The 72089-nt window shown below is 34.4% G+C and overlaps 1 protein-coding gene across 2 annotated transcripts; it reads right to left on the reverse strand.

Annotated features, from left to right (window-relative positions):
• Positions 1-15262: 15262 nt before the first annotated feature.
• LOC149563283 (pentatricopeptide repeat-containing protein At5g46580, chloroplastic-like) lies at positions 15263-32658 on the reverse strand. Of its 2 annotated transcripts, none has more exons than XM_089826633.1 (2): positions 30229-32658; positions 15263-15863 (listed from the first exon to the last, which is right to left on the reverse strand). In XM_089826633.1, exon 1 carries the CDS (start codon positions 32516-32518, stop codon positions 30347-30349), a length of 2172 nt encoding a protein of 723 aa, XP_089682759.1. In that variant the 5' UTR covers positions 32519-32658; the 3' UTR covers positions 15263-15863; positions 30229-30346. The 2 variants fall into 2 exon arrangements, with proteins under 2 accessions (XP_089682759.1, XP_089682760.1); XM_089826634.1 differs by lacking the exon at positions 15263-15863 and having other exon boundaries at positions 29931-32364; positions 32479-32658.
• Positions 32659-72089: the final 39431 nt, after the last annotated feature.

A 72089-nucleotide genomic window follows, 5' to 3' on the forward strand; every position in this document is an offset into this window, starting at 1 on the left:
TCATTTCTGTAAAAGAAATGCTCTTGTGGACAACAACGTCTTCCAACTTAGCCTTTTTGCTCAAATCTGATTCATTGCACAATCTGTAGTATGGTGAAGCATAGAAAGTTGCTATTCTATTGCACTCTCTGGAGATTATCTTAAGGACACACATAAATCTTTTGAGTATTGGTCAAAATTTTACCATTTCTTGTTAGGAATGTGGAGGATCAATGGAACTCTAGTGCTGCTTCTTATTGGAAAAAATATTATCGCTGTCAGATGTCGGGGATGTTGGGATAATCATTATTTGTGTGAATCTTCACCTTGCTTTGTAAGCCACAACAGTTCTTTTCTGGATGACATATTAGAAGGTTCTCATATTCAGAAGATTGCATCTTTGAAGATTGTTTCTGGTTGACTTTTCAATTACAAGCAAATCCTTCTTTGGTATTTGTTTTCACCACCCAATCAGAATGGGTCTTTCTGTGATATCATTGAACTTGCAGTCACTTCACCCCAACAAGCTAGTCCATTGCCTATTGTGGCAATGTGCTACAACCTGATGAATATAAGATATAATTATTCTAATCTTCCAAGAGTGCCACTCTTAATTGCAATGAACTGATTATGAATTGATGTGCAACACGTGAAATTCTCAGAACACCAGCAAAGAGTTATATACTCTGTTACCATTTTATGGCATGCAGTATGCTCAAACTCTATACACATGACAATAGCCACAAATTATAATCTACCGTTCCACCAATTATTTTAGATACGACCTTCAGGAACAAATATATAATAGCTATTCAAAAGAATAGTATTAGATTTCTCTGGATATCACTCCAGGTCACACCATTTACATGACATGCAAGATCATGTGCAAGGATAAACCACAAGCTGCTTATTACTCTTCCTTAATTATCTTACACAGTCTGAAGAGTTGTATTGGCAGTCAACCGACGTACCCCAATGTTGATTAGTAAAGCATGTTACTATGCTCAATTTCAATTCCTTCTAAAACTATCTGAGGTTGATAATTGTTATTACACGTCCAGTGCTGTTGTCATTGTTATTTGATTTCATCTTATAATTCCTGTTCAATTCTTCCATTGACATGCCTTCTATCTCCATGTAACTCTTGCCACTTTTCTCTGTGTCTAATTGATTGGGAATCTTTGTATAATGATCCACGTCATCTCTGTATTTTGTTTCAATCTGTAATTTTTAAAGGCTTTGTCTTTCCTTATTACCCTGATCTATGTACTGGTCGCTTATTACTTGTCTATGTTCCTTTTCGACTGCAATCACCGTGATTGGCTGACTTGAGGCTTTTAACTCAATCGAAGAGATATTGTAATTTCATGAGCCCATACAGACGAGAACTTGTGTTATTAAAATTATCAATGTATTATTTGAATATCTGTGAATTTGTCTTTACAACCACCAGTTGTATTGGCTTGGAAATTTCTAATGCATTTCCATCAAATCCATTATCAGTGTTTACTGTAACCATTAAAGGCAATGAGACTGCACAGCTATCATCTTTGAGAAGACACTTCTGTCATACAACTTTATCTACAGAGGCAGAAATGTTTGTTGATTAATAACTCGATGAAGCATTTTGATTGTCTCGTTCTATGACAATGTCTCACCAAGATCATTGTAGTGTTGGCACATTTGATGTTCGGATGGGGTATTGTCTGTGTCATCAAGACAATAACTTCTCCCAGATTTTCAATCAGACAACCACCATGTCTTGTATTTTTACTCTACCCATGCTCTTTTCCTTTCAACGATAATCCTTCTATCCTATTTGATGGGTAGATTTTCCAATCTCACAGAGTATATCTTCTTACTTTTATTTTCCTTGTCTGCGATTATATCTGGGTTACACCTCCAATTCACTTTATTCAGATCAGACTTATAATTTATCAGCGTAAGGAGCATAAATGACATGTGCAACATCATCCATACTAGTTTCAATCAGAGGTATTAGAAATATTGTATGAGACAACTTCTCCAAGATTGTAAGTAGACTCTGGTACCATGTTAAAGATGATGCTAAACAAATATTTTAAAATACTGAATTTAAATTCATGAGTCTGAATCTGAACTAGTGGTATTTGATCCACAAAAAACAGAATATTTATCGACTTCAATGTTTTCTTACATGGATCGGATCTGCATTAAGTATTCATGGAAGAGACATATCCCATGAAAAGACGTGTCTCCACAAAGTAGAGACATGTCCGGTCATGACATGTCTCATGAATGTGCCTTTTCATATCAAATTAGACACCCGATCTCTAATCGGGATTTATTACTTAACAAACACATATGTTTATTAAGTTCAATCTGATTTAGTCTTGGACAAATTATTAAATATCCAGTCTGAAAATGATCACCAATAATAATGCTCAATCGGGAACATTTATGAAACATGAAATAGCAATAATCTGCAAGTAATAATCTCTAAATGCAGATTGATAATATACTTGAGACATATGGTGTTTCAATCAGTTATATGAATGATAATTGATTTCAAATATTTATGTTTGTATATATCACTATATACAAAGTATACTGATATATATACACATTAATCCTCTCAAACCAAAATTTCCCCCTTTTTCCACTTTGTGCCAAAATGAATAAGTCTTAGAGGTGAGGGATGTTGAATTAGAATGAAACTGAGTGACAACGATTAAGTTTGAAAGGTTTTAAGACAAAGGAGGGCTACACTATATTGGTGGAAATCATTAATGCTAAGGATTTCCACCAGCCAACTCTTCCTATATAATCACTATAACTGCCTGCCATGAATTATTTTCGCAGCCCAAGGGTGGAGGAAATGAAGCACTAAGTAAAACCAATGGAAATCCTCAAAGTTTAGGATTTTCACCAAGGGAATCCTCCAACATCAAGAATTCCACCACTCCATTTTATAATTCTAAACAAGAGTTGAAGATGAGGGATGCCACTTAGGGAAATATTTAATGATAACAAGAAAAAAAAATTGAAATAATTGTGGAAAAAGTCAAAATCATGTTAGGTGAAAATCCTCTAAGCTAAGGATTTCCATTGGTGGAAATCCTCCAATGGAAATCCTTTGAGCTTAAGATTCCCACCACAATAATCCTCCCGACTTGGAATTTCCCCCTTTCCCTTCAGCCTTATTTTCCTCATGTGAAATGAAAGACAAATCAAATGGGCAGATTGGAGGGTTGTGAGAGAAATAAATTTTAACACTTGGTGAAATAAAATTTGTTTATTATTGATGTGATTTTATATTCAGAATTTTTTTCCACGAACTTAATGCTTTTCTCCTTTGTTTTGCAAGGCAAATTCAAGGAAGGCTGAATTAAAATTCATTCTTGGAACAACTTGGAAAGTCATAGCGTTGTTGGTGCACCTACCCTCTATCGCCATGTCAATAGAAATTGGCACTAGAAGAAGCTAGAGGGCAAGGTGATGATCAAGGCCTCAAAACTTCAGGTGGATACTACAGGAAGATGGCTCAATTTTGAGGATATAAGTGAGAAGAAAAGATTCATGTTCAAGCTATCAACCCACAAATTCAGATTGAAATCAAGAGAGAATTCAGGAAAGCACAACAAATCAAAAAAGATCGAGTTCACGGGTTCACGAAGATGCAAAGTGATTCAAGTCAAGTTCATGAGGAAATTTCAAAGGATGAAGAAAATCTCAAATGTTGAGAGATACTTTTGCAATCTTAACAAACACCTTCTACAAGCCAACACAACAAGCACAGGATAAAGACGATGAGGTGGCAATAGGTTGTCTCCTCCAATGAGAAAAGTTCAAGCACAGTTAATCATAATGTACCAAGTGTCTTATTTGGTTGGAAAAATCGTTGTATTTTTCTTACTGGCCCATGAATTGGTGCCTTAATGTAATTTGGTTGCATATTTATCAGACCTAATTAGTGTTTGTGGGAAGAAATCTCGGCCGTTGATCTTGGATCAATCTTGGCACAATTGTAATGGAACCATTATAAAAGGCCAAGGCCTTCTCATTTGTAATTAATGAGCTTAGGAAATTAGTTTAGGAGGTGAGATTAGAGAGCTAGAGTAGAGTAGGACAAGCTAAGGGAGAGACTTGATCAAATTGTTGCTATGATGCTTTCAAAGTAAAGGATAGTTCATGGTTGGTTCTTCATGTAGAACTACTTCTTATTATTTTGGAGTGTTGCATGGTTTCCTCACTCTTTCACTTGGAGTAAATTTATTTTCATTTTGAATTAGTTTAGTTGAATGGAAGTTGTTGTGGATGAGTTGGTTCCCAAAACCACAGAGTGGAAATCCAAGAGCTTGTCAATTCTCCAATAGAATTCCACAATCAGTTATGGCCAACAAATGAGAATCACCTTGATTCTCCTGCACTTTAGGCACCGCTACACCTAGGCGGGTAGACCTTCACCTCGAACCTGATCACCTTGTTCAAGGATTTCATAGAGCAAATTTAAATTTTACGAGTTCTCAGTTGGCAAGGTCCTCAAACTTGGTCAAAAAATAAAATTGAATGATGGGTGTTTAAAATGGTTGAATGCTTTGTATAATGTTATCAATAATTGATTTGATGTTTGCAAGGAGGATATATATTTTTCGACTTCAAATATAAATCCAATAATACTTGAATGATTAAAAGGACCAATGCTTGTGCTTATTTGGGCAGCAAAGTCAACTATAATGAAGATTATCACGTACAACTTTATAAAGTTCTATGCACTTAAACTATAAACAGTTTAATAATCAAGATGTGACAGATCAAATATATATATACACAATCTTAAACTAGTGCAGATTGCACTTTAACTCCTAAGGTAGGGAGACAAACTGGATATTGACATAGAAATAATTCAATATTTCACTATATCTATAATGATCGAGTATAAAATGCCATAAATGACCCTGTCCACTTATCTGACATTTAACTTGTTTATGGAATTTTTAAAGATGATTATAAAGGACGAAACAACTACAGTTTAAATCTTCATGCCTTTAATAAAAATAAACAAAGGGCCTTTTATTTTATTACTAATATAAAATATTTGAATTCATATTACAAAGTCATCTTTACACCCCTTATTCCTCCTTACAAGTGCATGTAAAATACTTTTTCTTGTCTTGAATGTCGAATGTGTTCTATTATTTTTCTAATGAATCATCCCTTATCTATACCTTAGATATTAGGGGACGTGGCTTTTTAAATAAAAAATTACATCTCTTCAAAAACGGTTCATACTTCTTTTAATAAAAAGATTATTATTTTTTGATATGTTTGAGCAACTTAATCCAACTTCCTCCTTTTAATTAAGTTTTGCTCCAACATAATCATAGCATTTGGTAATAGCTTTATATAATAATTATTATAATAACCATAAACCTTCATTTCCGATTCAGGAAACTAGATGGAGTTCAACATATCTTTGCCTCGAGACTTCACGTCAGATATTCCAAATGATATCTGTTGATGTGCTGGCATTCTCATCTGCCATAAAACTTTAGCTCTTTATTAATGGTAATCCAATTTTGATATTGTTTGATTCTTACAAACTTGCCTCTCTCCCTTTATACTGAAGACGATATATACTCTGTGTATACCATAATTGATGATATTTAAACAATTTCCATCGATAGCATATGCCGGTTCCCACAAACATGTCTCTACTTTGTTTGATTTTAATGTGCCATCTTCAAATTTGACTCAGTCCATTTGGGCTTTATTGGAATTTCTCAGACTCAGCCTATCTTCTTTAACAATATCTTTCATGAAGATTAATCGCAATCTTTGTGATTATATTGGGCCAAATGTAAGTGTGCTTTTGAATTTATTCAAAGGCAATTCCTAACGACACTTTTGACATAACTGGAAACTCACAATGAATATCTAGTTTGTTTATCCAAGTATTTTTATTTGCCTAAGTATTAAGGCACTTGATAATCAGAAGCTCTTAGGCTTGCGTGGATGATGATATGCCGGATTAGATTGTGATGGTGTTGTTTTTCTAGGATCGTTTTTGCAAATGTAGTAACCTTTCTGATGTGATTGATGATTTTCAAATGCAAATTGGATCTCATATATAAGAGAGGAGACACGTCTCTTCAAGAGACATGTCCCTATATTTTAATCATCATTAGTTAATAAATATGTATAACACACATATAAGCATATATATAATATTAATATATTAACCATATATGTAATATATTATTATATTATTATACAATAATATATAATGCATAATATATATAATATATATTATATTGCATATATATATATATATATATATATATATATATATATATATAAGATATTTATCTTAAAGATAATTTACCATCAACGAGATATCTCATGATAAAATCAAATCGGCAAAAGCTATAACAAAGTCATGACCCATAGAGACATGACTCTACTTGGCCAAAGGCCATGTAGGGTCATGTCCCAACTTGATCACTGTCGGTGAATAAGCAAATACAATTAGTTTGCTTCTCAATTGACAATCATGGGGAGGTAAAACAATTACATTTAGGAACTTCATAACATAATAATCTCTTCTAATATATATATATATATTCTTATCAGTAATGTGAGACATAAAACAATGTTCATATAATTCATGAATACAAATATTCAGTGTAATGAGTATATCACTTCGACTAATGCTATACTTCAACATTGCCTCTTAGCAAGGGAGAAGTAACAAAAAAATATTTTATGAAACACTAGTATCAAGGATATCTATACACAACATATTATCTAACTTTAACACTCTGAAATAGTGACTTGAAAAATAACTACAATCACAATGTTATGAACACTATCATAACATATATTATGATCTCTAATCACCTGAAACAATATCTAGAGTAATCATAATGCATTCATTATCAATGATCTCTAATTGTCTGAAACAACATCTAGAATTTCATGATAACAGGCCTATCATTTGCAAGATCGTCATCTTACGAAGATTACCTTTTGTCTGTTTGTTATCATGGTGTCCGGCAAAATCCAGCCCAAAGAACCATGATAACAAGTCTAGCATTTATAAGATCGTCATCTTATAGTGGTTATCTTCTGTTTATATATGTCAATGAAAGATTGTCACCTTTCATTACATATCATATGTGAAATGGTACAAAGGGTTTTCACCTCATATTTCTCTCTCATAGAGAAGAGTGCATTATAAATAATTTCTCTTAGAACTTCTCCTCATAGAGAAGATTTCATCCACAAAAGATTGCATCTCAAAATTTCTTCCTCTAAACATCGATCCTGAAAAGTCAAGTCCTCTAGTTACTTCCTCAGAAACTCTCTTTACCCAAGGATGCTTGTCGAACTATAATCGCTCCCTCGTGATATACGAAGGAGTAGGCTCATCAACATCATGCAGTCACTCACATGTATTTCTAGACTCTCTCTAAGTATCAATCTTCTAAGCTCCTGCATTGTCTTTGAATAAGTGTCATCCTCCCTCTTACTGTAGAAGAATCTCATAATCTCAATTATCAAAGATGAGAGCCTTATTTTATCCATCTTGATCATCAGGGTCTTTGGGACTACTATCATTAGATTGAATCTAAACAATTTTGGTAGAATATGCAAAGTGCCAACCTTCTTTTCCTACAAGAATATCCTTAAACATAAAAGAAAAGATCAAGGCAAATAACCCTTAGAGAATGTATAGAATTACAAATAAGAGAGAGACTACAAATTAGATAAATGCAAAAGATACAAGTACTTATCTACCCATGAGAGGCATGGAATATCTCCTTTTCTAAGGATGGTTCAAGTGAGAATGAAACTATGTACTATTATCCCCCTCACAATGTAAAATTTCCACTTGCTCTTTTCATTTATGTAAGCTCCAAACATTCATTAAGATTAATAGTAGAAGCGAACACAAACTCGTCCACAATACACCAGTATCTTGATTGAGTATGATTGTGCCACTTGAATGACTCTACAACTCATACGTCAAGTATCATTTATCATTTATCGTAAATGGTTCAATTGAAATCACCACTTTCATATGATGTACATAAGGGGTAGGCCCATTAAGATCACATAGTTGCATGAATTATAGTCCTCTTAACTATTACAATTTATTCATCATTAAAGATTCTATCACATGGTTTACTCCCTCTGAATCAATATGATCAAGATCACCGAAGATTGACTGAATCATATCCTCTATTTGCTCCCTCTCTTTCAAGGTTGTCTCTAATGAATTGTCGGGCTCCCTCTAGATCTCAATCTCCCTCTTTCTCCAATAACATTCTCAAAGGAAAAGATCAAGCACATAGCTCTTATAGTTTATACAAAAAAAATAAGAAAACAAATAAGAGAGAGACTTCATCAATTAGTTAGATAAAATACTCGAGGCTAATAAATAATCCTCCATAATATAAGATCATTCCAATGCAAATAGATAGATATCTAGTTCAAAGATACACTTTAATCTATATTCACATCTTGTTGCACATTAACTAATCCTCTTACATTTAATAATGTTAAATTATTAAAGATATTTCTACACACACACACACAAATGACACTTAATCATTTTGTCAAATTGAAATACTTATTAAACATTATTCTTTTGCATTGACAATTATCTCAAAATTATTATCATGTTCTATAATATTTGAATTACATAATCTATGTGTTTAAAAGAATATTATATGAATATAACATCATATATTTACTAACACATTATTTTAAAGACAAGAAAATCTACATATACTAAAATTATATCATAAATCTCTTAACCCAAAAAAATAACTTTATAAAACTAATAAAACATTTTTTTTTTAACCTTACATACCTCACTTTACTTACCCCCATAATTTCAGATTTTATGGCTCCTCCCTCCTTATTTGGTGGACCCGCTCTTGAATATGCATTTCTTTAGTTGGATTCCCCATTGTCACATGAAGACTAGATGTTATAATTCTTCCTTCTAAATCCTTCAAAATAAATTTTTATTCACATGTAGTAAGATGGTTTGAATATAAGTACACTCAGCATTAGGTGAGAAATATGCCACGTGGACTATGAATATATATATTTTTTAATTGCATATACTCCTTCCCGTGATTATTCTTCATTTCTTTGTTTGCTTGGAAAAAAAAACCATATTAATTGGGTCGGGCCAGGCTGTTTGACCTCTTTCTTTGACGATGTGGTATTTGTTTTCATTAATTATTTCAAACTCAGCAAGCATATATGTGCGTGTAGAACATTGCATGTATCGGGTCCTGAGTTGCGGTCTTTATCTCTTCAAATTTTATTGTCAGTGTTTGTTCAATGATATTAGGGCTCATTGATTTTGGTGTCATCCCACATTGATGGATTTCTTGTTCTGATCTTGGGCTCTATTCTTCCCGGCCTTCTTCCACAAGCATAGCTGTGAGTTATAGGACTCCGCAGTCTAGTTTTGAAGATTATATCACTGTAAGATTTCAGTAACAGGTTATTCCCAATGGTATAAACTTCTACCTATGTATTGACTCCAGCAACGTATATGTGCTATGCCAATGGTTTCTTATGATTTTCCTACAACCATTAATGCTCATCGAACTTTCTCCAGTCTGCATATCATTAATTTTTTTTTTTTTTTTTTTTTTTGTTTTATTAAAGCTCTTTTGTTCTATTTTCCAAACACTGACATCTCTGACGTTATGGTCTCCTCCAGGATTAAGTTGCAGCCAAGACTTATTCAATTTTGTTCTTCCCGTTAACCCATGCTATGAGGCTTTCATTTTATGATAAAGTTTGCTGCCCAAAACCTTCTCTTTATCTGTTGTATTTGTAAAGACATGTTGCCGTAAATCTCCTTCGCTGCTACTTATGCATTTGCCGATATATGTAACATGGAAGTCATAACGTTACTCTATTGTGTTGCTGAATATACATGTTGCCTGCAAATAATTTGTTTCTTCTTTACAAATCACATAATATTTAATTTGCAACAACTGCTGTTTCAAATTAGAAGTATCGGTATTCTAAAGATTTTGTAGTTTTCACTTCAGATATTTTATTCTTCATGACTGGTACACATTACCGCCACTTGGTTAGTAAGGTATATAGTCTTCTTCTTGCTCGATGACCATATCCATTATTCGCTCCACGGTGGCACCATTGATTCATTCCATGGTAATAAGAAAAAATGGTGTTGCTTAGTATTCCCTGCTTCTAATTTGATGGTGGATACGTACTTTGACCCTTGACAGATTTTAGACTCTGTTCTTCTTCTCCTTCTAAAACACTTACTCCCTTCGATAACACTCGTTGCTTTGGTAAGTAGTAATAATGGAGTTCGAAGATATTGCTCTATGGTTAATAATCCTTCTTCACTTGATGTTTAGAGAATGTTTCTAGAGTCATTCTCAAGGCCCAAATCTTATTACAGCTGCATGTCCAGCATTGGCATCATAGTAGAATATTATAATCTTTGTCATTTTCTATCTTCAAGCATTTGCAGTTTGGCTCTAATACCATGTTGTTTCTGTAAGATCATTTCTGCAAATGTAGTAACATTTCCAATGTGATTGATGATTTTCAAATGTAGATTGGATCTCATATACAAGAGAGAAGGAGACACATCTCTTCAAGAGACATGTCCCTATATTTTAATCATCATTAGTTAATAAATAACTATATGTATAACACACATTTAAGCATATATATAATATTAATATATAAACCATATATGTAATATATTATTATATTATTATACAATAATATATAATGCATAATATATATAATATATATTATATATATAAGATATTTATCTTAAAGATAATTTACCATCAACAAGATATCTCATGATAAAATCAAACCGACAGAAGCTATAACAAAGTCATGACCCATAGAGACATGACTCTACTTGGCCAAAGGCCACGTAGGGTCATGTCCCAACTTGATCACTATTGGTGAATAAGCAAATACAATTAGTTTTCTTCTCAATTGACAATCATGTGGAGGTAAAACAATTACATTCAAGAACTTCATAACATAATAATCTCTTATGATTATATATTCTTATCAGTAATATGAGACATAAAACAATGTTCATATAAATCATGAATACAAATATTCAATGTAATGAGTATATCCCTTCGACCGATGCTATACTTCAACAGGTGCTATGTTAGAAGAGTTCAGATTACTGGCTCCATACTCTTCATTGCCATCAAACACAGACATCCTCTGGCATCTCCAAGACTTCTTTGCTTCCCAATTCTAGTTCCCATGCCATGAATGTCAATGCAATGCCCGTGTTATACTGTCACTCAGATTGAAAATACGTTCATCAATTTCAAACATTCTCAAGGAAGGATAATCAAAGTTTGCCTCATTCACTTTGTGCATATTTGGTGGCGTTGGCAAGTTTGACTTGGGCACATGGTATCTCTGTGAAGTTGTGGGTCTTCATCATTTCTACTTTATGTATTCTGGACTTTGAAATTTCTATCCACGTCACTAATTCTACTCGTAGTGCTGAAGAGTGTTTATTCATATTTTCGTCTTTGCCATGGACTTGACCTGATCGGGACTCCATAGTAGTGAAGAAATCACAGTGGGAACATAAATTTAAATATTGCTGTTTAAAATAAAATGACTCAAATAGCAATAGCACTTCTCATCCCTTCTGTTCAAATACAATGCACACTCTATTTTGGCGCTGAATATAATTGAAGATAATTTGTGATAATTCTGTCTTCCAATGATGAACCCTCTTCACGATAAATCTCTGTATTGGGAATCACAGAGATAGATATGTTTTTCTGGATAATGATTTATTTCAGAATCTTCAAGTGTGGATGTTTGCTGTTTAGGAATTTGTAATGGCTGTATTTGAAGTTCTCTTGTACGCACTATAGTTGCAGAGCTTCCCTTAACAATTGAACTTTGGCAAGTTTATCTGAACATTTCGTGCAATACTGTCTAAAGACATCTCCTCTCTCTTCTCAAACACCTAATTTGGATCTGAAATCACTCTAATATTTCTGAATGCCCTTTATAATTCTCATCGAGTCATCTCTAAATCCATCTTGAGCCATCATATGATCTGCTTCATCAAAGGCATATATACTGATGTATCCCATGCTCAAAACTTTTGCCCTCATCCATTTTTACTGAAAGTTTGCGCCTCTTGACATTAACTTTCAGCTTCAGTAGGTACAGTACATGTTAAAGTTATAGATGGATGCTTGGCCATTTTTACAAGGAGTTCTTGATTCTGCACTCCATCATCTCTGTTGTTTCTGTGACATACTCTGTCCCATCCTTAGGTGTTGTAGATTTGCTATATTTCTGTAGGCCTTCAATGGGAATGTCGTTGCTTTACTTCTGCAACTGGCATCTTCAAATCTGCACACTGACTCTTCTATTCTTCATTGCTTTTCTATTTCTGTATGGTGGCTTTGAAACTCTTAATAGCATTTATATAAGTTTGTGTATGCTTTTGATCAGATCGCTGCCCTGGCAAATATATATCTGTCTCATCTCGAAGTAGATCAATTTTCCTTTGCATCTTTCCTTAATATGCTTTATCATAGAAAATTGTTTGTGCTTTGTTTCTATACCAGAATGTACTTGACCATCATGTCGACACATAATCTGTTTATATATTCTTCTCCAATCAGCTATGATGACAACTATGTTACAAGAATGATTGTAAGCTCATAAATTGATCACAAGGCTTCTATGTATCTGCTCAAGAATGTTTTATCATAATATTACTGTTTTGCATCAAACTTACTGACACCAATTACAATAATTCATCAATCTCCAACATTATTCGTCAAATGGAGGCCAACAACGTTTGAGCTCCATCTGGATGTTTACTTGTTTGATTCAAACAGATCCGGGACACTAGCCCCTTGTTGATGGTAAGGGTGCTTTACATGGTAAGTTGATGATTGAATGCACTTAACTTCAATTGATATTCAATCTTTAGTCTGGATTTATTCGATGGGATTGGAGAGGAGATATTGATTTGAAAACCATTCGACTGTTCCTTAGAAGCTTGCACCATGTGGGTGGAGCTGCTGGTGAGATTATGTCTAGTAGAGTCCAAGTCATCCATGATTCCTTGCATTAGAAGTAGAAGTAGAAATAGAAGTTATAAATTGGAGTTGGAGCTGAAGTGGAAAAGTTGAACTATATTTTCATTGCACATTGTAGAGCCAAATCTTTAGAAGTGCAAGAATTGAAATCCACTGAATGAATAGCATAAGTCCCTTGTGATAAGCAGCATATCACATTATAAAACTGAGTGAATTCCACGATTAAGAAGGAACCTTGAAGTCACTTCCTGATCTTGCTTTGCAAGCTTAGCATGAGAAATGACCTTATATCAAGAGAGGATTGAGTGTTTGGGGTTTCTCCTCGAAACATTAAGTATTTGATTGTGCATGTTGCAATGGAACAAAACTGACATCAACAAATCCGCCCAACGAAGTAAGAGAAATTCACAACGTAACATGAAAATTAGCTAAGTCCGTGAAAAATCCTGAAACCCAGTTGAAATCGACCTTCAGTTTGGAAGGAAAATCAAAAGAAAAATCAAGGGGAAAGCAACCAGAAATTTGTCAAGTGTTTCAAGATCCTTATTTCAACACAAAGTCTGCCTTGAAGAGATGAATAAGTGTAAGGCCTTAAAATTGCTAAGGCATGGAGATTCCACAAGTTGACAAAAAGTCTGGTCCAACATGAAGAATTCACCTAAGGCATAGAAGAATCCTCAATTCAGTGTCAAATCCACTCAAGGAAAAACAAGGGAAAAAATCATTTCCATGTGAAATCCGCCAAGAAAATTTGTGAGAAAATCCACAAACACAAGCAAAGTCCTCTAAGCTTAGAATGACTTCAAATTGACTAAGTGTTGAGAAATTTCCCAATCTGCATTAGAATCTACCAACGAAAGTTAAAAGAAAATCCACAGGCACAAGCAAAGTCCGCCCTCTCATGATGAAAAATTATCTAAGTATTGACAACCTAGGCTAAGAATGCAGACCAAGAGATGAAATTCACTCTCTGGAGCCAGAGAAAAGTTTGAAATTGTGAATTTTAAAGCCATTTAAGGTTTAAAATCATCATGCATCCAGAGAAATTTCCAAGTAGTAAAGAGGAAAAGGCCAAGTTTCAAAGGGAAAATGTCAAGTTTATGCATAGAAAAGGCAAGGTGTAAATTTCTTGAGAGAGGTGTGAAATTTGGTGGGAGAGGATATTTAACAGTGAAATCATAGAGGAAGCAACAATGAAAATTGTCTAAGTATGGGAAGTTTCCTAAACATCAGACTAGAAAGTGCATTTCCAAGGACAGGACTTCATCATTTCCAAAAGTCATAAGGTCGTTTCCAGATTAAAGGTAAGATTGGTGAAGTCATTTTAATGAGTTACTGACAATTTTCTCATTGTTATTTTGCAGGTCTAATGGAAAGTGAACATCAAGGGCAAAATAAACAACCCGGGATTTCCAAAGATCATGATCAAAGAAAGGAATTGAAATTGCATAAGGAAAAATGGCATTCAAAGATGAAAAAAATTGTCTAAGGCATGGCAAAACCCACGTAGTACCAAATCTACTCAAGGAAAACTCTAGAAAAAAGCCAAGAGGTTGCCATGAGAAGTGCTCGTGAAAGGTCAGGAATTAGTTATCGAAGTGTGGAAGATTCCTTAAAGCGCATCAAGTTCCACCCTCCAAGCATGAAAATACAAGAAACATGATGAAATTCTCATTCAATGCCAAGGAAGTTCAATGAACAAAGAAAATTTGAAAGTGTTGGAAATTCCACAAGCACAGGAGAAGTAGGGTTCAATTCAAATTCCTGATTCCCAACTGATTTCCAAATCCAAAGTTGTTTCAATTGAAGCAAATTCATGATCACAATCAAAATTTTGCGAAGCAATGAGGTGTCAACCAAGGAGGGATTTCCAGGAAGATTTCAAAGACATCTTCCATATTTCAAAGTCAACACCAAGAAGTCCAAGATCCTGGATCAAAGATGAAGACAAACATTTAAAAGGGAAGAAAATTCCAAGTTCAAGTAGATATAAAGATGATGCAATTTTGGAAAAAAAAATCCAAAGTCCCAAACTTGAAGAAAATTTGTTCAAAGCTAACTTCACTCAAAGAGATAAGCATGATGAGGTGCCAACCAACAGTCTCCGCCAATCAAATAATTTCAGGACAAGGTGTCGAAGTTCAATGATCTTTTCTTCCATCAAGATAAGCTCCATCTACGTTGTTCATTTTTCACTGGTTCTCATTGGATAATCATTGTTGGAGTATTACATTTTTATGTTAGTTTAATCAAATTAGAATAATAAAATAAAGTTAGTTTCTCGGAAGTTACATTCCCGTAGGTAGTTTGTAAGAGGAATGAAAGACTTTATAAGCCTCATGAGTGAAAAATCATGGAATGCAACAATAATTTCTTCCTGATTAAGGTTTCTCTGCTATTTTGGTATCAAAGCCAGATTTTAAGTCTGGTAGTTGCACAATAACCACTGATTGCACTTGGCAATGAATGCTGAGTGGTGAGTCGTAGATCCTCTGCATAGAACAGGTATGCGCCTTCGTTGATTGCCATCCTCCCCATATAGAATGCACGGGTTTCCTCTGACTACGAAGAACAGATGCGAGCAGCGAACTGCAATTCATGTGAGCACACTTGGAGGGAGGTAGCGACAGTTGTGTGAGCATGACTGGGACAAAAGTAGTAGAGAATCAGTAATGAGTAAGCTTCAATGCAATGAGGAAGGTTCATTACTATGCAATTGCAATTTTATTGCATTCTCCATCTTGTGGAGAGGGTAAGGTCGTTTTCGTTCACTGTAACCTGTATAAACACAACAGAAATCCACAAATTCAGAAATCCATTTTTGTTTCTTTCTTATTTAAAGCAAACCTAAAATCCCATTTGGGAGATACTAAAGTTTTGGAGAAAACCTGAATAAAGATGCATGTTTATTAATAAATGAAAACACATTGAGCAAGGTATGAGTTACTAAAATATTATGACTTTGTAATGCAAAAATTTGTAAATTGGTGATATCATTTAAAGAAGCATAAGTTGTATCAATACTATTGACATGGTTTAAAGATTCACATGGAGCTGTTTTGTTTTTTAGAATCACAGTAACTATGGAACAAGAAGGATATCAAAATGGACTAATTAACTACTATTACCAAATTTAAGGGGTATGAGTTTCACACTTGGGAAGTTAAAATGCAATTACTTTAGATTAAAAAGGATTTGTGGAAGATTGTGAATAGGACTGTCAGAAAACCATGAGATTCAGATGAAGCAAAAAAATGGATGGCTAAAGATCGCAAGGCCATGGCACTGATTGGACTTGTTTTATTAGATGCATCACATTGATTTGTCAATGACATCAAAAAAAATATGGGATAGGCTTAATATCTTGTTTGGTTTGTAGGCTTCTAGTGCAAATTTTCCATAAAGAAGAAATTATCTGGGTTGAAGATGAATGAAGGTGATAATATTGTTCGGCATATAAGTAATTTTCATTCACTTCTTTAATCAACTTCTAGGTGTGAACTCTAAAGTTGATGGTGATGATGATGATGCCAAGCAAATCCTACTGAACAGTATGCCTTCCAGCTTTGATCATATTATTTTTACTTCGAACAAAATGAATCCTTGCTTAGAATCTGTAGTTTCTTCTCTAATTGATGAAGGAAGTACAGCTAATAAGGGTCATCAAATTGTCGAGGAATGCACTTTGGTTGCTAGAAAAAAATCTAATATTTCAACTAGAAGAGAATTTAAGTGCTATTATTGTCAGTGAAATGGACATGTGCAGATGAATTGCATTCAATGGGCCAAAGACCTCATTGATGGGAAGTTGAAGAAAATACAATTTTTACTGCAGGTGAAGTGAAACATACTTATGTCGATTTGAAGTACATAGAAATGACTCATCCAATTATGAAAACCCAGCTCGCAATGCAAGACTTGATGAAAGATTTGTGCTTTGGAAAATAGAAGAGGCAACGTAAAAGGCTGGAGGCAACAGAGGCAAGAGGTTTTCCATCATCCCAAGCTAGCTTCCTGCTTAGGGATGACTTTTTGCATGAGAAGCAATCTATTTGTGTCCTGAAAAAGCTGAGGCTTGACAGTTTTGTCCCTAAAGAAAAGAGGGGACTTGATATTTGTGCGCCCCTGAAGACAAGAGAGAGCTTAGCATCATGACTGTCCCTTCAAGGACCGGGGGGTGGGATTTGGTTGGTGATATTTCAAGCACTTGAGGTGGCATTAGACACACTCAAAGGAGATGTGGACTTCCAGAAGAAAGGCATCTCATGTGCAAGCATATCAGTGGTGATTGTTTCCACAACACTCGAGGAGGCATTAGACACACTCGAAGGAGATGTGGACTTTTGCAATAAAGGCATTGTTGACATTGCAGTGAAGTTTGTTATTAGTGACACACACTTATTCAGACAGTAAGTATCCACTGAGCTTATTGAATAGTTAACAATATTAACCAAGCATTTCAGGCTTTACCGAGTTCTACAGTTGCTACCGAGTTCAAAGAATAGTATTCAGTTTGCACCGAGCAATTTCTACCAAGATGGTGATCTGCAGTGTAAACCGAGCTTCTTAGTGTTTACCAAGCATCTCAGTGCAAACTGAGTTGAGCAGTGCTTATCGAGTTCGCAGTTACAGTGATGTGAATCCAATGTTGACCGAGCCACTTAGTGTTAACCAAATGATTCAATTTATACCGAGCTCGTAATAGCATTGACCGAGCCATGCAATGTGAATCCAATGATTCAGTTTATATGTCAAGTTTTGCAATACTCACCAAGTCACCAGTGCAGACCGAGTTCAGACTACTTGGATATGATCAGTATGGACCAAGCTTCTACGTCTACCGAAAGCATGAGGATGACGAGCACTGACAGTGGATGTTGAGCATCAAAACCTCACTAAGCTAGTCTTCAAAACCTGAGTTCCTACAGTTGGGCCGACTTTGTGTATTTTGTGTAAACTTGTATTGTAGCCAACTTTGTTGAATTGTACATTGGATTGGTATATATGTAGTGTACGGTATCACATCCGAATAAGATGTATGAAAGTATGTAACAAGCAAAGAAGAGCAGAAGTGCAAAGTAAAAAGGCTACAGCAATATAAGGAGCAGCAAAGATTTATCTATCACAGCAAAATGATCATTTACACTCAAAGGAATCTCAGTCAGCAAACCAAGTTACAGATTAGAGATCAGCCACTGTTTCATCCTAACAGGTGGATCAGTTAAATCCTTTCACAAGGTAGACTTAATCTTTTGTAAATCTCTTTACCGAGTGCATACTTCATTGTATGTTTGTAAATCCTTTTGCAATGTGGACCTAGCAGTCCTTACTGCTCCTAACAAGGTAGATCATCAAAAGTGATCATTTTAAACCTTAACAGGCCAACTTCATACTACAGTACTAAAGCTTGTGGGTATCATCCCCACCCCAATTTTACTTTCTATTTGGAAGGTTTCTAGGTCACCATATTGTGTGTCAAAAGTGTTATGAATGTTTTAATGTTTTCAATGCATGCAATTAGATTTGAATACACATGAAAGATTAATTGGTAATAAAGGATTAAGTTTTATACATTACTGATTCACCCATCCCCTCTCAGTAACTTAGCCTATCATCTATATTTCCAACAGGCGTCTCATTTGCAGCACTAGAGGAGGCATTAGACACACTCAGAGGAGATGTGGGATTTCGGAGGAAATGTGTCTCAGTGTGCAGGGGAGGTGGGAACACTCATGTTATGCAAATGGCTTCAAGTATTGCAATTAGGAGATCCACTGATGCGGTTAATTTGATGTTTCTTGAATGCGAATGGTTAGGAGATCCACTATTATAGTCAGTTCAGTGTTTCTCGAGCGAGTGAGGATAGGTGAAGGCACTTCATCAAAGTCTCCAAAGGGTTGGGTTTAAAACCCTTGCAACTTCCACTTTTTTTCAAATTAATGTAATAAGGGGGGTAGAGTTACATTTTTATATTACTTTAAACAAATTAGAATAACAAAAAAAAACTTGGTTTCTAAGAAGTTACATCCATGTAGGTAGTTTGTAACATGAATGAAAGGTTTTATAGGCCTCATGAACATAATGGAAAAACCATGCAATGCAACGATAATTTCTTTTTGTTTAAGTTTTCTTTGTTAATCATTGTAAACCCTAATTAGGGTATAATTTAAATTTGGGTTGTCAACCTTAAATTGATCTGGGCCATGTTGTCTTGCATTTTGTCATCACAAAAAGTAGGTAACAGTACAAAAAAATTTCAACTTACTTTTGCATTTCTCTGAGACAATTCATTTTTTAATTGGCTAACATTGATCAATCAACCCCAATTTGTATAATGAATCCTTTTACTGAAGGCTTTCGTCAAGTCTTTTTCGTTTTTCATTTTATTAAGCCTATGCTTGATTTTTGAAGCCTTCAATATCTTTTTTTCTCGATTTTTAGTGCATGTTTGTTTGTTTTTTATCTTTTTGGTTTTGATCAAACCATTGCTTTTGGTTTTCCCTTCGGTTCGATATATCTCAGGGCTTAATCAGACTTGGCAATCAAAAGATATGATCAAATAAGTGCCCAAAAGGTGGACTCTCTGGATGCAATTGCATGATTTAAAAAAATCATGTTATATTTTCATGCTAATATTTAGTTTTTGAAAAATATAACATAAATTGACTTGAAGTTATGTTTTAAGTTACTTTATCACTTAAGTGACTATAGAGCACTTTATGTTATATTTTAATGTTGAGTTTGTTTTTTAAGAAATTCACTTAAGTGACTTTATTAACTATATAGTTTGAATTATTTTTGAGTTACTTTATGTTTTAATTCAAAACATATAATTTTATATTACTTTTTGAACAAAATTTTCACATAATATATTATAAACTATATAGTGCAAATGTTATTTTTGACCCAATTAAGTAATATTTCCTCAAAAATCAATTAGACATGTGCTTAATTGATCACTTAGTTATGTAAATACATGTTTTCCAACCCATTTACATGTTGCCTTTAGAGATTGCAATTTTGCACTAGAGAGGCATTTTGAAATACTCAAGACACGTAAATACATTGTTTTTAAAACATGCATTGGGTCTCCAAGAGTGCGATTTGCATCAAAAGGCTTCAAGATATGTAAACACATTATTTTTAAAACACGCAAAGGGCCTTGGAGAGTGTGATTTTGCACTACTTGCATTGTTTTGACAATTTCAAAACATGTAATGAGTCTCCAAGAGTGTGATTTGCCTCTTGACTCAAAAAGCATGCATTTTAATACATGCAAAAGCACTCCAAGAGTGCAATTTGCATAGAAGACCAAATCTCATGCACTTTAAAGCATGTAAAGACACACCAAGAATGCGTTTGGACTTTCCTACACATGTATTTGCAACCTAAGACCATGATTTTGCCTCCAATGTGAGAATGTTCATGTTCTTGCCCATGAAGAACACGTTTTTGAGAAGAAACGCCCAGATCTTCCCATTTTATGGCTTGAAATCCATGCAATTAGGGTCATTTTTGCATCATCATGCATTCCCATGCATTAGGCATTGGATTTTCTTGAAAAAATGTCATATTTTATTGTGTTTTGAGGGCACGTTTTAGCAAAAAAATCCAGATTTGGAGTATATTGTCCACGTTTTTGGTCAAGGAGTCGTTTTGGAGTTTCAATCCTTATCATTGCTATTGATGATCACGTTTTTGCCCTCCAATGTCAAAAATGACTCATGTCATGGCAACTTGAGAACACATTTTTGGTTTAAAATGCCCAAATACTTGGTTTTTTGCAAAAAAACATTTGCATACTTGGAAGTTATTGAGCACATTTCCGGCATTCATATCCAAAAACGTCCCATAAATTGCCCATAAATGTCCATCATTTACCAGTATTGAAGAAGTCAATATAGTTGTTGAAGATTCGAATTTGGAGGAGAACCATTCTTCAAACCTATAAATCCTCCACATTTGGCTCTTTGATCACCACGTAAGATGAAGTTCTCAATCCTTTGCTATTTCATCGCATATTTTTATTCATCTTTATACATTTGTCCAAAGATAAGCCATTTATCCTGCAATTTTCCTTTAAATAAGATGAGAACTTCCATTTTTTAGTGTTTGGAATTTCCCTAAATTCTAAATTTGAATTTGCATAAGAGAGCAACTTGTTTTTTGACATGTTTGAGTCAAAAACCAAAGGCATGTTTTTGTTTTGTGTTTAGTTTCGTTTGTTGTTTGCTTGTTGTTTTGTTTTCCTTCTTTTTGAAGAGGTTGCAAGTTCTTTCCTAAGAACGTGAGAGCATTTCACTTTCCACTATTTCATACAAGTGAGTCACATCATTCCATATTTGTCAACATATGCCAAAGCACTTTGCATCTCATTCTCCATATGTGTTTACATGTAATCTCATTCTCCATCCACATTTACAAGTAACCTCATCCTTCATTCCCATTTACATGCATTTTCATTCTCCAAACCTAATTTCATGTTCACTTAAAAACAACTATTACATATAAATCACTTTACATGTAATTACATCCGGAGAACCCGATTTTGGTCAAAGGCTACTCTTTAAAAGCCAAAGTCATCATTTACACATATTCCCATGTGCCTAGCTTACACTACCAAAGCATTTACATAAAAGCCTATCTTTAGCTACATGCATTCCATTTCCTTGAATCTCATTTGAGCCCTTTGCATATGCTTACCATTTCCATTCAAAGCCATTGCATAAGATCTTTGAGTATCTAATCAATACTCCGAGTGTACTATCCCTTATATATCCATTGTTGCCAGTCAAGAATCAAAATCTTTATGAAATCAATATCCTCTAATGATGTGTTCACCTTTTGGAATTTTCATGTTGCGGCACAAGACGTGCCCTCATCCACAAAGTCTAAAGGAAAGATGAAGTATCAATATGACAAAGAGTTAGCTCATGCATCTCCATCTCTCGTCTTGTCTATCTGGATAATGTTTTTGATATAGAGATAGGGCACATTGATATGGTTGATTTCTTACGAAGGATCAAAGCTCCTTCAAACCAAGAAATGAGATGCATCAAGAAAAGTAACATTCATTTGGTGTCTATTTTCCCTGTGGCTGCCTTGGAACCAGAATTCATCTTAGGATGTGCACTGCATTTTAGTCCAAAGACCAAAACAATCAAGGATGTAGATGGTAAGGTCATCATTAGCCTGGACCCAGAGGTTATTGAACAAATCTTTAAAATTCCTCAAAGCGCAAAGTGTGTGGATCTGTCAAAAGAGATGTCTTTGGAGATATGGAACGATAATAAGTCAGATTATCACAGATATATAAATGCATATTGGTTGGATGTCAGAAGAAACATTTTTTCACGATGGCCTAAAATCATTCACAAGTCTAACTTCAAGTCAAACTGTAAAGACTTGATTACTCTCCTTAGGAGGGTATGTGGTCTCAAAGAATCTTGTGACTTTGAACCGTGGATGTACAAGTTCATCTTTCAGATTTTTGACAATGAAGAACCTATCTTTTAGGGAGAGCTTATCAATACCACATTATGTGAACAATTGCTCAACATGGAAACGTCAACACCATTTGACATGAACTCATATTTGGTTTACATTGCCACATCCATAGGATCTTTCTCAAGGTTTTCAACCAAAGGAGATTGGCTTCAAGTTCCTATTTGGGACTATTATGATCAAATCACATTGGCACATAGCAAATATCACTAAGGAGAGTTCAAGATGCATTTTTTGGACATTTCCAATGTCTTTTTAATAAACAATTGTAATCAGAAGAGTGTTAGATGAAACTTGGGATAAGGTAAATCAATATGGTTGCATCTTTTTACAATTTCCAATGTTCACTTATTTGAGAGTTGGGTATTTCAAAGGGGAGCCGTATACCTTACTAAGGTATGTTACTGACAAAATCATACTGATGGAGTTGGCCAGACAGCTCATGGAGGTGCAGACTTACCAGAATACTCAACACAGACCACGTTTTGGTATTACTACAGCCAAACCCTTGGTGATTGGTATGTAATGATCAATTCTACAAGGAGAAAAATATGGAGGAAGAACTTCAACTTATCACTTTGAAGAAGTTCAAAGCTAGGTATGATTTTGATTACCACTGAATGCACTCAATGATCAAAAGAGCATTCAACCATGTTCATCCTATAGAGGACATATGGATTGATTTACGCACGGAGCTAGATATCGTGAAGATGGATTTTTGCAGACTCACATTGCAGTACATCATTGATCTTAACATGCTTGAAATTCCGCCTAATCTTCAAATTGAAAATGATAGCAACATTTTTGATTCAGAATATCATCGGGCTGGTTTTAACAAGCGGTGCCCTTTTCCCATAGATTGGGAACAGAAAGAAGATGTTTCTATCTTTGATAGATTCCACTCTATCTTGGCAAATACCAACAAATGGTTAAAGATCAAAGGTATCAAGAGGGTACATCCCAAGCTCGGGGTAGATTGTGGTAGTTTTGGACCAGTTGGAAGGACATCTCAGATGGAAATTTCAAGCAAAGATGGTGCATCCTCCTTTGTTCCAGCTAAATTTATCAAGTTCAAGTTGAAAGGTTAAAAGGGATCTAAATCACCTCAAGAATCCACTCAAGCACCTATGCAAGCTCAAAAATTTGAGGAGGAATCTAGAGAAGAACTTCATGAGGAGGATGAAGAGGAAGGAGAGTTATGATCATTTCCCCTCTACGACCAACAAACAATTAAGGTTCATCCATTCAGGAAACACCTTTTTGGGTGTTATAGATGACAATGTGGATTCATTCTCCACTATTTTCCCACCTACCATCCCTCCCTTGGAAGTAAACACATTGGCACTTCCTATCTCTTCAGTAGCTCCTATTCTCACAATTGAGCAGTGTGAGAATTTGGGACATGGGTTTGAAGATTTCCCAACTCTCACAGAAGGTCAAGTTTCCCAACTTGATACTTCAATGATTGGTTCGAATTGTTCATGACAAAATCTTCTCAATAGGCACCCATGAATTCAGCTATACAATCTAAAGCATATTCGGTCACAACGGAAATACAATCAAAGATCAATTTCTATGGTTGCCACTGTCCCTATTTTATCAGATGAAGGTTTTAGTTTGCTTGCATGGTTGGGCAAGATCACTATGAAGAGAAGGAAGGTTGTGTTATCTCCAAATAATCTTCCTATTGAGAAAACTAAGTCTAAATTTTTGAAAGACAAGATTGTTTCAAGAATTACAGTGGATTATGAAAAGACTAAGTTTGTAGAGATTATTGAACCATTGGTGGACAAACCAGTGGAAGAACTTAACTGTTCAGATTATAAGTTCACCAAAATTGAACTTGGTAAGCAATCACGATTGGGTTGTCTACAGGATGCTCAAGATACACTTGCTAATGTATCAAAAAGCAATCATGAGTTATGGGAGAAAAAGAATCAGCTCAAGCAGGAAGTTGCTCGCCTAAATGAGGTCATTGGACAGTAGTCTTCACAACATGCAATCACTACATTTCATAAACCTCAGGAAAAACGAATAATTGAAGTGGCAAAGACTTGGTTTGAAGAAATTGTCTCTAAAGGAGTTCAAGCCATCAAAGATACAATCAAAATTCTTGAACGTATCAAAGGTATTGAAGAGATGTTGCATAACCTGGGATTGCGTCTTTGAATCAAGAAGTTGACGCCTTGAAAGAAATTATTGTGTGATTGGGATTTAATCACCAGTTCTAATTTGGATGGCATGGTTGTGTGGGAAGTTGTCCCATCTTGCGAAATGTTCTACAGATGCCAAGGACTCATGGGTTACAAGTAAGAGATGATGAGGAAACTTGTAACAAAGTTGCAGGAAGCTTTCGTAGACTATCAATCAATTGAAATAGATACCATGTGTAATATGGAACAAATGGGATGTCAAGTTCTCACTAAACATGACAACTTGATCACAATGGAGGAGATGACTTCTGAATATACAGTTAGAGTCAATGCTGATCTAGATTCTAAAGAGTTTGAATCACACACAATGAATAAGTTCGCTTTGTACAAATCATTAGCAAAGCACCTACAGGATTCTCTCGCAGCAAATTGCAAAGTTATAAAATCAGCATATGCCGATGCAGTAAGAATAGAAGCTAAATTAAAGACAATGGAAATCTCAGATTTTCCTACATTGCATGATGTCATTATCAAGTTCAAGGCACTTAAGAACAATCCTTAAGGTTGTTTCAATCTTTTCCGTTTTCTGTTTTCTTTCCTTTTTCAAGTTTGTAGATTGGAGAGGATGTATTGCATGAAATTGTGTAATTACATGTAGTTCAATTTACATGTCCTTATGACATGTAATCCAATAATTTCTCTCGTTTAGTTAGAAAAGGTCAAAGTTGGTTGAGTTGCTCCCACTTTTTCCTCCACTTTTCTCTCAACTCCTTTGTCTATATAAAAGAGTGTTCTCTCATTGTAAAAATCATCTTTATTTTCCATGCAAGAAAGCTCTGAAGAAGCTGCACAAGTATAACTTTGATTGTATAGTATTATTTTGGATGAAAAGTGAATACAAAGAAACAATTGGAGCTGAACTTTGATTGAGTACAAATTGGAAGCTTTGACTATGATGTGTGTTTGTCTTCTTTGATTCATGCTATTGTTGTTTGATCGAAATAACTGAGCATTAAAAGTTAAGGAATAGTCTGATTTGAAGCTTTGGCTGGAAGTGATTGTTGTAATACATAAACTAGAAGTTTTGACTGTAGCTTGTATTACTTTCTTAATTCATAAAAATAGTTAGAATTATTTACTTCTTGATGTCTTTGAGCCCCAATAGTAAAAGATACTCTTATAGAATAGATTAAGACCAGACTTAGAGCCAAACCGATACGCTTTCAACTAGCATTTGAGTCAGTGTTGGTTTATTGGTATCATTTTTTCCAGCTTTAGATAGAAGTGCAGTTAGAGATTTCATCTTACCCATTACTCACTTTGCAAGTAAGTGGTTTTTTTCCTGAAAGTCAAGAGGAAAGAATATTGGTAATACCCCTTTCAAAATCTCTTAACTTCTTGCTTACATTGAGTTGATCGAAGGAACAGTGAGAAAGGGGAGCCTTCCCTTTAAGGTAGGAGAGTCTCTATCTCATATGCTGTGGTTGGTCATCCTATTTTGCAATTGGATTTTCACAAAACTATCGGTTGCAAATTATCCACCTAACAAGCCCTTCATCTAGTTTTTAACTCCTATATAAACCCCACACCTCTCATTTGTAAAGGAAGATTAAAAGAGAATATTACATAAAACACACTGTAAGTAAATTCATTGTTCAATTGTTGGTGAATTTAACATCTTTTGCAAGTTGCATGGTATCTTGTCTCTCACTTAGAGTAGATTTTATTTCCATGTTGTTAAATCGAATGAAGGATTTGATGAGAATGTTTATTGTGGAATCAAAATGTTCATACCTTTGATAATTAGATGTTTTTCGACTACTATGCAAAGTTATTTTAAACTTGTTGTAGAAAACTTAACTTCCATTACTATGTTCATTATTCAAATATTGGTGTGCATGTGTAATGTGATAATCTTTAGAATGCCTTAGAAGATTGCACCATTCTTGTGTAGTTATTGACTTTGATGAAGCAAGGATTGGTTTAGATTTCACAATTGCAAAACTTGTCTCCAAAAGTTCATAGGTCTGATTTAGAATTAGAATAACCTTCTTCAACCCTTAATCTTTTTCCTTTTTTTCTTTAAGTCTCAATAGTGTTGTGAAGTTTTCACACCATCACCCCATTGCAAATGGGGGACCCTTATTTTGTTCTTATGCTTTGGGGTAAAGCAATTTTCGCACAAATTTAAAAAAATTGCAAGCCTTCCAATAGTCGAATTGAAAAGGGAAAAATTGGAGAAATATGGACTGTGTCAAAATGGGAAAAAAGGGGGCAAAATCTGGCCGTGCATGGAAATTTTGAAATTTGACAAAGTGCAAAAAAATTTATTAAAAAAAAAAATTGAGCCAAAAATACATGTACTTGTCTGAGTGCATGGTGATCTTCACCATACCTGTACTTTGCTCAAGTACGTGGTAGTGTGCACCTCACTTTACATGTACATGCCAAAGTGCAAGGTGACTACCGCACGTTGCATGCACTTACCTAAGTCACCCTTTTTTTCCACCATGCGCTTGCCTAAGTCACCCTTGATTTCCACCACAATTTTGCCCAAGTCCCTAGTGGTTTTCATTTTTTGTTTGATGGTTTTGCCTAAGTTCCTAGTGGTTTCCACTTTTTGTTTGATGGTTTTGCCTAAGTTCCTAGTGGTTTCCACTCCATGATTAACAAGAGATCTCAATTACAAAATCACCCGACCTCTCCTTGAGTTAAACGAAACACTTTAAAAAATTTAAAATTTATTGGGAGATTGTGAAACATGATCAAATTTCAAAGATTTGAATAACACCAAAAAAATTATAAAAAAAAAATATTGAGGAGAAAGAAAGTGACGAAAATTAAAGGAAAAATAAAACAAAATAAATTGAAATGGTTTTAAGTTGAAATGAGAACAAAATTTGCCTCGACTTTGCAAATAGTGGGGTTTAAATTGAGATGAGACTTAAATTTGCCTTGACTTTGCAAATAGTGGGTTTTAAATTGGGTGGAGATTAAATTTACCTTGACTTTGCAAAATATGTATTGATTTTTAAAATGAATTAATTAATTCATCCATTGTTGCATTGAAATTATCCAAATGACATCAGTTTTAACAAATGGGAAAATAAAAATAATGAAATTTAAATTATTATTGCTAATATAATAAATATTTTTCAATCAAATTCACATTATCCCCATTAAATTATTTTTATTGAAAATTTAGTGGCAATTTTGTGATGGCTTTCTAAGTTTTATTGCAATTATTATTTAAAATTTTACAATCATTTGCCTTGCAGGTTAAGATGATGAGATGGCATAATGGCATTTTTTCTAATTGGTACATGGTTTCTATTGAATTTTCCTATTGGTCTACCTACAAGTGTTCTCTTCTCATTGGCCGAAGTGTCGTTGATCCTTATCAAATTGTCATGGCTTTGAATTTTCCTACTGGCCCATGAAGGCACTGTAATTTTTTCATTGGCTCACAAGGTGGTGCTTAATTGTAATTGGGTGAGCATTAATGGTTGTAGCAGATGGTTATGAAACCCTAATTAAGGCTTATGTGTATTAATCTTGCCCCTTGATTTCAAATCAATCTTGGCAATTCATTGTATTTGAGGTACCTATATAAACCCCCCACCTCTCTCATTTGTAAAGGGGACTTTTTGGAGAATCGTTGCTTCTATAATACCAAATTTGCTCTACTTTTCATTGTTATGCCTTGCATGGTGAATTGTTGTGATCGAGTTTGTATTGGTGCATGGTGATCCATATTTCCTCACTTAATTTAGGATATTGGTTCATGTTGGTAGAAGCAGTTTAGTTGGATGGAAGTCATTGTAGATGTTCACGAGCATGACTCGAACAATCCGGGCCACTAGCCTCTTATGGATTGTAAGAGCGTCTTGCGTGGTGAGCCGATGAAAACACTTAACTTCAATTGATGCTCAATCTTTGGTTTGCATCCAAATGATGCGATTGGGGAGAGGACATTGATGTGAAAATCATTTGTGTATTCCTTAAAAGCTTGCACTAGATGGGTGGAGTCGCTAGCAAGATTACATCTAGTAGATTCCAAGTCATGTATGATTCCTTGCATTCAAAGTAAAGTAGAAGTAAAGAATTGTGAAGTCAGAACTTATATTTTTATTGCACATTGTAAATCCAAATCTTTAAGGTGCAAGAGTCGATATCCATTGAATGAATAGCATAAGTCTCTTTGTGATAACCAGCATATCACATCATAAAACTCAGTGAAAGTCCACGATTAAGAAGGAGCCTTGAAGTCATGATCTTACTTTGCAAGCTTAGCATGAGAGATGACCTTATATCAAGAGAGGATCGAGTCTTTGGTGTTTCTCCTTGAAGCATTAAGTATTTGATTCTGAATGTTGTAGCGGAACAAAACTCACATCAACAAACAGGAGTAGAATCTAGAAGCTCAAAGGCAAAATTATTAGAAGGATAAATCTTGAACAACCACGTAAGTCCCCTTGGAGGTTTTCAGTGAATCATCCCACCACGAGAGTCTATCCTGAACAGAAAAATCACATGCATTTGGAACCTTGGTGTCGTTTTTGTGATCCTGCAATTTGTCTATTTAGTACATTTGAGGATTTTGTTTAAGAGAGAATAGAGTATCCCTGTTAATTCATTCTGTGGGTATGTGTCATAAAACACACACCAACACCTCGCTTGCTTGCAAATGACTTGAAAGTTGAGAAACCACATATATATAACCTTCCTTCTCTTCCCACGTGATTTGGTTGGCCTTAACATAGTGCAAAGCTAGAAACCACATGAAATATGCTGCTGACTAAAACAACTTCTTGTGGTCCAACAGTGGTGAATATTCACATTTACGACAGACCCCTCCACCAAAATAAACAACCTTCCCATGTATTCACCCTTAACACAAACCCAAAATAACCTTTTGTAACTCAACTCTAAATGAACATATTGTCAGCCTGCAGACCCTTCACAATCTAAGTTTCTTCAATGTGGTTAAATGCACGGGCTTCTTCTACCATAGAATGTTAAAAACAAACTTACACATTACAAACTGTCAAACTAAACTATAATTTCAACTTTCTTAGCATAGACACTACATTTTGACGATGTTCAGGGATGTGCCTGCATCAAGACCATTGCAATCACATCCATGAAAAGTTGAGACATTGCAAGGATGCCAATGTAAAAGTAAACCTTTACAAGAACAAAAGTATATGTTTCAGAATTTATATTCAAAAATTTGAACATATTGACATGATCCAAGTGGATGCTAATTTGTTCTTCTAGTTCATGGCTGGCAACTAGAAAAGAACAACTATTGTTTTCTTTCACCATGAAGAGAATGAAGAAAGACAACCCATTATACATCACAGTTGCTTCACCTTTAAACCAGAAAAATAGGCAAAATAAGTTTGATTGAAAAGCTAGTATCTGCAGCTCATGAAATGCACTAAAATGTCACAGTAAGATAATTAACACATCTGGCATCCTACCAGTATAGCAGGAGGATTCCATAGAGAGCAGTGTTTACAACAGATCCAAAGGGTAAATTGCAAAAAACTGCCACATATTTTTCTAAACAGTTACTCTTTGTAGTAAGAGAAGTAAAAGTCATAATAGTGGATAATCAGGCAATGAACTCCTTGATTGCAACCACGAAATTGCCGCATCCTTTGTTGTGAAGAACCATCCAATTCTTCCTGTGCTTTTTTCAAAAGGAAACTCTATTTCCCTTAAATGAGATCCAAAGAGAGCTACTAAAGCCTGTTCAGGAGAGTTTTTGGAAGTTCCACGACCAGTCTGGATCCCAAGGGATGGAGGTATTTCTTCTCCAGCTTCCATAGCTTTTGATAGATTGCAAATCCAATCATCAAAAGCAATTATTGCAGCTTTAAAGGAAAGGCTTCGTAAATCTAAGCACCATTCTGTGGGAGACTTTATATGAAGATTTTGGTAGAGTCCAAATTGCATTCCCAGATAAAGCAAACTGTGAGCTCTTTTTTTAAAATTGAAATTGTAACATAGATCAATCAAAGAATTGCAGTATGATCTTTGTACTGTCTTTGAAGCTTTTCTGAGGACGGTTTGAACTTCATCTTGGAAAACATACAAGTCCACATCCTCGTCTTGCAGCGTCTTTACAAGTAGACCCAAATCAGTATTCACCGTTTGAATGCATTCAGCAATCGTACCTACCTCTTCCTTCTCACAGAAGGTGAGAATCCAGAGGAGAGATGAACAGAATTTGTCATCTGGGATGATTCCTTCATGGAGAAAGACATTAAAAATCTTCACAAACTCGTCAAATCTCTTTAATTTACCATAGCATTGAATAAGGCAAGTGTAAACCATCAGACTAGGCCTGAATCCAGCTTCTTTCATCTCGTTGAACATCCTATTGGCTTCTTCAATCTCTTCTCTCCTTGTATATAGAGTTATCATGGATGTGTAACTCCAGCTATCAGGCTTACAATTGTCTGATTGCTGCATGCGTTTGAAAAGCACAACAGCCTCCTTCACACAGCCTAGATCAGCAAACATACTCAATAATGTATTGTTAATGGACAAGCCCGTGTCCCAACCCCTATCTTTCACTTCTTTCCAAACCTTCAAAGTATCAACTACCCACCTAGATTTACTGTAGATTCTAATAAGACTGATTAGAGTTATCCTATTAGGGCTCAGTCCCATACTGGTCATCTCATTGAAGAGAGTTTTAGCTACTGATGGTCTCCCTAGTTTAGCTAGCATGTTAAACATTATATTATATGCAACCAAATTAGGCATAACCCCCAATGCTTTCATTTCCTCGAAAGTGTTAAGTGCACTATCGAAATCCCCGGCAACACTAAAAAGGTTTAATAGGGTACAAAATGCTTTTATATCCGGTCGCCAACCATCTGATTTTGCTAGCTCATACAAATTTAAAGCCTCCTGTATTTTTCCAGCCTTACCGTAAGCATCTATCATTGAAGTAAATGTAACCTCATCAGGTATACATTGATTCTCATTCATTCTCTCAAAACATTCGACAGCCTTGTGGGGAAGATTGCACAGCCTCGCACAACTTATCACAGTAGAGTAAGTTATGTTATCAGGCATTATCCCTTGATCTTGCATGTTCTGTAGCATCTCCTCTACTCTATCCCATTGCCTTCCCCTTCTGAGAACTTTCATGGTCACATTGAACATTGCAGTATCCATTTGGAAATCTTTTTTATTCTTGAGCCACTGAAAGAAATAATAGGCTCTCTCCCAATCATAGATATTATTCATGACGATCAAGGAATCATTGGTATTTAGGGTTTCTTCGAAGGAATCTAGAACCTCAAAAACGATGTCCTTTCTTGGTTCAGAAAAATTTAGTTTCTTTGCAAGAGCCCAAAGAGCTGCAAGTTTAGGGCTCCATGTGTGGTTCCTGCTGTGCCTGGGACGTTGCCTTGATAAAACTGATACTCTGGGATTGCTTGGATTGACCCATTTTGATTCGTACTCTGGAAAGCTCTGATTGAGGCGCTGGTCATCATTGACAGCAGTTTTTGCTTCTAGATTTTCCGAATCAAAGAAATCAAACTGGCATGTCACGGATGGGTTTTTAGCTACTGTTTCAGTCTTTGCATGGCTGCAGGCTATTTGGGAAATAATTGAAGAAGATTTCAGCCTCTGTGGTTTGCATGTGAACTTGAAGTTTGAATTTAGTTTGGAATGGGAAGTAATGGGAGACTTGGTGAAAAAGCAAGTACCTGCGTCTGGAGTGACCGTGATTAGTGAATGCGGAGACATTGTCCGGTCCAGAAGTTCCTATTATCCTTACAGCATTTTTCCCTACTCTGCAAAGACCGGAGTTGTTCATTATCGAAACCCACTATTTGAAAAGTTTTAACGACTAATTTGTTGTTTTATCGATTTAGCGAACTTATTAGCCCTGCCTCTACTAATGCAATCGCCGAATTTTTTGAAATGTCTATTTCACTCGTTCAATACGGAAGCAAATTAAAATTGTATTCATTTTTTTCTAATACTTTTCAGTGTATTTTTGTAAAATCGTAAATATTATATTTTTTATAAATTATATTGGCTTATGGAAGTGAACATATTGAACTGTTGTCGAAAAAATCAATGTTAGTACATATATTTTCATACTAACTCATATAATATAAAGTCTTTTGTCAAGTACAATATTTAGAAAGAGAGAGAGATTTTTATTCTAATAAAATTTTGCACTTTTCATTATTATTATTCATTTTTGTAATACAAATTATTCAATGATCAAATGATTGAGTGCATTACAAAATAATTTTTTTCATAAATTTAAGAACTAATAAATAATAATTCAATGTTACTACACTGGATGATTGAGTGCATTACAAAACATTCTTTTTCATAAATTTAAGCACTAATAAATAATAATTCAATGTTACTACACTAGATGATTGAGTGCATTACAAAACATTCTTTTTCATAAATTTAAGAACTAATAAATAATAATTTAATGTTTTTGAATTAAAAAGCAGCTGAAACAAGGGGGTTGGCCCATAAAATAGTCAAATTGGTGAACCAAAAGCAAATTACCCCCTACCACTTTTAACACAAAAACATTGTTCGGAATCACAACAAAAAAAGTATCAACAAGCATAACACAACTACTGCCTATACTAGAACTTATAAAACTAAGAAAGCATAAAAACAAAGGCACTACCACCTTAAACCCAACAAAGTTCAACAACCAGCAGAAAAATATATATAAGAAACCGGGAGGAAAGGGCCCTAAGGCTTCTTGGCATCCTTCCTCCCCGAAGAATTTTAGCCCAATCTTCTGCAAGGAAGTCAAACAACATTCTGGAGTCCTCGTTCGTCAAATCACCCTCTTGGTCCTTTAGCAGATGTAACATGGTAGCAACAGCATGTGTCACCTTGATAGTAAATTTAGTCAAGAGACGCATTCTTTCCTCTAGAGCATAGATTCTCTCCCACAGGTCATTTTCAGCCATCTTTCGGACCTCCTTGGTGACCTCCTGCTTGCTACAATGACAGTCATCCACCTACTCCTTAGTGACATCTTGCACAATTGATGGGTTAGGTATAACATTATCTTTGGAGGAAATCCTTACAAGAGAGGATAGTGTAATAGGGGAGGGCACTCTATCCATAGTATCAAGGAATTGGTCTCGAGTTAAGTCCACACATCCCAACCCAATGGTGGTCGAAACATGCATCATCTCTTTTCTCCCTTTAATCCCATCTCCCAAGCCAGACCTTAAAGAATCGAAAACCTCCACTTCCTCCTCCTCCATGTTCCCCCCACCAAAATTTGAAGCCTTTTGTTTAATCCTTTATTTAGGGTGGCCCATCTCCTTCGAATTTGAATCCTCCTCCTATGAGGCCCTAGATCTTAGCTTCCTTTTAGCATTGGATTATGTAATCCTCCCCGACCTCCTGCTATGACTCTCCGCTCATCCTCTGATTCCTCTAGTTCCTTCTCTTTACCTTTATCAGACTTCCCTTTTTTACTTAAGGGGGTGAGCTTTGACTCAACAAGGGATCGGGAGAAGGCTATGTGGTAGGGGCTCTGGGGCCCGTGATCCTAAGGGGGATTTATTAGGGATGGGGGTTAGGGTGAGCAGGGATATCAATCTCAGCAATCCTAGGGGGGACTAAAGCAAGGTGGAATTGATAGAGTTGAAACATCAACCCTTGATGCAGAATGGTATAATTAACTCCCTTCCTTATTTTTTCTTTAACATCAATAACTATATCCACTAAATCATGTAACAGAAAGAATGGAATGGAAATAAAGTCATGATGGCAAAAATGGTTTAGGAGAGGGAAATGATAGTAATAACAGACACCATACCTCCCTTCTAGAGTTGTGTACTTCATCAACATCTAACAAACTTCATTCTATGGCTTGGGGAGCTTCCCTTGCATAAACTCTCATCTATGTTGAATGGATTCCTCCCCCTCTAGGAAAGAGCAATTCAAACTTGCTTTGTCAGCCACCCTTATTACTTTTTGCCATTTCCTTCCCCTCGTAGCAAGTCTTGTCGCCAGATAGATGACTTCCTCCAAGATATGAAACAAGATTTCATTAATCGCGACTCTCTGATCCTCCCACAAATTAACAAACTGTAGGAAACAATTTCCCATCATACCCATTCAATGCCTCCATAAATGGGATGAATCCTCCCTCCTTCAGCATGTACCACACCAGCGGCTTCCTAACACTCTCCTCTATCATGGAAGGCTCCACAAAAGATCTCCCCCCATCTCTGCAATTTTCCCTAAAACTCTCTCCTTCTCCCAAACCCAAAGGCAATTACTAAGAATGCAGTCACACTTAGGCACAAAAATAGTTGCCCTTAAGCAAACATAAAGGCATTTATGGTTAATAATAGTTGCATCCCATCTAGACATAATTGTCACGTGTCGACTACCTCTATCCCTTCTCCAATCTTTTCCATCATTCCCAATACACCCAAACCATTTAAAATTTAAACTTTTGCTCATCACGACGTACGAGGACACACACAAAAAAATCATTAAAAAATCACTCATCTCAAACTTCAAAATTATTTCCTTTTCAAGCCATGCAAATTTATTATCACAAGTACTTTTTCTACCACTCCTTACCATCTATCCGTAATGACTCTGTCCCATCTGCCTACTCAGCAACAAGTCACTATAATTTAAAAGGATCCTCCAACTAGATTTTGTCATGCTTAATTTCTTTATTCACTAACTCTCTTACCAAGTTTGGCAAGGCATTAAATTCCCTCCAACATCATAAGCCCTTCACATTTAGACCTGAAGCCATCATTCCACTAGCCACCTCATTTCCCTCCTAAAAACTATGAGGCATTTCAGATCTTTTTAAAATAATTAATAAGTATCTGATGTCTTCTACAATATGTTTGATTGTGCACCCTTCCTTCATGATACCTTTTATAATCTCTATAATAATTTTTGAGTCACCTTCAATCTCCACATTTTCCCATCCAAAATTGATCACCATTTTCAATTCCTAAAAAAAGCCATCGCTTCCACAATATTGTTGGACACTCTCCCCAGATGTCCAGTATAGGCCAAGAGTATCCTACCGTCGTTGTCTCTAACTATACCTCCACCAGCCAATCCCTCCTTTCAATCAACACCATCAAAGTTGAGCTTAACCCAATTCTCTCTCGGGGGTTTCCATTGTGTCCTTTTCCTTGCCAACCAATTGGAATTATCAGTCTCCATGGTCCCCTCATCCAAATTCCAACACTTGGCAATCCTGATTTCCAATTGATTAGGGGGGATCATCAGCTTCCTCCACCTATTGCACTTCATATTCTCAACCAGAAGTTTTCAAATCTTGTCCACTACAACCTCCTCATTTCTCTCTTCATTCCTAAATGCCCTATTATTTCTCTCCTTCCAAATACCCCAACAGACATGGGGGGGATTACCTTCCACAGATGAATAAGGAGGGGGTGGGTAAAAGGACCTTGCCAACACTCAATGAATTGCTCAATTCCCTTATTAAACACCCAAGTCAAATCTAGTTTCTGTAATAGCCTCCCCCAAACATTAGAAGCATAATTACAATCAAGGAACATATGGGTAATATTCTCCTCTACTTTCTTGCACAAATAGCATCTATTGGACAACTGAAATCCCCTTTTCATGAGATTATCAATAGTGAGGATTTTCCCATGAATGGTGGTCCACCAAGAGATATTAATCTTTGTGATTAAGTGGTTAAACCATATATCCCCCTAGTAATTAGGCTCTAAGGCTTTATCAAATATTAATTTGTAAGTAGATCTTATAAAGAACTCCCCCGTCGAGGTAGCCTTCCAAATGAAAGTATCATTCTGGTCCACTCATGAGATTCTATACCCTTCAAGTAGACCATTTAGCTCTTCGATCACCACCCCACCATCAAAGGTGTTCTATTGCAATTCAACCTGTTTCCACTTCCTCCCTAGGCCAATAAAATTAACAACCCTATTCCCCGCCTACTCCTAAAGGTGATCCTAAAGGGACCCATACTTCATTCTTGTTAGAGGTTTTTCATCAAGCCACATGTCCTCCCAGAAAGTAATCTGATTACCATCACCCACTAGCCACCTCACACCTTCTCCCAAAAGACTTATGTTTCTCACTATATTACCCCAAACCTTAGATCCCATAGGAAGATCATTTCTCCAAATGCAGTCAGAGAATTTCAAATTTTCCAGATACTTGGCTTTCAAAATTTTACACCAATTGGCCTCCTCCTTCATCAAATTCCACCCCACCTTTGTGAGGAGGACATTATTCAAATCAGATATCCTTGTAACTCCCAAGACTCCTTTACTTTTAGGTTTACAAATTGTGTCCCAACTTACCAAGCTCAACCTATTCTTCTCATCCCGACTAAAGGAAATTTCATTGATTTTTCTCCAATTTGTCCACCATACATTGAGTAATTTTGAACAATGATAGAAAATACACAGGAAGGCCTTGAAGGGATGAAATTAGAAGCTAAAACTTACCCATAGTACTTAAGGTTTTACCTTTCCACCCAAAAAACTTCTTTTCCATTTTTTCTAGGATGGTATTCCAAAAGTTGTTACTTACATCTTTCACCGTCAAAGGAATGCCCAAATACGTGTGAGGGAGCACAATAACATTACACCCCAAAATATTTAAGATAATCTGTTGAATATCAGGAGGAGTGTTGAAGAACACCTTACTTTTATCCAAATTAATTTTTTGTCCCGCATTGATTGCATATACCTCTAGGAAAAATTTCTAGGCCCTAGCTTCACCCACAGAGGATTCCTTGCTTAGGAAAGTGTCATCCACAAATTGTCGTATCACCTCTGGCAGAAGCGTGGAAGCAGGCTTAATACCTTTGATCTCCTCCCTTCCATCTTTCTCAGGAATGTTACTACAATTATTTCTATGCTGAAATAAGAGAAAGTAAAGTATTTTATCATATAAGATCTTGTGCTCAAACAAATTTTTGCACTTTTCCTATTATTATTCATTTTTGTAGAATACAAAGTATTAATTCCTTCCATAGGCAAGATACTATAGCATTCATCGAATGCCAATTTATTTTTTCCTTTAACCAATCAAATCATAGAATTTTTACAAATTTTGGTACCTTTATAATATTTCTAATTTCTATTTCTTTTATAAAATGTATTATCAATCTTTTATTTCATTTCTTATTGGTTAGTACAATGAAGATTCATGAGTCCAACAGTTTATAATAATTACTTTGAAATAAAAGTCAAATATTTCTCCTCAATTTTTTCCTTTTCCAACTAAGATTAGGAAAAAATCAAGCAATGGTAGGTGGTTGCAATTAAATGCAAAAGGTAAAAAAATTGGAGATAAATTCTATACAAATTTTTCATTACTATTTCCCAAAGTTATGTCTAAAACATTCATTATTCTAATTTCATTTTTAATTAATAATAGTCACTTTGATAGGACATTTGCTTTTATTCATAAATTAATAAACTATATTAATATTACTTTTTCCTACTATATATTTTTTTTAAAATAACTAATGGCAGGAACTAGACGTAATGCATCCTTGTTTAACTAGACATAATGATTGAGTGCATTGCAAAACTTTTTTTTAAAAAATAAATAAATAAATTGTTGTTGCTATAAAGATATCTTCAATTATATATTTTGTTCTTCTTTCATTATCCATAAATTTCTTTAAATAATTATCTACAACAAACATATTTGATACAAAGGACATTAGATAATAACCAAAATAAATAAATATCAACACTTTTAAAATTGTGGAAGACAAAGCACGTTGCATATCATTGTGTCATGTCGATTTCCAGAACATTGTGAGAAGACAAAAAGTGTCTTGGGTTTGATATAAAAAAAGTCTATTTAATCTACTCTTTTTGACTCATTATATACAAATAATTAATAATAGGTCAATACATATCACACGATATTTTTAAAAATTTGTAGCTTTGTTGAAGTTAAGGCCTATTAATATGTTACACATTTAGTGGTCTGTACCAAACCCAATTGATATTTGATATGTTGTTACTAGTGGTTTGTAAAGATAGATATAGAGGAAAAGAAAAGAGGTACACAATTTCCATTTGGTTTTGAATTTTTATCGATAAAAATGTTGAATATTTTAGAGTGTATGTTTTATCTCTACATTCTAAATGGTGAAAAACTACATTATAAAGCTTAATTTATGGTGGCATATGAAGTCCACCTTATATTTTTATTTGAAATAGAGTTGCATCACATTTTTATTGCAAATTCATGACATATATATGATGTGTCTACACTTTGAATCTATGCTTGCATGAAAGTAGTCGAATGAATAGCTATGAAAAATCTATAATTTTAAATGATAGTGTAGGTTTTATTCTCTATATTTTGTTTAATATGTTGTCACGGTGTCAATTGGTGTTGTCATAAAGTTCACAAGTTTTAATTATAAAATAGTTAGTTCGTACTAGGATTAAAGAAATGATGTGTCATATGCAACCAATAACATATTTGCAAAAGACCCAAGGGTAAAACTCTCATTGGATTTCATTTTTCATCCCTTTGGTTCTTGAAAAATTTGGTGCAAGGGCGCCCATTGAAGGCAAAGGTGATGATAAGGTCAATTAGGACCTTAAGTTGAATCAATGAATTCATTTAAGTCATATGTTTGTTTTGTTTGGTATGTTGAGAAATACATTAATTGTAATGGCATTTCCATGTTGGCATGTTTATAAGCCAACTATGGAAAATAACCAAGGGAGGACATTAGTTATTAATTTTGTGTTGTATTAGGTGTTTTGAGTCCTTAGGAAGGTCCAAGTCATGATGGAAGACCAAATTCTCCATTGAGCTCCAAAAATGTTGTCATTAACAACTTTTAATGTCAATTTTGCATATGGGAAGTTGGAAGTCCAATCACCATGTGCAATGTAACTAATGGAACTCAATAATAATGATGTTTAGAAGGTGTTAAAATTCAAATGTATGGATGGAAGCGTCAATGTGCATTGAGTTGATGTAAGAAGAATGTTGGAGCAATGAAATTTACTACTCTCCTACAAAATTATTGTAATAGTGCCACCATATACATGTGCATAAAAATTGGGACAAGTCTAAAACTAGTTGAGTAAGGTAGAGTATTTCCTTAACTTTTATTTTCATCAAGTTTTAAGTCTTAAAGTGCTAGGGTTCATGAGATAAGAAAGTTTTTGTGTTGACGTGCCTAGTTTTACACTTATACCTAGGGTTTAGTGAAGAAATGGTCATATCTTGAATCGTCACCATTGGTTTTCAATATCTCTTGGTGAATTTAAAGCTTGGCCCATGCATTTTAAGATTTCGAAAACCATTTATGAATATCTAGACAAAGATAGTAGAAAACTAATGCCCTATGTGGACATCTTCATGTAGCCACCTCATATCTAGAGTTAGTAATAATCATAACTCATAATGGGTATTGTGTTGGAAGTCCAAACTTGGGTTTAAGGAAATATTTGGTGTCCTTGAGATGCTCCAAGTGTTTTTTTGGATAAACTTTATCTCTATCTAGTAGTTTTTTTCACAACTAGCCTACTTAGGCCTATTAGGTCTCTAAAAGTTGGTAGCCTTTTGGCACTTGTATTAAGTGTTGGAGTTTGGTACTGTAGCATTAGATAGAATTTTATTTTGGGTGATTTGATATGGTTTGGGACCCCAATGTGAAGGATTCACTATTTCTCTAGCACTTTAAACTATCTCTATGAAATAGCAAAAGAAGTTACCCAACGGTCAGATCATGGAAAAATTAGTTGGGAAAGTTGTCTTTAGTCTATTTAAAACTCATTCCAATTGAATGAATAGGAGAGGCGAACAGGGATTTATTTGAGTATGTATCTTAGTCAGTGCCAATTGTGAAGCCTAATGAACCATTTTGAGAATTTAGAAATGAACTTGTTCAAAAGTATTTCCACTAATGTATCGAGTCTTTTTTTGAATCCCCTTGAGTTGTGTTGATCCCTTAAGGAGTGTACCAAAGGGCTCTTCATAATTTTTGGTATCAGAGAAATAGAAAAAAATTCTTCGAGAAATAAATCAGTAAATGTTAGTACTGGAATTTTTGGGTGAAACTTACAAAATGGTGACTAATGTTGAACGCTTCAAGAAGGTGGAAGAACAAGAAAATGACAATAAGTGGTTAAGCGATAAGTTGGGGAAGTTGGAAGAAAAGATGAAAGAAGTAGAAAGACCATCTGAGGAAAAGGGAGAAGATGGGGATGAGGAAGAGACCCTTGAACAAGAAGAGCAGAATATCACTAGGGATTAGAAGGCTATCTTCAATGTCTTGAAATCCATAGTGAGGAGAGTTGAAGGACATGCATAATTACCAATTTTTAGTGGTAAGATGGATGCATAAAAAGTCTTGGACTGGCTTGAAGCATTAGAAAATTATTTTGAGTGTGAGGAGATCAATAAAAGTCAAAAACTAAACATGGGAAAATCCAAGATGAGGAGAGCAACATTAACTTGGTGGAACTTTATACAAGAGGAAAGAGTTAAAGAAGGAATGAATAGGATTGCTAGGTGTAAAAAGATGATGTTAATGGTGAAAGAAGCCTATGTACTTGAGGATTATGAAATAGAGTTACATAAGAGAAGACAAAACCTTGAGCAAAAAGAGGTGGATGTCAGCTCCTATACTAAGGAATTCCAAAATCTATGTCTCAAATCCAAAATAGTGGAGAGTTAAAGTGTCAAGGTGGCAAAATATTTGAATGGGTTGAGGATGAACATGCAAGAAAAACAAAATCTACTAATTCATAATACAATGAGAAAATCTTAATAGTTAGACCTTAAGCTGGAAGAGAAGATAAAAAAGAAGGCATGAACATAAAAATAGAAACAAAGGTAGACAACCCTTTAAAGGAAGGGGGAAACCAAGAGGCAAGGGACCAAATTTTGGATCCCAAGGAGAAACTAGTAAAGAACCAGTCAAGACTGGTGATAATAGAAGAAACTTTAAGGTAAGAAGGATTGATTTCATAGGCAAATATCAAGGAAGAGGATCAAGACCAATCAAATGTTTCACTTGCAATCAAGAGAGAAATGTTGAAAATAGGTGCCCAGAAAAAGCAAGACCTAATTCTTATGGAGTGAGGAGAAATCACCTATTATCAGATTGCCAAAGTAGTAATAAACCTTATTCTTATGGATTTCATGAACAAGAAGAGGCACTAACTATGAGAAAAATACTCTTTAAGGTACCTACAACCAAGGAGCCACCTCAAAGGAAATCATTTTTAGGACCGATTGGAAAGTAGGAGGAAAGCTATGTAAAGTTTTGATTGATTTAGAATCAATGAAAATTTTTGATTTCCTAGAAATGGTAGAGAACCTCAAATTAAGGAGAATACCTCACCCATATCTATACAAGGTCTCATGATTGAATAAAGGTCAACATAGTATTGTAGAAGAGAAGTCATGGTTAGAGTTTTAGATTGGAGCCTACAAGGAGAAAAATTAATTGATGTAGTGAACATGGATGCATGCCATAATCTCTTTGGAAGATCATGGTAATATGATTTGAAGGCACAACATGATGAAATTAGAAACATCTTTCTATAATAGGATAGTAAGGTCATAGAGTTGTTACATATGACACACGTAAGTTAAGATGATGCTAAAGGAAAGGAAGCAAAACTTATGGTGATGGAAGGCAAGGAATTTCTCAAGGAAATGAAAGGTAAGAAGGGACTGTATTTTCACTAATGCTCATCCTCAAGGACAACATATACTCTACTACTTTTGGGCAGATAGAGACACCAATAATGTCAGATAAGGGAAATGTGACAATCAAGAGAGAGAAATCAAATAAGGGGCACCCTAAAGTTGATCAAGCAGTAGCCTCCATACTTGAAAGGTATAAGGAAAAATTTATAGATTGGATACCAGGGATTCTACCACCCATGAGGGAGAATAATCATTGAATTGACCTCACACCAAGAGCTACTTTACTCAACAAAGTATTTTATAAGCTAAACACATAGAAGAATGAAGAGATGTCAAAGAAAATACAAGAATTTCTTGACTTAGGATTGACTGGAAAAACTTTAAGCCCATGTAGAGTGTTTGATGTCTTAGCACCAAAAGAATGAAGGTACATTGAGACTGTATAAACTTAAGAGCTCTCAAAAAGATCATAATAAGGCATAGATTTCCAATGTCTAGAATAGAATACTTGCTTGATTGTTTGGGGGGTGCAAAATATGTTTCAAAGATTGATTAAAAGAGTAGATACCAACAAATTAGAATTAGGCATGTACATGAGTGGAGATTTGCCTTCAAAAAAAAAAAAGGGTTATATGGGTGGAAATCGATGCCCTTTTGGTTGTCTAATGCTCCAGGCACATTTATGAGGCTCATGAATAAAATCCTCATAGGGAAGTTTGTGATAGTTTATTTGGATGACATCTTGATCTTCATTAGAACCAAAGAAGAGCATTTGGAGCATCTATATATGGTGTTAAGAAGATTGCATGAGGAGAAGTTGATGATCAACATGGACAAGTGCATCTTTCTACAAGAGAAAATTGCCTAGAGCTTATATTTGTCATCTCTAAAGGTACTCTAAAATTGGATCACGAGAAGGTAAATACCATTCTCTCTTAGCCTACTCCTAGGAAAATCTTAGATGTCAAAATATTCCATGGATTAGCTACATTTTAAAGGAATTTAATAAGAGGTTTTAGTCTGACTTGTGCACTCATATTAGAAACTATTAAATGGGGACAAAAGTGTAGGTTCATTTAGACAAAAGAAGCATAAGAAGCCTTTAAACTTCTAAGTTAAAAGGTAGAATGACAACCTATCCTTACATTTCTTCATTTCAATAAGGTCTTTCAAAATGAGTGTGATGTTAGTCATGTGGTCATAGGTGGAGTCTTAAGCCAAGAAGGAAGACCTATAGCATTCTTTAGAGAAATTATAAATGGGGCAAAAAGGAGGTACTCATCCTATGATTTAGAAATGTATGCTTTAGTTTAGTTCCTAAAGAAATAGAGACATTGTTTATTGCCAAGATAATTTCTAATATATACTGATAATCAAGTTTTGAGCTTTATCAACAATCAAGATAAGTTGATTCATAGGAATATAAAATGGGTAAAATCTCTACAAGCATGTACCTTATCCATCAAGCACAAAAAGGGAGTTGAAAAAAAGGTTGCAAATGCACTAAGTAGAAGGGTGCTTACCATATTAGAGATCCAACTAAAAAGTGTTGGAGTGGATACCTTAAAGGACATATGTGTAGTAGATGAAGACTTAAAAGAAGTATATCAAGTAATATGCCTTGATTTGAGTTATAAATATAACCATGAATTTTCTAATTTTTTAATCCAAGATGGACTGATATTCAAAGGAGGGTGGTTAAGTATCCCTAAGTGTTCAATGAGGATAAATATCATACAAGAAAATCATAGTAGGGCTATGTCTAGGCACTTTGGACTCGATAAGACATTGGAATTGGTGAGGAGACACTATTTTTGGCCTAACTTACAAGTTCATTTTAGAAATTTTGTTGAAACATGCACCATTTTTCAAAAGGCTAAAGGAAGAACTACTAGTGTTGGTCTGTACCAACCCTTATCTATTTTGTCAAGAGCTTGGTAAAACATAAACATGGATTTTATGGTGGGATTTCTTAGGACACAAAGGGGATTCGACATTGTTTTTGTTGTGGTGGATTGGTTTAGCAAAATAACACTTTTTTTTTTACATGCAAATCTACTAGTGATGTTTCTTAAATAGCAAAACTACTATTTTTCAAAGAAGTACCAAGGATTCATGGACTCCTTAGGAGCATAGTGTTAGATAGAGATGCAAAGTTTGTTGGTCACTTTTTGATTACCTTGTGGAGGAAGTTGGGTACAAATTTATCATTCCTATCAGCCTATCATCCATAAAGAGATGGGTAGAAAGAAGTTGTCAATGGGTCATTACGGAACCTACTAAGATGACTCACAAGACAACATGGAGATACATGAGACTCTATACTACCCCAAGAAGAGTTCTCCTAAAATGACACTATTAATTGATGCATAGGGAAGTCAACTTTCCAAATTATGTATGGAATACATCCACGATGGATATTGGAGTTGAGAGAATTTCCTAATATTGTTCCAATTGGTATAGATGGAGAAAAATTTGTTGAATTCATAAAAGAGGTCCATGATCAAGTAAATTTGTAGCTCCAAAAGTCATATAAAAACAAAATTGAGGATCCAAAAAGGATGGAAGCTTAGTTTGAAGTGGGAGATCTAGTTTGGGCATACTTAAAGGAGAGTTGCCAAAATCAAAACACACTTAACTAATGCAAAGGAAGATAGGACCATGTCAAATCCTAGAGAAAAATGGTAATAATTCATACAAGATACAACAACCATCAGACCTTAGAATATCCCCAATATTTAATGTTTGTAATTTAACTCCTTTTAAGGGTGAGATGCTAGATGGGGCTCCACAACTACTATAGGAAGTTTCTCAAGTCCCAAGTGATATTCCAAAATAGGAATCCCAAGGTTAGAAAGGATATTAGACACCAAAGGGTTGAGTAAAACAAGGAGAAGGAAATACAAATAATACTTAGTAAAATGGCAAGGTAAACCTAAATAAGAGGCAATTTGGATGGATAAGGACCAAATAGAGAAGCAAGAAACTTCCTTAAAATAACTCACCTCAAGTGTACTTGACATTCATTCATCCAAGGAGTATGGTGCAAGGGCACCCACTAAAGGAAAAGGTGAGGATAAGGTCAATTAGAACCTTAAGTTGAATCAAGGAATTAATTTAAGTCATATGTTTTTTTATTTGGTTTGTTGATTAATAACTCGTACTTATAATGGTATTTCCATGTTGGCATGTCTATAATCCAACTTGTGAACATTACCAAGTGAGGGTATTAGTTGTTAAATTTTGGTTGTTTTAGGTTTTTGAGTCCTTAGTTTTGAGATTATAGGTATTGCACACATTGCATAATATTGTTTATATTTTATTATTTTATTTTATTATGTAATTTTGCACCTAGATGGATGTGCAACATGTAAACATTCCCATGGAATATTCTTGATGAGTTCTATTGTAACATTGTGATAATAATTCATGTAATTATTTAATATTGGGGAAAAGAAATAAATTTCCAATATTAAATGTAGGGTCAATAGGTTAGGCATGGTTTTAGCACATGGTTTATGTAATACCACTTGGTGGTTTTGTGGAATTTGCTACTATATAAGCAACCACAATGGTAGTTGTAGATACAAGGAAAAGGAAAAAGGTAAGAGTTGAGCGGGACAAGGCTTAACAGGTTAGCCAAGGGAGCAGTTGTGAAGGTTGGAAGCATGACATGGGATGTGTGGATTCATGCTTATTCACATGGATTCCTTGGTAGTGGCTATGGATTTGAAGGTTTCCATGGTTGTATTGCAATGGTGATTTTGATGAATAATATATGGTGATGGATGCTTTTGGAGGCTAGGGTTTTTCCCTCAATGAGGGTTTCCCACGGTATATCTTGTGTCACATTTTTGTGGGTATGTGGATTCCAATTGCATATTTATTTCAGGTTTCTTATGGGTTATGTGGAAATGATTATATTATTTGTTACAAGTTTCCTTACAAGTGGTATCAGAGCTATGGTTTTATTATTGTAACCCTAGATTGAATCCATGGGAATGCATGAGAGGATAAAATAAAAGGGCAAGATATATGAGTTGTTTATTGCAGATCTGAGAGTTTTGGATTTGCTATTATGATGGGTTATTGGTAGATTTTGGGCATGTGAAATTTTTGGAGAAAAGAGTTTTTCAGATGCTTCATTTAAATGAGGGTTTTAGGGGGAGCTTGTAGAAATGACCTCTTGAATAAAAACAAACCTTACCATTGGATCCAAATCAATGTTTCCATAAATTTTGATATATAATATACCCTAGTTTAGCCATGTTCAGAGGAAATGAAAGATTTTTTTAGTCTCAGCCCATGATGGTTGTGAAATTTAATCCCGTTGGAATTTTCGTCACAAAAAAAAATTGCAGTGAAAATGGTAAAAAGACTATCTTAGTAAAATGGCCATAACTTTCTCTTAGGATGTTGGATTTCAGACTTCTTATATGCATTGAAAAGCTAATTTAAAGCACTACAACTTGGTGTAGGTTTGGATCTATGATTTTGACATTTTTTTAGGTTTTGAGAGCCCAAAAGTCATATGTTAGTTATTTTGAGCACAAATTAGGGCATAACTTGGGTATACAGAGTCAGATTTTGGAATTTGAGTAGTCAACAGAAAGCTCTTGGAGAGCTCTATATGTTGGTTTAGATTTGGTGCAAGTTTGGTATGGTTTATTTGGTGATATATTGATCTAAATAGTTTATGATATATATTGACTAGGGTAGCATTGTGAGTTTATGACATTGTATATTTTGAAGATTTAAGATTTAATGTCATTGTGTACTCAATTCATATTTCAGATTAGTCTCATGATGATATGGTTATTAGTATTTGGTTTGGATATGTATGATGACTTATTGGGTCTACAAGTTGTGTAGTGTTGTAAGTGGTATATACTTATAGGTTGCATTTATAACTTGGATATGAGCTATCTTTTCCCATTGATCTTTCATTATTGGTGCATATTTAGATTGGTAGCTTGTATTTGGGTTTTCTATGCCCTAAGTCACATGATTTACTAATTTTTCTTCATGTAGAAGGGATGAGATGTTGTTACTAGGTATAGTCATGGTGGAGGATTGTGGTTGACTATTTTATGTTGATAGGTTGGACGTATTGAGAGTTAGATGCTTGGTTCATGTATGTGATCATGGTGCCATAGATTTTGGCATGACATGATTGGATATAAAGACACATCCTTGATGTTCATTGGATTGGATATCTAATTTAGCCATGGTGGTATATCTTCTTGGTTGAGGATCATGGTTATTTGGTTTCTTTTGAGGAGCTCATGATGTGCACTTTGAATTCTTTGATAGTTTGATGCCTTGGTTGATTCTCACAATTAAAGGATGGTTTTTTATCATGTGTCATGGATAACTTGGATACACGATTTAGTGAGAACTTGTGGCAATGATAAGGTGATAGTGCAGGATTAGTTCTTGGTTTCGTTTGTATCTTCTTGGGTTTGGATATCTTGGTTTCACTTGGTATTAAAGCTTTCTATTTTGTCTATCTCTTATAATCTTCATTCCCAAAATGTACCTTGTTGCACCAAGATCTTTCATTTCAAACTTTGTTGAGAGCTGAGATTTTAATTCTGCAATCAAACCTTCTCCTTTGCCAATAAAAAACATGTCATCAACATATAAGGCAATAACCAAGAAATAATCACCCTCAGACTTGTAGTATATACAATGATTAGATTTGGATTGCACAAATCCCAAACTCAATAAATATGTATCAAACTTTTGGTACCACATCCTAGGACTTTGTTTTAGACCATACAAAAATTTCTTCAATTTATAGACCAAATGACTTTTACCTTTCACCACAAAGTGTTGTAGTTGTGTCATATAATTTTTTTTCACCAAATATCCATGACAGAAAGCTATCTTCACATCCATCTGCTCAACTTCTAAATCATAAACTGCTACAATAGAAAGTAAAAATCGAATGGATGTCATTTTTGCTATAGGAGAAAAAAATTCACCATAATCAATTCCTACAACTTGGGAGTAACCTTTTTCAACCAATCATGCTTTATACTTCTCAATTCTTCCATCTAAACCCATATTCCTTTTGAACACCCATTTACAACCAATAGGCTTCCATCCTTTAGGTAGTGGTACAAGCTCCCATGTGTCATTCCTCTTAAGAGCTACCATCTCTTCTCCCATGACTATCTTCTAGGACTCTAAATCATTCATACCAAGAGACTCTTCTACATATTTTGGTTCATCAATATTAGCATTCAAAGCAAATATACACCTCCAATCATTAGGAGAATATCCATACCTTTCTGGTGCTTTCCTCTATCTACTAGACCTTTAAACAAGATCTAGTTTAGGTTCATGATTAGGTTCTTCCTCTTCCTCTAATGATTTAAAACTCATACAACTCTCTTCAACAACTTGTCTTCGTAAGGGCCTCGATTCAACTTTCTTAGGTGTAGCAAGAAGTTGAATCACATCTTTCTTTTCTTTTATCTGTTCTGGTTGCACTATAATAGAAGAAGGCTTAGTTTCTCTAAAAATAAGAATTTTGGAATAAAATATCATACGTGTAATAGGATCCAAAAGCTTGTATCCTTTCACACTATAACTATATCCGATGAAGATAAATTTGACAACTTTGTTGTCCAATTTTGTCCTCTTCTCCTTTAGCACATGAGCATATACCTTACAAGCAAAAACTCTCAGATGTCTAAGTGAAGGCTTGTGGCCTGACCATGCTTCCATTGGTGTCTTATCAACAAGAGATGATGTAGGAGACCTGTTTATCAGGTAGCAAGCAGTGGCTATAAATTTAGCTTAGAGCTTTTGTTCCAGTCCAGCTCCACTCAACATCCTCCTAGCCTTCTCCATCAAGGTCCTATTCATTCTTTTTGCAATTCCATTCTACTGTGGAGAATACAGAGTTGTCTTCTCTCTTTTAATACCATAATCTTTAAAAAATGTGTCAAAATCATTGGAGCAATAATCACCTCCATATTAGTTCTCAAACACTTTATCTTCTTTCCAATTTGCAACTCAACCATTGCTTTAAATTATTTGAAATGACTAGAAACTTCAACTTTACTTCTAAGAAATTTAACCCATGTTCTTCTACTAAAATCATCAATGAAAGAAACATAATAAACTAATCCACCAATAGAAGGAACATCAACTAGACCAAATACATCCAAATGGATTAGATCCAAAATACATGAGGACTTATGAGAACTTGAGTCAAACTAAACATGGTTTTTTTTACCATAGATACAATGCTCACAAAAATCAAAATCAAGATTGCAGCCATTTAACACATCAACAAGGCTTTTGTTCTTTAAGGTTTGTAGACATTTCTCACCTATGTGGCAGAGTCTCCGGTGCCATAAAATAGTATTCTCTGTAGGTAACTTTGATTCAGTAGATAGAGCACCCTCGAGTACCCAAAAATCATGACAATCTGTTGAAACAGAAACCCTCTCCTTCTCCAACAAATTAGTCCTCTTTACAATCTTATCAGAAGTACTATTGCATCAATCGTGCATGCATCAAGCTAATACAATGTACCCAATTTGCTTCCTCTTGCTATTACCATAACACCTCTCACCATTTTCATAGCTGCTTCAAAAAACTATACATGCACACATGCATCCATTAGTTTGTTGATAGGTAACAAATTTTGTGCTAGTCTTGGGATATGCAAGACACCATGAAATCTTCTAATTCTACCATTAGAAAATTTCACATGAATACTTCCATGACCAACAATATCAAGAATTAAGTTATCACCCAAATACGCCTTACCACTATCAAACTTTTCATATTTACTAAACCAATTTTTATTGGGAGTCATGTGAAAAGATGCACCTAAGTCTATCAACCATGAATTATCACTTGCATGAGTGGACGAGGCTATGATGAAAGCATCTCCATCTTCCTTCTCAGACTCATAATCAGAATCTTGCTTCTTCTTCTTTTTGTTTTCCTCTTTGTAGTCCTTTCAGAAGTGTCCAAGTTTTCCATAATTCTAGCATATCACCTTAGACTTACCAGGAGATTTTGATCTCCCCTTATTCTTGGACTTAGAATGGTCAAGATACTTTTTGTTCTTGCCTCTTTCCTTTGGTCTTCCTTAAATACTCAAAGCCTCTTTGGCATTTAGAGAGACCTTCCTTCTCATCTCTTCAGAAAGTAGAGAACCAACAATGTCCTCCATCTTCAGGACAATTGAAGTGCTCCCTATGGCCATGCCAAGGCTATCCTATGAGTCTGGTAATGAACATAACAATATTTTGCACCTTTATTCTTTATCCATCCACACCCCAACTGAGATCAACTAAGTCACCAACATATTAAAACTTTCAAGATGCTCAGAAATCTGTCCACCTTCTGTGATTTCTCTTGATAGATCTCACTTAGCTTCTTCCAAAGCTTCTTCACTGTAGGTTCTTTATGGAAATTAATTAGAATTGAATCTGCAACATGCAATCTAATAAGACCTTTAGGTTTTCTATCTATCACATCATACTATGCAACTAAATTTGGATCTATAGGCCTCAACTTCTTCTCATCAATCACATCCCATAGATCTTGATTAGTCAATAGATCTTCCATCTTCAGCTTCCATATCTCAAAGTTTTTTCTAGAAAACTTCTCCACATCAATCCTCCCTGATATGCTTGCTATCTTTGCAATCTTGTGACATAAAAATAAAAAGCTCTGCACAAGCTCCTACTCAAACCTTGATTATCTCAAAAAACCTTATACCTAACAAATAGAACCAAAACTAGCCAGGCTCAGGTACCACTTGTAAGGAAGCAAAGGTGTGCAAAATCACTTCCTACACTATTTTTGAGAGGATGATTATGAAAATTCAACTAACTATTGCAGAGATCTTAAAAAATGCATAATAACTTAATCAAAATAACAATGAACTCATAACACAATGATTGCCATGGGGAAAATCTTCCAAAAGAAAACCCCACCCTCTAAAACCCACACAATGTATTCTCAAATCAAGAAGATTACAATCCACTTGCAATACAAGTTCTTACTGGAGCGCATCACCACAACTCAAACTCAGAGAGACTCCTTCTAGCATCTGTCTTGCAAAGTGAACTTGATGATTGAAACACCTTCCCAAGCCCTCCTTTTATGTGATTTTCCACTTGGAAACCATTTGCGGTTTGACAAAACCATGGGCCAAAACCATGGGCAAAACAACTATGCCACATGTTACCTACTTGTAATTTGTAACTCCAAGAATACCATTTTCATCCATGATTTTCTCTTCTAGTTTAGACCCCCATAAAAGTCATATAACGAGTTGTTTACACTCTAAAAATAGCCCTTCTACATTGTTCTAGAGACCAAACACATTTTTAACAACTCATACACCTTTTCCAACTCATATACATGTGGAAAACTACCACAAACAAATTCTAGAATTTTAAAAAAAAATTCTAGATTTTTTTGTTAAAAGCTTGCAAGGTTGAGACACAATTCTCAACAACCATTAAAATGGGATAGCTAAAAGAAGGAACATATCAAATTTTGATTGTGCAAAACATTGCTAATTAAAGAAGAAATTGCTCAAATATTCTAGAGAGAAGATATTAGCACTGTAGTTTACACTCTCAATTGAGTTCAACTAAAGAAAGGAACAAACAAGACACCTTATGAACTTTGGTATCATCATACACCTAATGTGAGTTATTTCTAGATATTTGGATGTAGATGCTACATTCATAAAGATGCAAGTAATGGTAAATTTAATTCAAAAGGTGATGAAGGCATTTTCCTTTGTTATTTTTCTAAGAGCAAGGCCTATAAATAATTGAACAAGGATCTAACACAATTATTGAAAGAGAAATTGTAATATCTCATGAATTTTTAGACAAGAATGATTAGGAAAGAAAAAAGGAACCTGATGATAACAAAAAAATTGTCTATGTCTATGATGTTTCTAGCATAATGCCCAAGCAATAATTGAGAGTCACTAAACATCATCCTACAGTGCTTGAGTCACAGATAGAATAATCTGAATAAAATGCTAAACCCCAACCGAGTGAAGATAATGTTGGAAATCATAGAATTGAACTTGTGGTAGAAAAATATGTGAGAAGGAACCATTCACTTGAACAAATAATTGAAGGTAAAAGTGCTAGAGTCATGAAAAGAAGTAAGTTGAAAGATAGTACATGTTTGATTACTGAATATGAACTAAGAACAATGAAAATTACACTTGACAATGAGGATTGGATTAATGCTATGAATGAAGAGATTTGTCAGATTGATAAAAATAACACATGTACACTAGTACCAAGACCAGCTGATAAGAATGTGATTGGAATAAAATGGATTTTCAAAAACAAACTAAAAGAGGATGGTGAAGTTGTGAGGTACAAGACCAGATTAGTTTGCAAAGGTTATGCCTAAGAAGAAGGAATTGACTATGTGTTGTGATGTGGAGCCTAATTAGACTCATAGGTTTATTCGGCATGGTTACCCTCTAGATTATTTCTATGGTGTTTTGGGGGTAGCACCCCCAAGATGGGGTTAAGGGGTAGAACCCTTGCAAAGTCTTGGGACAGCACCCCAAGTGCACTCCCTGTACTAGTATAGGGTGGGGTCGAGGGGCAATGCCGTTGTGGGGGTTTTCATGAAATTGCCCTTATATTGTAAAAGGCATTGTCTACTATTTTTCTATTATTCTAGCTCTAATTTTGTAACCAACAAAAAGTTTGCATAAAAATGGCTTAAGGTTAGATATTTTCATGATATGTGATGTAAAAATTGGTTCTTGTGGCAGTATTGAGTTATACAAGATTATGAATTTTAATTAGGTTGTAATCATTGGATAATAATAATATTGGACTTGTTGTTGGTGGATGTAGCCCAGGGATTGGGTGAACCATTAAATCTTGCTGTCTTGTGTTCTCTTTTATGTAATCTACTATTTTTTGGTATTGGTTATATTTGCATGTAACTGTTATTTCTGTCTGAGGTTAATCCTAACAAGTGGTATCAAAGCCAAACGGTCATTTTTTTTAGCCAGACTGTCATTCTTTTTGTAGGAAGGTCTCATGGTTAAGTGGGAGTCTCACAGTTGAGTGGAAGTGATGGAAAATGAGGGTAAGCTGAGGGTTGACAAGTTTAATGGGAAAAAATACAGTTATAAAAAATGAAAATGGAGGACTATCTTTATTAGAAGGATATATGGAAGCCATTGGAAGGAAAAACTGAGAACCATGGAACTATGACAAATGAACACTGGGAGATTTTAGATAGCAAGGCACTTGGAAGCATTTGATATGCTTGGCACTATCAGTGACATTTAACATTACAAAAGTGAAGAGGAGGATAAGATGTCCAAGGTAACTTATGCTTCAACTATAGGATGCTTGATGTATGCTATGGTATGTACTAGGCCAGATATTGCACATGCAGTGGGAGTTATTAGTAGGTATATGAATCAACCAAGAATTGAGCATTGGAATGCAGTAAAATAGATTCTCAGATATCTGAGAGGAACATCCAGTAAGTGTTTACACTTTGGGGGATCTACTAATAATTTACAAGGCTATGTTGATTTAGATTTGATAGGGGATATTGATACTAGGTAGAGTACTATAGGTTTTGTATTTACTATTGGTGGGAAAAAAATGAGTTGGGTTTCTCGATTATAGAAGGTTAATGCTTTATCCACTACAGATGTAGAGTATGTTTCTATTATAGAGGTAGCTAAGGAGATGATATGGATTCAGTTCTTCTTGGAAAAATTGGGACACCCTTAGAAGGATAATTATTTGTTCACAAATAGTCAGAGTGCCATTCATATTGCAAAGAATTCAACTCTGCATTCAAGACAAAACACATATAGCTATGGTACCATTTCATTTGGTCAGTTTTGGATGATGGATAGTTAAAGCTAGAGAAGATACGTACAACTGACAATCCAGTGGATATGTTTACCAAGGTAATGACAAGGGAGAAGTTGAACTCCTCTTCAGCTTTGATCGATCTTCTTGACTGAACATAATAAAAGAACATTAGAGTCTAGGGTGGTTTGATATTCCAGTGGAAGCTACAAGTTTAGTGGTGCTATGATTAGTCTCCAAGTGGGATATTTTGTGATGTGAAGCCTAATTTGACTTAGAGGTTTTTTCAAAACAATTTCCCTCTAGATTATTTTTATGGGGGTTTAGGGGTAGCGCCCCCAAGATGAGGTCAAGGGGCAGCACCCCTACGGGGTCTTGGGACAATGCCCAAGGTGTGCTCCTTGTTGCAATATAGGGTGGGGTTGAGGGGAAGTACCCTTTCCAAAATGCCCTTACATTGTAAAATGTGTTGGCTACTATTTTCCTATTATTCTAGCCCTAATTTTGTAAGCAAAAAAAATCTTGTATAAAAGGGCTTAGGGTTAGGGATTTTCATGATGTGTGATGCGAAAATTGGTTCTTATGGTGGTATTAAGCTGTATGGGATTATGGATTGTAATCACATTGTAATCACTAGATAATAATAATATTGGACTTGATGTTGGTGGACGTAGTCCAGGGATTGGGTGAACCACGTTAAATCTTGGTGTCTTGTGTTCTCTTTTATGAGATCTAATATTTTTTGGTATTGGTTATATTTGCATGTAACTGTTATTTTTGTCTGAGGTTAATCCTAACACTATGGTGATACTTTTTCCCCTATTGCTAGATTAGAAGGAGTCATAACTTTGTTGGCTTATGCTACTTACAATAAATTTAATCTATATCAAATAGATGTTAAGTCAAAATTTATGAATGGAATACTTGAAGAGGAAGTCTACACAACCTGAAGGATTTGTTGAACTAGATCAGAGGCACCTGGTTTGCAAATTGAACAAAGCTTTGTATGGACTAAAGCAAGCACCAAGAGCATGGTATGAAAGGTTACATTCATATTTGATTAAGATTGGATTTGTAGCAACAAGTGAAAATGATAATTTGTATTTGAAGAGTGATTGCTGAATTTTTTGTGGATGATATCATATTTGGTGGGAATGATTTGTTATGCAAATCATTTGCTGATAAAATGAACAAGGAATTTAAAATGTCTATGTTTGGTGAGATAAAAAAATTTCATTTGATTACAATTCCATAAAAAAAAGATGGTATTCATGTGACTCAATCTAAGTATATTAAGGAGATCTTGAAAACATTTGTGATGAATGAGTCAAGGCTAGTTGGTACACCTATGATGACTGGATGAAAATTATCTAAGGAGGATACTATAGCTAAGGTAAATGAAACACAATATAGATCAATGATTGGGAAGCTACACAATGTTGTATATAATAGGCCCGATATTGCACATGCAGTTGAAATAGTTGCAAGGTTTTCTTCTAGTCCTAAGGAAACATATATGACCATTGTAAAAAGGATATTCAGATATCTAAAAGGAACTAAAGTATTTGGATTGTGGTACAAAAAATATGGTGACTTTACATTTAAAGTCTACACTGATGTAGATTGGGTTCAAAATGTGGATGATAGAAAAAAAGAAAGTGGTGGAGCTTTCTTCTTAGGAGAAAGATGCATTACATGGTTAAGAAAAAACAAAGCTACATATCACAATCTACTATTGAAGTTGAGTAAGTTTCTATTCAATTTATTGTTCTAACATTATTTACATTAATAAATTATTGGAAGCAATGAAAGAAGTAACCAATCCTATCACTATTTGTTGTGATAATACAATGTAATAAATATATTAAAAAATCTAGTGATGCATGCAAAAACTAGGCATATATCTATCAAGTATCACTACTTGAGAGAGAAAGTATAAGAGAAGCAAGTGAGGCTTGGATATGTGAAATCTAAAGAAAATATTGTAGACATATTTACTAAGAAATTACCTGGATGCTTTTGAGTATCTAAGAGGTAAGCTAGGGGTCCTTCCCCTATCCAAGATTCACTAAGAAAATATGCATGTTATATCAATTCAAGGATGATCAGATATATCTTTGAGGAGTTGATGCAAGAGTTCAATATGTAGGAAATGTTTCCTAAAGGTGTCTAAGTTCTTATAATAAAACTAATATAAATAGTAATGTAAGGTACAAGGTATTACTACAAGGTTTTATAAGTTTCACATTAGAACTTATATTTACTTTTGGAATTGTTGTCAAAGGGGGAGAGAACCAGAAGAGATGAAGAAACTACTTAGGGGGAGATAATATGATATGGAGAAGATTTAAATATTATTGTTGAAAAGAGAAGTATAACCAAAGGGGGAGAATTTGTGAAGATAAAGCTGTTGAAGATACATACTGAGTAAACCTAATGCTGAAATTTGTTGTTGAGAACTTGAATAAAATTAGAGAGTTGAAAAGTTGTATTTTTGTCAATGCATACATTTGATTATCTTATGTGTAATGTTTTGTAATGTAAAATGTTATGTTTATGTATTTCCATCAATGCCAAAGGGGGATATTGTTAGCTCCAACTGATAATATTGTTATTGTATGTAAAAGAGTCATATCAATTGTTACATTTTCATCAATGTCAAGCCTTGGTTAAATATTATACTAATTTAGTAGACTACCATACCATTTGATTGATTAAGAGGATTTGAAGAGAGTGTGATAATAAAAGATTTGATAAATGTTGGTATTCAATGGCTAGTTGAATGAAGTGGACTAACAATATAGTGTTGGTTTGATTATTTTACAATCATATAATGTTATGATTACATGTTGAAGTTCATATATTCACTGATCAAATAGTCTACTCGGTGAGTGAAAGAAGAGATACAATATTAATTGAGCTACTACAGTTGTCATCAAGTGCCTCGTAAAGAAGAGTTAAAGTTTAGTGTTAACCAAGTATTAGTATTAACCAAGTAATGTATTGCCTGATTAAAGTTGTAATATTCTCTGAGTGAAGAACAAAAGAAACAATTAATATGAGGTTGAATTTTGAAGAAAATTAAGAATATTTGAGAACATCAAAGGATAAAGTTAAAGTTAGTTACAAGATCTACAAATGGAGAAATATAATGAAGATCTTATGAAGGAGATTTAACAAAATGAAGATGACTGCAACTTTCAAGGAAGTTCTATTCTATGAGTGACTAAATTCATTGAATTTGAGATCTACGATCATGATTAAGAAGCAAAATCTGGAAGAGTCTAGAAGGTAGAAGTTTACTATTTAAGGAGATGAACAAAACTATTTTTGGTTGTTGATGATGTGTTGATTGTGCAATTATTGTTGTCAAAGAAGAAGAAAGAAGAACAAGGTGAACCAAGCAAAACAAAAGTGAAAAGATCAAGCAAAGGAAGTGCAAGGTGGAAGTGAAAGTGTGTGAATCATCTAGTAAAGAGATCAAAAGGAAAAAACCAAGTATAGAAGAGATATGAAGTAGCAAGGTAGTGCTAAACCTAGAATATCATTTGACTACTCTTTCTTACCATTGTAGTAGATAAAATCTCTTAACTGAGTGAACCTAACAAGTCTTTCAAATCATATATGGTAACATCGATGAGGGATGTTTGTAAGTCCTTTAGAGAAGGCCACTCTTTAGTAATGAAAACAAGTGATAAGGTCTAGATGGTCTTTGGTTAAAATCCTTAACCATGTCACACTAAAAATGTTTATGTAACCTTTAACAAGGCTGGCTCCTAGCGGAGCTCACTTCAAAAGAGTGAAATTTTTGGGTTGCCAGTTCCCAAGTGGGTTTTCCCTTTACAAGGTTTCTACTTTAAATATTTGTGTCAAATGTGTGAATGCTTATATGTTGCAAAGTTTATTTTCATGTTATTTGATTAATTCTATCTCTTGGCATAAGCTAAGTTATTACTCTAATACTTGGTATAAGTAAGAACAACCAAACAACAATTTGAAGTAAAGTTGACATAAGTTGGATTTGAGAAGTTGAATGTGGTTGTAGAGTTATTGATATGATTTTTATTAAGTTTGAATTAGTACTAAATTGTTTTAAAGGCTTGTAGGATAATTGGATATAATTGATTCACACACCCCCCCCTCTAAGTTATCTAACAAATCTAACTTGTGACTCCCCCTTAATATGTTCATTGTGCATATGTAATATATACTTATAATATTTTTATTTCCCATCACTCCCTCTTTGACATCAATGACAAAGGTGAGTCAAAATCTATGTAAATGTCAAAAATTTGGTACCTTTTCTTCTACCGCAATGTTTTTTATTATAGTAAAACAAGGTTTTGAGGGGACCTAAATCCCCATATAAAAAATAGACTAGAGTAATATCATAAAAAATTAAGTCCCACCAGGTTTTACAAGGACCTGGAATCTAAGCATACTATAAAGTCCAACAAAAATAGGTTTGCAAGGACCTAAAACCTACAAATACATCAAAATTCTAGAAAAGAAAGGTAAACAAAAACCCAAAAACAAAAATTGAGAACCAAATAAAACTTAACCAACAAAAAACTAAAAGCTACCAACAAGGAAAGCCAAGGCCAACAACTAGTTCAACAAATAATAGAGAATCCCTACACTAGCTCCTTCATAGCCTTAGTAATATCTTTACTAGTATTAGCCATATCCCAAAGAAGGTCAACCATAGTCAACCTAGAATCAACTCCAATGGACCTCTTTGTGCTCTGCCTTGTACGCTTACTAGGGCTACCAATTCGATGGGTAGTAGTTAGAGAGATGATCTCATCATTGCTCCTCCTACCAATGCTTGTCACCATAGCCAAGAGGCTTGAAGTAACCATGCCCATATGTTGATCACTTACGTTAACTAGATGCCATAATTTAGCTTCATAGCCCATAAGTTTACCCAAAATGTTCCCAAATTTACTATCCAAATACATTCGTTTAGTTTTTTCTTTTCCAAGTTTTCCTATAATTCTCTGACACTCTTCTTTAAGGAAATGACCTCATTATAGAGGCAAGAGTCGACCTAAAGAGAAGCATTTTTCTTTTGGAGGAACATCACCCTCTCACTAGTTTTCACATTCTCGTCATCCTTATCAATATTATCATCCTCAAGAGCATTGTTATCATTTTGAACATCTTCGAGCATTGAATAATGCTCACCACTAGGAACCCCTTCAATATTATCCATCTTTTGATCCAAAGCTTCAATATTGGGTTTCATAATCATAAGAGAGGTGTTAAGCTTATTATCATTTTTAGTATCCACAAGATGCACAATATCCTTTCTGGCTTCAAGGGTAGACAAATTTTCCATAGTTGGAGTGTCTAACTCCCTAGAAGGGTTTCTAGATTCAACTTGTATCTTTGAAACCTGATGTGGGATACCCACATTACTCTTGGTACCACCTAATTTCACAGTAGAATCACCTTGATAACCTGAATACCCTTCATTATTTGAATTTAAATCCCCACTTTCCATTTCCCTCTTCTCTTCCTGCCCATTCTTCATCTCCATGGTCTCCTTATCATCTTTAGAAACTTCTTTAGGTCAAAGATCCTTCTTGACACTCTTTGCTTTACCGGGCTCCTTACTTTTCTTATTTTTATTTTTCTTAGTACATTCCTCTTCTTCATTTGAAGCATTATTTGACTCCGCCTCCATACCCTCCTTACTTAGCTCCTTAATTTTAACATTATAAAACTTTAATTTCCTCCCATTAGACTCAACTAGAGCCTCCTTTCTAGTAATACACTTCCTTTTCCAGAAGAAAGAGAGGGCTTAATAGATTTATCTTTGTACTATTTTTCAATAAGCAAAATGAGCCCTTCATGAAGAACTAACCTACTCCCCTTATTCCTATGAGCATTTAGACCATTTAAGAGGGAAATTTTTAGATAGAGGGGGAAGGAAACCCTATCCTTATGTTTGAAATGATTCAAAAAGAAAAAATGGAAATTGTGAACATGCTGTGACCACCCACCCAGGATGAAATACTCTCTAATATAGGATAAACCATCTTGCAAAATTTCCTTAATCTAATTGAAGTCATAAAAATACCCCTTTTTCATCAATATCCTTTCTTCTTCTAGAATTTTTGGGAATTTTTTCAGAGCCACATTAGATATTTTGGTCTCTTTTTAAAATTTAATCCTCACCTTAGGAAGCCCATTAATTTCAGCAATAAACTCTTTAGTTAACAAAAACATCATTCCATGCAGAGACATTTTCTTCCCAACCCAATTTCTAAAGAATTCATTAGTGATATACGGTTTAAAACCATGCAGTTTTCCAAGATAAATAGTAACCTTACCCTATTGAAGAATCTCCCAAACTACAAATTTCTCCATCTAGTCCTTATAGTTTGTAGGCTCTTGCTTCCTCGACTCTCCTCTCATCTTGCAAATCACATGAAACAAACAATCACTGTAATGAAAAAAGACTTTGACACAAAAGGAGCTGAAATATCTTTCCAAAGCCACCTAGAATACATGCTAACTAAAGAGGGTAATAATTTATAGGTCCTCCCTCATCATTTGATTAAACCTATAGTAAATACCAGACACTCTGTCACTTAACTCAAAATAATTATTTAATCTTTCCTTCCACAACATTAGTCTAAGAGTGTGATACAATCATAAAAAACTATCTTCAAATGTTTGAATTCTTCATCCCATGATGATGTAGGAGCATCCTTAGGCTGTTTGCAATCTTGTATCACCCAAAAATATATTTATTATTTTCTATTTTATAGTTATTTATTATATGGTTTGTATTGGAAAATACTTGTTTTTTCTCTCTCCAAATTTTGTGCTTTTTTCTACTTGTTGGGGAAGTATCATGGATCACTACCCTAAGTGTGCATAAACCTATGTGACATCTAGTGGATATTATGCTTCATCTTCTTGGATGTTTTTAATTTTAATGTTTCTCTTCATGTGATGTCTAGTATTTAATTTGGCATTGTTCGATATTCTAGAGTTAGCTTATGCACTCTTGGATCTAGGCAATCGGTTAATGTGTGGACATATGACTAAGGCCACATTAAATTATTTGGTGTATTGTGTATTTGGTCATTAATTTATTGAGGGTCACTCCTATCATGCAAAACATGTTTCCTTTTATTGGAGAATATGAACTCTAGTTGACCTATGTGTCTTGATGGCTATATATGTAATGTCCTTGGATCTTAGGAAGCATCATCAAGTTATAGAAGTATCATTTAGGTAGTATCATCAAGTAGATGTAGATGACATGAAGAAGTAGAATCATTCAAGAGGCTATTTAAAGGAAGCTTGGATAGCGAACTTTGGTTTGTAATCTAAAATTATATTTGGTTGTAACCAAAAGGCCTTATAGCTTGACATATAGCATATTTTATCATGCAAGTTGTGTCATCATTAGTGGAATGTATGGTGGACATTTGATGTAACTGGAGATCTATTAAGAATAAAGTGTTTTTTTGTAGTTATATCTTGTGTACTTCTAATGTGTTGTATTTTTTGGGGGCTTGGTCATCTCCTTTGGAGACTCACCTATCTTGTACTACATCAAAGTAGTATCAGAGAAAAGGTTTGATCTTTTTGGTGACTTATCAGAGTTGTGGATTTGATAGTTGTTGATCTAAGCTTGGACAACTTGAAAATATTTGAATACTTGGTTATGAGGTGGAAGATTGAAGTTTTGGCTCATAATTATAGAGGATTTGTTCAAGTTTTCTTTGGAATCCTATTATAGACCTATTGATCCTTGTTTTAGAAATATTTAGAATAACTTTGGGGGGGGGGTGTGAATCAATTACTCAAGGTCTATATGTACTACTTGAAATATTAAACATTAAACACTTCATTGTTCTACTTATCTTGCTATTTCTCAGTCTCTACTATAAAATTGTCATAAACATAACTTGCATTGCATAATAGAAACATTATCAAATGTAAACATTCAAAAAACATCCATTATAGTTTGACACTAGGATTTTACGTGGAAACCCAATTTGGGGAAAACCACCAACAACATGTCACTCTTTTTCACTATTTCGAAGTGAACTTTATTAAGAGCCAACCTTGTTAAAGGTTACAATACACATTGTTAAATGTGATCTAGTTAGAGGATTTAATCATCCTATTGGGAGTGGCCTTGTAAGAGGACTTTGATCATTCCATTTAGAATGTCACCCAGTTAAAGGATTTACACAAACTATAAGTCTTCAAATGATAGTTAGGTCAATCTCTGTTAAAAGGATTTCAATAAAAACCATTTACAATGATAAGAAAGAAAATAATAGGTTTGATTTGTGATTACAACTCACTTTTTCTAGTTCAAATCTCTATTCAATCCTTATGTTGGTTGAATGATAAACCTTTTACTATCATCTCTGATCTTGATTTGCTTAGACACCTTTCAAGCAATCAGTCCACTCTTCTCATCAACACTTAAACCTTCTTCTCTAATTCACTTATCAATAACAATATCATATCTATTAGCTTTCTCCTTTAGCTTAACATTCACACACTTGTGTGCTTTTGATCAACCTTGCTCTGTATGCCTTTTTTTCACATACAAACTTTCTCATAGACACACTAGCTGGGCTTAGCTAGGCTAGACTATACATGGCACCAAATGCTCAGTTATGTATCTCTTTAAATAGGCAATTCATGCTTTACCATTTTCTACATCCATCGTAAATCTTAGGGTTTATGATCAACTTTAATTTGTTTCAATGTATCTATTCATCTTCTTGACCATCCTTTAGAAACTTCTCTAGAATTTGTCTATTAGATCTTTACCTAATTACCTCCTTGAATTGAATGATACAACTCATCAATCTTATCTTTGACATGTTTTACATCTCCCAATAAATCAATTGAGTTGGCTTGATCCTAAGATTTCTTTGAATTTTGTTCTCTTACTATCACTTGACAATCTCTAAATTCTGATACTTGGTCAAAATTGAAATGCTCGATCACTATAAAGTTTCTTGGCTTGACATCAACTAACTTTATTAGTTAATGCTAATGCTCGGTCAACACTAGATTTTTTCAGCACTAAATATAGTTTGGTTGGCACTAGCATTACTAGACACTCCTTAGTATTTTAGTCTTTTGCTTGACTTAGCTTAGCTCTCTTGACGTAAATAATTACTTTTCTTTATCAAAGTTTATCTAATAAAATGTCCATTGTAGCTTTCTTTTCATAACTTTAACCTTTCCTCTAGGTGCTATAGTTATGAGTAGCTTCTAAAATCCTCTTCATTAGTCAAATAGATATGACATTTAAATTAGGTTGAATATGTCTTATCCATAGATTTGACAATTGCAAGTTTCCAACACCTTGTTGGTGCATAGATTACGAAACTTTGAGGTAGTTCAGAATATCGCCTAGAAGAATGAACCCTAGAAGGTTGGAGAACATATTTGAAGAATTCAAGGATGAGATAAGGAATAAGATCTGAAATGTCTTGAATTGCTTGACAGGAAACCCTGAAGTTGAAGAAGAATATGTTGAAGTTGTTGAAGACCTTGAAGCACCTGAATTAGAGATCCTCATAGAAGAAGAGAGATTTCTAAAAGCTATGGCACAAATGGGTAAGAGTCATAGAATGGAAGTTTCAAATTATTTTGTCCCTTTAGATCCTGGGGAATTGATAGACTAGACCAACGAGCTTGAGTATTATTTTGGGCTTGAAAATATTGTAGATCCATAGAGAATTAGGCTAGTACAAACTAAGTTGAAAGGTCATGTTGCCTTATGGTGGAATGAAATACAAAAAGATGGAGAAGATACCGATGAAACTAAGATTAGTAGATGGAGATCCATGGTTTCTAGATTGAAGGCTAAGTTCATCACTAATGATTATGAACTCGAATTGTTTAAGAAGTTGCAAAATTTTTAGTAGAAATATATGTTTGTGAAGATTAATACTGAATAATTCTACAAAATATAAATCAAATTTGGACATTGTGAATCTTCTAAGGAAAAGGTTTCAAGGTATGTTAATTGTTTGAAATTCAATATTCAGGATGAATTAAGTATGTTAGAAATTAGTTTAGTTGAAGATGCTTATCAGTATGCACTAAATGATAAAGAAAAGTTGGGAAGAAAGTAAGGTAAGAAAGTTACTAAAGTTGATAAGGGTAAGAAACTTGTTTCTAAAAAGAATTTTTTTTAGAGGTACTCATTTTAAATGTGGTAAGGATGGACATCAAGATTTTAAATTTCCTAATGTGAAAGTTGACAAATAGAACTTGGTAGGACAAGATGAATAGAAAGTGGAACCTTCTGATGTTGATTTGGCTTCAATAGAAGTTGGAGAATCTTTTTTGATGAGTAGAACCTTGTTGGAAAAGCATGAAGTTGAACTAGTGCAAAGAAGGAACTCATTTTGAACTACTTGTAATTCTAGAGGTAAATGTTTTAAAGTTGTTATGGATGGAGGTAGTAATGACAATGTTATTTCTAAAGAAATGGTTAGGAAACTTGGTTTGCAAATATTGAAACATCCCACTCCTTATGGTATCATATGGTTTCAAGATGATCATTGGGTGCATGTTAGAGAATAAAGCCTTGTTAATTTCAGTATTGGACCTTTTAAGGATAAATTCTTATGTGATGTTGTAGACATGAGTGCTTGTCATGTTTTACTTGGAAGACCTTGGAAGTTTGATAGGGGAGCAATACATGAATGCAAAAAGAATATTGTTATAGTTGAAAAGGATAGTGATATTTTTTTGATAACTTTAAAGGATAAAGAAGTTGTCAAAGAAAAGAACCTGAGCATTTTAAACACATTCCATTTGAAGATAACTGAACCTATGATTGAGGTTGTAACTGATGAGAAAAAGTTTAATATGAAGTCACCTAATCTCGTGATTAAGAGTAGAGGTAAAAGAAATAAAATTCCTAATCAGATGAAGGCATGAAACGAGTATGATTCATTTAATCTTGGTAGTTGTAGTAGCAATGCCAGATTTGAGATTATTGATGATACAATTGGTTGCAACAATATGTTGGGACATACTTCTATACTGATTGATAAAGAGAATTTGTGGATTAATAATTAGCATGGATTTATGTTTTGAATCCTTGTGGATGTTCATAAGGCCTTGTAGAACATCTCTTTGTCACCTTGGGTGTCTAATGTAGGAGTATCCTTGGGCTATTGGCAATCTTCCATTGCCCAAAAATATATTTGTTTTTTTAATTTTATAGTTATCTATCTAATGGTTTGTGTTGAAAAAACTTGTACATTGTTTCCAAATTCTGTGCTCTTGGATACATACTAGGGAGATATCATGGATCATTATTTTAAGTGGGCATAAACCTATGTGACATCTGGTGGAAGTTATGCTTTATCTTCTTATATGTTGTTTTCCTATGTTGGTCTTCATGTGATTCTTGGTATTTAATTTGGCATGGTTCCATACATAAGAGTTAGCTTACATGATCTTGGATCTAGGTAGTTGGTTAATGTTTGGACCTATAACTAAGGTTGCATAAGGTTATTTGATGTATTATGTATTTGGTCATTAATTCATTGAGGGCCAGTCCTATAATGTTAAGCACATTTCATTTTATTGGAGATTGTAAACTCTAGCTGAACTGTGTGTCCTGATGGCTATATATGTAAAGTCCTTGGGTCTTAGGAAGCACCATCAAGTTATGGAGGTATCATTCAAGTAGTATCATCAAGTAGAAGTAGATATCATGAAGATGTAGAATCATTCAAGAGGCTACTTAGAGGAATCTTGGATAGTAAACTTTGGTTTGTAATATGGAATTATATTTGGTCACAAATTGGAAGGCCTTATAGCCTAAAATATATTACATTTTATCATGCAAGTTGTGTCATCATCATTGGAATGCATGGTCTGCATTTGATGTAATTGAAGATCTGTTGATAACAAAGTATTTTCTTGAAATTATATCTTGTGTACTTCTCTTGTATTGTATTTTTTGGGGAGCTTGGTCATCTCCTTTGGATAGTCACATGTCTTGTACTGCATCACATGAAGTCTTAACTACTTTAGCAATATGGATAACTCCCCACAATAAATAGGTTGCTAATTAAGTTGCATTAAGGTTAGTGTAAGAAAACTTCTCATAAGATGATTTGGACTCCAAAAGTGTGTTCAAATACCTTGGTATCAAACCCAATTTTTGTGTCAAATGATCTCTAAGAAGATTGAATCTTTCAATACTCTTTCCTTATCATGCTCTAACATTCTAAGTTCATCATTGTATTTACCAATCTTTTGATCTAATTCAATGATTTTCATATCATTGTTCTTCAATTCTTTAATTATCTTTTTAATCTCATCTTCTTTGTATCTAATGGGATTAGTGGTGGAAAGGATGTGCTTTTGTGCTAAGGAATAATTGACATACATGTTATTTCCCTCATAAGTACATATTATTATTTCTTTAATGCAAATATCTAATACAACCATATCACTCTTAATTTGTCACCAACTATAGTAAAAAGTTTGGCATCATGATCTACTTGTATTTTAATATTTACCACATCTTCTAGAGTTCAATAATAACTATCAAATTATTCAATTATCTTTTATTCCTTCTTCTCAATACTTTTCTCAGTCAATTATATAGGGAAATGTAAAGCTCTTTGTAATTTTCCAGTAGTTAACTCTAGCAACTTTTATGCATTTTTGCTCATTTTTCTTGATTTCTCTGCTATCTTTCTAATTGAAAAAACTAATAATTGAACGTACTTTGAAATATCCATATTTTCTAGTTAACATATTAGTAACATCCTCATGAAAATTGGTAATCAGTGCTTCAAATGGATATTTTGAAGTCTTGATCGTATCCTTACTAGTCTCCTTTGCAAGGGTATTCTGGACTATAATATGAGTCTCTTTGCTTACTTCCTCAGCTCTTTATTTTGATTCCTTTGTCCTCTACCCTTCCAATGCTTGCTCAGTCTAAACTATTATCTAATCATATTATTTCTTTGATTCTAATTGATTCTCTTCATTTGTAGTTGATATATCCTTTTATACATCATCTTTCTTTTTTTTAGACAAGTTGGTTGTTGTGGCCTCAAAACTGGGTTGCAAAGTGATAATACTTGGTTGTGACCAATTCAATAATGGTACACATGTGTCTCCTCACTTTGAAAAGTGTTTTTCTCATGATCTTGCTCCTTATCTTTAGCCATGAAATCTTGGTCATCGTTGTTGTAATCTTCTACCCATGACCAAATTACCAATAATAAAATTAGATTGATCCTTGAAGGGGTCCTCTGATGTATCAATTATAATCTTGACTACATCAATAGAAATAGTCTCATCTTGTTGAGTGACTTTTTTCTCAGTAGATAGAATGGTAGTTTCCTCAATGTGTATTTCCTCTATTGTGGGTTGTAAGACATTTGGCTCACTAAGCACTTGGTCTACTAGATCTTTAGTCTCTTTAATGACTTCCTCATATGGACCTCCCATTATTTGAATATTTATTATTGTATTCTTTAGGTGAGGCTCCAATCTCTTCAAAATATCTTGTATCTTATCTTCATTGTGTAATATACATATTTTTCTCACTACATTCCCCTTTTTCTTCTTCTCTTCCTCCACTGCTCTTTGTTTCCTGACCTCTAAACTATTATACAATTCTTGTGGAATATTACCATGAATGTGAATGAAGTATTTCTTGAAATTGATCACATACTTGATCATTGAATTCTCAATTTGCCTTTTCTGATTGGGATCATATCAATCATAATATTTATTTAACTAATCTAAGTTTCTACCATTTATGATCATGTTGTTCATCCTTCCAATCTCTAGTTTCCAACTTTTATTTTTCTTCTCGCTACTAGGCCTAGGCTTATCCTATGGTGTGGCTATTTACCCACTTGTTCTTTTCTTCTCTACAACTTTAGGATCATCTTGACTCTTTATTCCCTTTAAAACAATCTCAACCTTGGGTTTCTTCTTAGGGGTTGGACCTTATGCCATTTCTTTTACTCTTTTGGTTTTCTTTGGTGACTAATCAACTTTCTCTTTCTTTTTTTTTTGTCTTCAATATTACTAGTATATTTTCTATAAGTGAAGATCTTGAAGACCTCTATGTAGGTACTAAAGGTGTAGAATTGTGTCAAACATGAGTTATTTTTACTTCTTCTTTTTTTGGTTCCTACTCTATTGTTGCTAATGGTTGAACTATTGATGTGCTAACTACTAATGGGGTGCTAGGAGTGACATCAATAGAAAGTGGTTTGACAAAATGAATATTTGATTGTCCACTAGCCTTCATTTCAATTACTCTTTGCTTGAATTCATGAAATTCCTCTCCTATCATTCCAAAATATTTAAGCATTTGATCAATCTTTTTTAGCCACTCTTTCCTTGACATCCTTACTATAGAGTTGAATTTTTACTTTACTATACTTTTCCTCATAAGTTCCCCATCTAGGGAACTTTTCATCTTTATAAGGCTTAAGAATAACTTGTGTATAATCATCTATAATTTTTTATGTCACTTCATAACTCATTGATTCAATGAAAATGTGTCTAAGCTCTACAATCTCCATACATGTAAAATCAATATCTATCATGAAACAAATTTCAGTCGTGTACTTCTCTACAATAGATGGAGGAATTATGAATCTTGTTTTCATTGTTGCCTAAAAAAGACTTCACCATTTTGGAAATATCATCTATTTATTTTTTCAATAGGTTTCTTTCTAAAGTAATATGTATTTAATACCATTATGTATTTATCAATGCTCCACTCATAGTTTGGCATACCAAGGAATCTTCCCATGAATTGAAAGAATAAGTGAATTATCAATGATTTTGTTAGCCCTCATTTTCACTAGGCTTAATGTCCAAATTTTATTGTGAAGATGTTTTAAATTGTTGAGCAGTTAGGGTTAATTATAGCTTGTTTTCATCCTCTGGAAAAACCCTCACTTTTGATATATTTTATCCATGCTAGGCACCTAGGGTTTCCCTGATTTTTTTTAATGACAAGATGCTTTACCCTAGGAAACCCTTGTTTTTAATCCTACACTATTCAAAAAGAATTTAAATTTCCAAAATACCTCTAAGGTTGGTGCTTTACATTAACCTTTTGTTTTTTATGAGAGCTCATGGGATTTTAAATGTGCGACCATATGACTATGGTTAGTTGCAAGGTCAAGGCTCTTCATCAAATTGCAACATCAAACAACAAGACCTAGCAAAGTAGTTATTTTCTTTTGATCACTAAGTCATGGTAGATAGGCACTTAAGCTCTTCTCAAACCATGATTGAGTGAAGAAGTTAGTGATCACCTTAGTCATGTGGTCACCTAAATAAAATGTTATTTTAAGTTCTGGTGGTGATTGGGTGATTGCTTAAGTCATATGGTTGGGCACTTAGATGATGGATCATGAAAGTTTGCCATGACTATGAAAAATGCTTAGAAGCTAATGAACAATCTTTAGTCATAGGATCACATGGAGTTAAGGATGACCTTGGGTTTGGGTGGTAAAATGGAGAAATACTATTGGTTGTGTGTTTGTGGTAGTTAATGAATAATTATGGGTTAGGACCATGAGGATGTGGCTATCTGCCATGTGGCATGATGAACCTAGGATGTAGAGTAAAGTTAGACTAGTCAAGAGTAAACATGTGGTAGTAGGCGGGGCCATTTTTGAAGGAATGTTGACCAATAAAAACATATAATATTCATTTGATATATTTTCCATCGAAGGCAGTTAATTTTTTTAAGGGATTATTTGTTCACATGGTTGTATAGTAAGCTTAAAAATTTAGTTCTTTGACCATGACCATGCGAAAGGGTTAAATTGATGTTAAATCACACAGTCATGATGTTAGCTAGGCAGTTAGAGAAATGAGTTGTGACTCAATGATAATTGTTAAAAAATACATAAGAGACTTGTTCACCTAGTCACACCCTCTAAAAGGATAAGAGTTGTTAAGTCGACGACTCGGCAAGAATAGTTAAGAAAAACTTGATAGTATGGTTCCATGGTTAGTAAATATAAAATGTAATTAGATTGCGACCATGCTATATAGTTAAATTCAAAGCAAAATGTGGTGATCAATTAGCTGTAGAAGCAAAGGCCTAAAATGCATAGTAGTGTACAAAACTATGACTTAATGATTGACCAAAGAATTTCACATAGTCACAGGCAATAAGTGTAACCATAAGTAAAATTATGTGATTGAAGTTAATTAAGGGGTCAAAACCTATGGGCACTTATTCACATGGTTAGTGGAAAACTACAAAGATAGACCTCAAAGTGGCATAAAGAATGAAATGATGTAGTTGTTGGGTCACGATGATGAAATGTTAAGTAAGAAATGACTGTTAAAGGCCTCATTATGATTTTAAAAGTTATGTCCTATCAAAAGTACACAAAAGTATTGAATGGCTAGCTGTACATGTCATTTCTTTGCACTTTTGCAATTTTTGAGATTTCTTACATATGTTGACATTAAGAGACATAAATGCCCCTCTGTTGCATTCTCTCCATTAATAAGTTGATATAACAGATTCCTGAGTTACAATATTTTGCATAGTTTAGAGATAAGAGTCTAAGCACCAAGAATTTATAGACTTTTTTTAAAAAGTGTTCTTAGAGCCATTATTGATAGAGATTGTTCCAAATCTTTTAGTTGTAGAGATCATGGCACAGGAAGAGGAAAAGATGATAGCTCATTGATGTGGAAGAATCTTCACAGATCATAGAGTAGGCAAAGCCAAAGTTCGTGACTTTATATGCAAAAGAGTGGGTGCATTTTCTCCTAGGTCTTCTCACATTCAAAATTTGAATGCCTACATCTTCAAAGATGTATGATCCTTCTATAGGGATGTCATTGTACCTAAGACTAATGAGAATGAGTTATTTTGGTATTCCTATCAAAATAGGTATGCAAAATCACCAATTTGTAAACCTTGGATCAAAAAAATGGCAAAGTTCATAGTGCTAGAGGTGATAGTTGATGTTGATCTGATGAAGGCATTGATTAGATCGTACAATCCAACAACCAAGGCCTTCCATAGAAAGGATATGAGTATCCTATATAGATTGGATAGGGAGACTTTTGTAAATGTCTTTAACCTAGGAGGACCTCACACAAAGAAAATTGAGAAAGAAAAAATGAATGAGACTTTCAAGAATTCCAAGAGTTTCTTCATTGGGACTATCATGAGGAGGCACATTCCCAAATCAAAAAAGGAAAAGGGGGAATCACCCAAGAAGGTAGGAGAGCTAATGCCACTAGAGTTCTTCTACAAATATTTTAGGTATACCATCCACAAGGTTGAAAAGGTGGTAGGAGTTGATGGCACCATGAATGCCCCATGCTCATGGCATTGGATATCCCAGATCCAAATCATAATGTTTTTTACAATTTTGTGGAACACATCATCGAAAGGATGCATGAAGAAATTGAGGCGGCTCAAAAGGGAGAAATGGGAAACTTTAGGTTTTTCATTATTCATTGTTGATGCACATAATACTTATTTAGAATAAAAGGCATATCGGTCCAAAATTTTATCAAGTCCACTAAGGAGAATGGAGAAACCCTACCTGCGCAGATGTGGAATCTTTTTTGGAAAAGGTTTTATCCCTATGCTAGTAATATTTCTTTCTATAATGATTTTGTCTTTCCAATCACAAATATGTTAATGGATATAAGTGAAAGAATACCTAGGGGAGTAAGGATGTTAATTAGAATATCTACTTGCCCAAATGGGGATAAAGTACTTA

This window comes from Cupressus sempervirens, chromosome 4 (genome assembly GCF_028749045.1).
Source record: "Cupressus sempervirens isolate cs-2001-9-10 chromosome 4, ASM2874904v1, whole genome shotgun sequence".
Classification (NCBI taxonomy): Eukaryota; Viridiplantae; Streptophyta; class Pinopsida; order Cupressales; family Cupressaceae; genus Cupressus; species Cupressus sempervirens.

Excerpts from the sequence above, each read along its gene's own strand:
- LOC149563283 (XM_089826633.1), bottom strand. The coding sequence starts at position 32,518 with ATGTCTCCGCATTCACTAATCACGGTCACTCCAGACGCAGGTACTTGC.